At 39.2% G+C, this 72,089-nt stretch overlaps 4 protein-coding genes and 2 pseudogenes across 4 annotated transcripts; 2 read left to right on the top strand and 4 right to left on the bottom strand.

Annotated features, from left to right (window-relative positions):
- Positions 1-4,285: 4,285 nt before the first annotated feature.
- Positions 4,286-16,360, bottom strand: LOC137282723 (piggyBac transposable element-derived protein 4-like; annotated as a pseudogene).
- Positions 16,361-18,362: 2,002 nt separating this feature from the next.
- LOC137281267 (uncharacterized) lies at positions 18,363-20,755 on the top strand (annotated as a pseudogene).
- A 7,777-nt stretch (positions 20,756-28,532) lies between these two features.
- Positions 28,533-30,296, bottom strand: LOC137280687 (uncharacterized). Its single transcript, XM_067811901.1, has 2 exons — positions 29,973-30,296; positions 28,533-29,591 (listed from the first exon to the last, which is right to left on the bottom strand). Exons 1-2 carry the CDS (start codon positions 30,294-30,296, stop codon positions 28,533-28,535), a joined length of 1,383 nt encoding a protein of 460 aa, XP_067668002.1.
- A 6,387-nt stretch (positions 30,297-36,683) lies between these two features.
- LOC137282722 (putative nuclease HARBI1) lies at positions 36,684-41,870 on the top strand. The gene is made up of 5 exons (XM_067814509.1): positions 36,684-37,181; positions 38,620-38,843; positions 39,491-39,599; positions 39,740-39,920; positions 41,710-41,870. Coding segments are annotated over exons 1-5 (1,014 nt in total). The 3' UTR covers positions 41,712-41,870.
- Positions 41,477-43,551, bottom strand: LOC137282721 (nuclear apoptosis-inducing factor 1-like). Its single transcript, XM_067814508.1, has 4 exons — positions 43,239-43,551; positions 42,586-42,718; positions 42,025-42,175; positions 41,477-41,830 (listed from the first exon to the last, which is right to left on the bottom strand). The coding sequence occupies exons 1-4, from the start codon at positions 43,389-43,391 to the stop codon at positions 41,656-41,658; spliced, it is 612 nt and encodes a 203-aa protein (XP_067670609.1). The 5' UTR covers positions 43,392-43,551; the 3' UTR covers positions 41,477-41,655.
- A 9,543-nt stretch (positions 43,552-53,094) lies between these two features.
- On the bottom strand, positions 53,095-55,000 carry LOC137281147 (uncharacterized). The gene is made up of 2 exons (XM_067812274.1): positions 54,492-55,000; positions 53,095-53,146 (listed from the first exon to the last, which is right to left on the bottom strand). Exons 1-2 carry the CDS (start codon positions 54,998-55,000, stop codon positions 53,095-53,097), a joined length of 561 nt encoding a protein of 186 aa, XP_067668375.1.
- Between the last annotated feature and the right edge of the window lie 17,089 nt (positions 55,001-72,089).

Below are 72,089 nucleotides of genomic sequence, written 5' to 3'. Positions count from 1 at the left end.
TTGTTATATGTTTTTATCGTTTACATTTGCAAGTGACGGAAGACAACAGAAATGTCGATAAGTACCGCTGTCGTTCTGCGTGATTTTGCGTCAGTCATGGCGTCACGCTGCACTGAAAGTTTGACAGTTTCTAATGAATTATTAAATGATTGCATTGTATCTATTTTCAATTTCCTATTTCTTGCTACGATACTCTTCTCCTGACTATTCTAAGCGTATTGAGCCATTGTAGGCAATGATTAGACGGCTGGATGTTGAAAAATTTCCGAAATCGCTTCTTTGTTTACATTTCAAACAAGCGCAGTCCTTCGTGCACAGCGTTCTTTTTCATACCTTGTAGTTTTCGTTCGTTTCGTTTTATGTAGACAGTTGATATTGGTGACAAAGACCATTTGTAATTTAATTCTAAGATGTTTGGGGATTTCAATGATGCATTTGTCGCAGCTGACTATGAAATATACGTGATGTATTAGGCGTCTGAATGTCGGCCTTCTCGAAACGTGATTTTGTAAACACTATCCAATATGGCGGAAAGCGCACTTCGGCGTTCGCGTAAGTGTATTTTCGAAAACATCCCAAACGATTCTGGGTTCATCGGTGACGTTTCAGAATTATCATTACTGGTTACATAAAAACTTGATACCAGTGATCATTAATATGCTATTTTTGAAATTCATTACTCCCAGTAATTATCCGATTTTCACATTTCAAAACATACTGCAAATAACGCTGTGAATCTCGATTTTGTACAGTTTGAAAAATGGCGACATTTACGATGAAGCCTATTTTGAAAGGCGATTTTAAGCACTTTTAGCTTGGTCTGAGATAACAGTGGATGGTATCAAGAAACTGGGGATTTTCCACAGAATTCAAAACTGTGAAGTATTTATATATGCGTGGTATATTTAGAATTTTATTTCACTTCCAAGCGAGGTATGTAGAGGAAGGACATATGTCCCTGTGGCATCCAGGGGGTTAACTCACAATGTTTTCACACTAACAGTTGTCCCTGAGTGCCGTGTATCGGCGTTTGCAGTAAGTTATTTCCTCTTCCATTTGAACCCCCTGGATGCCACTTAGAAATACCCCGTGCGTCATCGCTGTGCCGAGTTTATCTGAGCGAGGCGCTATGAAAACTGCATACATTAGACTAAATTGTCCGTCAAATAGCAATGGTGTTACCCACTATGATAAAAATCCACACTGTTAAAAGTACAGTCATTTCCCGTTCTGTTCATGTAAATACTTTATATTATTTGCCTCTATAAGCGTACGAAATTGCTCGTCCAAAATGCAAAAAATGTTAATTTTAGAGAATTTTCCACGGCAGCCATTTTTTGTGCATGGCGCATCGGGCCAATCGTGGTCTCGTTAAATCTTTAATTTGCAGTAATAAACAAAAACAAAAACATATTTCGGTAGCCAGTTTGATTCACAACTACCATGTCCAAAATGAAATATCTAGCGAAAAGGAAGCCAGCGAAATCGGCGGTTACAAATTCGTTAAAATTTGTGAGACGCCATTTTTCACGAACATTAGTTACACTGTAGTGTTTTCCCATGAGTGTCTTGCCGGAAAACACTTAGAACGGAGAAACTGTTCGTGATATATAAATTAAATCTTACACCTAAAATCTTTAGAGAAGTGTCTTCGTTCCCATATGAATATTGACGTAAAAGATGACCTGTGAGATAATTATTGACGTTTTTTCAAGAAATACTGAATCGATTCAACAACTAAAGTTATGTAGTCAACAGTGCAAGAATATTTTTCGGTGCAATGAATCTAAATTATTCGTGCTATTTTCATAAAATTTTATTATGTAAAATTCAGAAATAATCATGCACCATCAACATTTTTTTACATTACTTCCTTGTCCACTAGAAGCATTTAATATGGTTCCTGTGAAGTCGTTAGCTCAAAGCACTCATACCGTGCGATGGCGGTCACGTCATCGAAATTTGCATACAGACGAATGAAATTGTTAGTCTCGTATCTAATTGTATAGAGAAAGAAGCAGTTATAGTTTCATTCAAAACCATTATGAAGAATAGAAATGGAAATGTCACAACAATTAGAAAAATAACTGAAGCATAAATCCTTGGAAAGAGCTAGATCTTAGTGTGATGTCAACAGCTTTGCTTATTTGAAAATGTCGCCGGCAATGTTCAGCGGTGTGTCTGTTTTCGGGTTTACTTTATTTTGTCTTGCAGTTTACAATTTTGTTCGACAGCAACTGAGAAGGTAAGTGCCAGAACCATATGTCGTAATCGTTGGATAAACGTGAATGATTTGGCTTGGTAATGCATGGAATCTGCCGTATTTTATACATGATAAAGCAGTGACCTCAACGTGCTGGACGTTATGTGTTAGGGGAAGTTAGGCGATGTTTCCAGAATTCAATTCCCGTTCCGGTCGGTTGCTGTCATGCAGTACGTAAGGCATACATGGCAATACCAGTGTATTACCTGGTATGTGTGCAGTAAATTCGATTTCGTTGTGATTTTTTATTTCGTGAATGTTGGAAATTTGTCCCGAAAGATGATCTGAGTCTGAACCTTGTGAAACTTTGATGTTCAGTTCAATCCATGGCCGTACTGTGACATGTGTATATCCATATTACACTGAATTGACAAGGTAACATAATTTGAGCGAAAAATGTTAATTTAAAAATTATTGTTATACCATGCAAATGTTTTAATGTTAGAAGATTTAGATGGAAATCACAGGAGAGTTTAAGAAAACGGTCGTGAAAGTAGTTCGCCGCGAATATTAGATGTCTTCTCTGAAGTCCGCGCCTGCTCGTGACATTTACCGCACAAAGTGATTTTGGCTACTAATACGTTATTCCAACTTCAAAAGTGAACTTTATCGAGCAACGTTATTGTGAAACTAATGAATACCAATAATTTTTATGAACATTTTTCTTCACAATGAACAATCATTTACTGAGAACCATACCTTTATTAATCCTTCCAGCAATATGTATTACTATATACGTATTATGGAAATATTTATAAAGCAACAATATCTTATTTCATAGTCCTAACAAAAAAATTGGTGTAGGTATGCTATATTGGTTAGAATATTAATCTCATGCTTGCCAAAGGTTACAAATGCTCATATATTAGACCACAGGTATTACACAATCTCAGAAATAAGACTAGCATTCAGTTAATACTCAGTGTGCTTGTTAATATTTATTGTACATTGAATAAACACTATCTCCTTCCGAGCATTTAGTAAGTATTTCAACCACAGTACTCCCAGATAATTCATTTTGTTGGTTTTTTTTATGATTATGTATGGTCACCCAAAATGTATATTTTTACAATTCCGGTAAGTAAACTATACTACAGTATTGTCCACACAGGTACATGTCACACGAGTGAAATGATAATTTGAAACATGCTGATATCGTTGAATTGTGCTTTATGAATGACATGTAATTAGAGTTGTTGTGGTTTTTGTTAAATTGGATATTCACAACATTTCATTACTGACCATAGCTGTATCATATGAAGTAAACAACCATGTAATTAGTAAGAGTGCTTCAGATTCCTCTTTTTGTAGTATGTTGAAATATTTTGCTTAAGGTTGTTATCCAGATGTAAGTAGTATTTTTTTGTGTGTAAGGTAACGTGTAGGTATATTTTCAAAGTATATCTTCATAAAAAGTAAGTTACATGCAATGCTATAAAGTCTCTGTTACAACACTTTGTTTTCAAAAGATGAATAGCTGTAAAAATATGTCTAGTAACAGTTAATATTATCAAGTGTTTCTAGTTCATTCAAAATGAAAGTTCTGGCAAATTTTAATTTTAGTTCTAATCATATATATACAAGTCAATGAAAAGAAATGTATCATTATATACATATTTATTTACATGAAAGACGTATGGTATAAGTACAATAATTCGCCATGATTTTGCTTAAACATTGTTAATACGGCGTACATATTAATCGCACCATTAAAGAATTTAAAGGATATTTACATTCACCACATTTATATACAATTGCTCGACATGACTTTGCTTTAGTATTGCATTTATGGCGTAATCCTTACACTCAAATCACATGAAGAATACTTACATCAGATATATTTATATACAGTAATTCGCCGTGATTTTTGCTGCAATATTGCAAATACGGCGTAGCTCATATTCTCACAATCAAATGATATTAAGATATTTAAATGCAATGAATTTATATACAATATTTCACCGTGATTTTTCTCTAATATTGTGAATACGGTGTAAGTCATACTCTCACAGAAATTATTTACAGTGGACTGAAGCACACAGATGGGGAAACTGCCTGAAGGGATGATATGCCAGTACATACAGCCGTTCACTCTTCCATGTGAGCGGCTGTGTGATACTGGCGGAAACAGCGGGCACAGAGGCCAACAGAACAGTCAGGACACCAAGTCCTGACCTTTCCTGCAGAGCCATCTGTGGTCCTCTGTCGCTTTCTACAGAGGACACACTTCCTTCCAGGCAGAACTTCAATGAAGTGGCGTCCGGTCAGTCGTCGGGAAGGAGGCTGGGTCCTTGGTCTGCCAGTCCTCCTAGTCACACGAGTGTTCCCGACGAGTGAGTGGAGAAGGGACATGTGGAAGTCCAGACGGGGGGTCGTTCTACCATGAGTGTTCAAGAACGTCTGATAGGCATTAACTGTATAGTGAAGAGAAGAAACATTGACTTCCATTACTCCATATTTCAGGAAGTCAGGCATCAGGAAGTACACTTTTGATAGCTATATTGATGTTAAATGATCGATAACTATACCTAATTGATGAGTCGACGAGTCGTTATTATAACTTCCAATGGAAAAGGTGATCTTACCTGATGCTGTGAGAAGAAAATTGATTAAAATTTTCTTCCACAGCTCCACGGAGCGCAGTTGGGGATCATACAGTGCAATGAGTTGATCCCCAAGGTCCACTCCCCCCATCAAGGTGTTGTCGAACGACTGAGGGGAGAGTGACAGACAGGCCCCGTGAGTTAAGCCCATCTTCCATTCTGTAAAGGGAACAGTAGATGTTGAGCATTCAATGATCATGTTATTAAATTCTACACATCTTCAAAATAAAATTCACATATTTCACTTTCATAAATCTGGATAGTGATATTATGTGTTAGCCACAAGTAAAATAAATCATAATGACTAATCTGCCAATAAGAACTCACAAAAATTTAAAATACTATATAACTTGGACTACCCATGGTAGATAAAATGGTGAAGACCCTCCTGTCTGAAAAGAGCACTGCCAGCAGTGGACCCTGTCTTCTCACAATTGTCGAGCCCCGTGGTGGTCTTTTCCCAACAAAAGAGCTCGGCATTCCTTCCTCCGGACGGGCGACCCGTGCAGAATGTCTTCCTGTCAAATAGAGCATGGTAGAGAGACGGACTGCTGAAGAAGTTGTCGCAGATGATGTGGTGACCCTTGTCGAGATGCGGTTCCATCAAGTCCATGACCACACTGTGCCCAAGGCCTGCCCTGGGTGGTGGTCCTCCAAGGTTCCTGCCCTTGTAGATCCGAACTTGATGGGTGTATCCAGTACCCGCTTCGGCAAGGATCCACAGCTTCACTCCCCATCTGTGTGCTTTCTTGTTGGCCATGTATTGCACAAGGTGATGTCGTCCCTTGAAGCCAACCATCCTTTCATCTAAAAAGCCTAAAAAACGTGAAAGGGGTAGATGCAAACATGTCAGTGATTACTGGTATGCAATTTCTAGTTCTTGTGATCGTTACAATTCTTTTGATTATTTACTAAGATCTGATTAAAGGATTCAATGATTACATCTACAAAACATTTCATAGAATTCATCCTAAAAATGTGTGTGTTCATCCAGGCTAATTTGAAATAGCTAACCTGTGAGTGGTTGCGAAGGATCCATTCACAAGATCAAGGACCGGCCTGATCTTTTAGAGGGGGTCATGACCTGGCTGCCCTCGGGGCACTGCAGTGGAGGAACCGCATGATGATTTGGAAGCGATTCTATGGCAAGCCATTTTCACATTTATTCAGGAATTACAGATATCTTCAATTGTTTTAAAGATATCTGCATTATATCTAAAGATATCAATAATGATTTAAAGATATCTGTAAATATTTGAATATATTCAATTATTGATACCTTCAATTCTTGCTATTACTGATATCTAAAATTGTTTTACAGATATCTTGAATTGATTTGAAGATGTCTTGAACTGAATTAGAGATATCTTGCAATGAATTAAAGATATCTTGAAATGGAACGGTTTCAAGATATCTTCAAATACTTCCGGCTACATATCCGGAAATAATTCCGGTTGGTGACCATGCATGTACAGCTCTGCCGAGATGCGGTCAAGACATAATCCTCTATCGCGGCCGAAAACACCGCCTATATCAATTCTACCCAGATTCCCGTGTGGACCCGGGACAGAATGTGTCCACAGCACCCCATTGCTTGTCGTAAGAGGCGACTAAAATTGGGCAACCTGTTTGCCGTGGGTTGCGTCCCGTGTCAGTGGAGGACGGGATCCTGGTGGTTGAGGGCAGTTGGGCTTTTTAACTGCGACCCATTTGCCCAACACACCACTTTGGCCCTTACTTCACCTAGACGGGTGGTTGAATTGCCCCGATTCAACCAATCGGCTGGTCATGCCAAGCCCTGTGCATGGACTATGTATGTGTCAGTGCACAAATTTGATTTTGAATTGTTGTGAATTTTAGTCTTGACACTACTTGTGATCTGTAACTTTTTCGATTGTGAATTATCCAAATTATGATTATATGAACTTTGCCTAGAGTCTTGTGCCAGAAGGCGATGGCTCATGGGCCAATCTGGTAGACTAATTATTTCTAATTCTTCTACTGGAGTATATCATCCGGGTATCCTTGGTGCTGCAAGCTGGAGGCCCGCTTGCTTTAGAATTGTCCTTGTGATACTCCGTGGGGGGTGGGGAGCTCGGATGATGAACCATATGACACCAACTATGGCTTATGACATACCCCCCAAAAAAACAAAACGTCCACTTGAAATTGATCCTGTTGATACCGACCACAGACCGTCTCTATCGATTGAGTATTGGCCACGTTTTCTTGTTATTGAGACTCCCGACAAGACACCATTAAAGCTGAACCCTTTCGCAGTATCGAAGGGTATTCAAGGTATTGCTGGGGATGTTAAGAACATTAGACGCTTACGTTCAGGTGCGCTGTTAATTGAATGCGGAAAAAGACAGCAATCAACCAACTTGATGAATATTAAATCTTTTGTGGGCATTCCGGTCACGGTCTCTCCGCATAAAACCTTGAACACAAGTAAAGGTATCGTGAGAGATCGGGATCGATTGTTTGATGATATGTCGGACCTTGATATAGGATCTGAAATGAAGGATCAAGGTGTACTCTACGTCAAGCGCTTTTCAACCGGGAGAAACAACGAAACCATCAAAACCAATACATATCTGTTCACTTTTTCCTCTCCAAATGCACCCAGATCAGTGAAGGCAGGCTACTGTAATATTCAGGTTGATACGTACATCCCCAACCCGCTCAGGTGTTTTAAATGCCAGAAATATGGACATGGTGTATCTACCTGCACATTGTCTGTTGTGTGTGCTCACTGTGGTGAGAAGACACACACAACAGAAGATTGTGACAGTGACTTTAAAAAATTCACCAACTGCTCAGGCGACCATTCTTCTTCTTCGAAACAGTGTCCAATCTGGAGAGAGCAAATGGAAATAAACAGAATAAAGTATACCCAAAACATCTCTTTTTCTGAAGCAAAAAAACTGGTGAAGAGATCTGACCTTACAGAAAGCTATGCTACAGTCGCAAAACCACCATCTGAGTCCAGATCTATAATAACAAAATCATCTACAGGCTGCCAAACTACCTTGACTTGGGTCAATTGCGATTCTCCACAGCTTTTATCCCCTACTATGTCATCACAGACTGAGGAATCACTTCCCAGTACTTTAAAGTCTCCTTCTGATAACAGATCATCATCTCAGTCAAACTCAAAGTCTCAGTCGACAGCTGATAGTCAGCAAACGGTAAAAAGTAAACCGAAGCCAAAGGCTGATGCTTCAAAGCAACAAAGTGGCAGAGCTCCCAAAGGGTCACAGAACAAAATTCAGTTGTTCAATAAATATGGGTCTTTTGAAGACATGGACGTTTCTGAAAACATCCATTCTAGGGCACATAGCTTGTCGCCCTCCAAAAAAGTGCGGGGTAGATCCCCAATAAATCCCCCCAAAAGATAGTTTATTCCAATAATATTGTACAGTGGAACTGCAGAGGAGTGAGGAGTAATTTACATGAATTACAGCTATTAGTCCAGGATTTTACACCTTCGGCGATATGTCTCCAAGAGACATACTTAAAACAAACAGATACATTTGACCTTCGTCATTTTAATGCATATCATACTTTTTCAACTCCGGGTGATAGAGCCACTGGCGGATCATCCATTCTAGTCAGACAAAACGTTATTCAAAGCCCTGTTTCACTTAATACTAATATGCATGCTGTTGCTGTGAGAATTACTTTACATGTAGCGTTTACGCTATGCTCTCTTTATATTTCACCGTCTTTGACGTTTGCTAAAGCTGATCTTCAGGCTCTATATGACTAACTCCCGAAGCCCTGTATTATAATGGGAGATTTAAATGGGCACAACCCACTCTGGGGTAGTGTAAATACAAACACTAAAGGTAAATTGTTGGAGGACTTTTGTTCTGACAATGATTTATGTATTTATAATGATGGCTCAAGCACATATTTACACCCTGGTACAGGGACCTATTCTGCTCTTGACTTGCCACTGACAAATTCGGAACTACTAAATCAATTTGACTGGTCAGTGCACGATGACCTCTGTGGAAGTGACCATTTTCCTACTGTATTAAAAGCTGTAACTCCATCTGATGTTCCTCCATCATCAAGACGGAATTTTAAAAAGGCTACCTGGGCTTTATATGAAACACTGTGTGATGAAAAACTTAAACCTGAACGTTTTATTGACGTTCCCGATGCTATTAAATGTTTTCTAATGAACTGAATTCCATAGCTGATGAGTGTATACCAAATTCCTCTGTAGTTCCACACGTAAGAAAACCATGGTTCAACGATGAGTGCAAACAAGCTAGGAAGGCAAGGAAAAAAGCAGAACATTATTTCCGTCGCCATCCTATGGTGCATAATTTAAATAAATTTAAAATTCTAAATGCTAAAGCGAGGCGTACTTTTAAACAGAACAAACGCCAATCTTGGCAAAATTATGTATCCAAAATAAATTCACGGACACCCATGTCCAAGGTATGGAACATGGTCCAAAAAATTAAAGGTAAAGGTACTAAATCTAGTGTCCATCATCTTAAACATGGAGATCAGTTACTTACTGATAAATCAGATATTGCTAATAAACTGGGTGAAACCCTTGCTAAACACTCTTCCTCTTCTAACTATTTACCTAAATTCCAGCAATATCAAAAACAACAAGAAAAGAAAACTATTAATTTCAACTCAGATAATGGGGAAGATTATAATGAAGCTTTTTCTATTCATGAACTCCATACTGCTCTTGATCAAGCTCATGACACTGCTACGGGAGCTGATAACATACATTATCAACTCCTGAAGCATTTACCAGAATCCTGCCTAGAAACTCTTCTAAATATTTTTGATGATATTTGGACATCGGGTAACTTTCCTCCTTCATGGCGTGACGCCATAGTAGTACCAATACCTAAACCTGGACGTGATCATACGGATCCATCCAATTATCGTCCGATTTCATTAACTAGTTGTGTTTGCAAGACCATGGAACGCATGATAAATAATCGACTTGTTTGGTACTTGGAAACAAATAACCTTATCACAGATATACAATGTGGTTTCCGTAAAAACAGAAGTACAGTCGATCATTTAGTGCGTTTAGAATCATTTGTGAAAAACGCGCTGATTAATAAACAACATGCTGTGTCTATCTTTTTTGATCTGGAGAAGGCATATGACACAACCTTGAAATACGGCATTCTGAGAGACTTACATGATTTCGGTTTGCGAGGCCGTTTGCCTGAATTCATAGGCAAATTTTTAAATAACAGACAATTTCAAGTCCGTGTGAGTTCTACCCTGTCTGATCATTACAATCAGGATGTTCCACAAGGCAGTATTTTGTCTGTCACTCTTTTTAGCATCAAGATCAACAGTTTATCTAAAGTTTTAAACGATTCAATTGATGGATCGTTATTTGTGGATGATTTTAATATTTCTTGTCGTGGTAAAAATATGCATACCATTGGACGGCAATTGCAGTTGTGTTTAAACAAGATTAATAAATGGTGTCTTGAAAACGGCTTTAAATTTTCTAAATCGAAAACTAACTGCATACATTTTTGTCGAAAATACAAACCACATAAAGACCCTGAACTATCTCTAGATGGGACGGCCATTAAAGTTGTGAAGGAAGCCAAGTTCTTGGGTCTTATCTTTGATTCACATTTAACGTTTTTACCACATATTAAGTCACTTAAAACTAAATGCCTGAAAGCACTTGACTTGTTGAAAGTGGTTTCAAATTCTAAATGGGGAGGGGATCAAGCTACCCTTCTCCATCTATATCGATCTCTCGTGCGTTCAAAACTTGACTATGGCTCCATTGTCTATGGTGGAGCTTGCAAAAGCAACTTAAAACTATTAGATTCAGTCCATCATCAAGGTCTAAGACTTTGCCTTGGCTCCTTTAGAACTTCACCTGTTGACAGCCTGTATGTCGAGGCCGATGAACCATCTCTTGACCAGCGATGTATAAAATTAGCTTTACAGTATGTAACAAAACTATATTCAAATGAGTCAAACCCGGCATATAACTGTGTTTTCAATCCTCTCTATGAGGATTTATACAATAAAAAATCTTCTCTTGTTCCGCCTCTTGGATTAAGAATAAAACCACTTATTTCTGCTGTCAGCTTTGAGCTGGAAAAAATAGCTCCTTCCCGTCTTCTTCCTTCTCCTCCTTGGCAGTTGGTTAGGCCACAAGTTGACCTAACATTAACGACTTTTACAAAATCAGAAACGAATGAATTACAGTATAAACAAGAATATAATCAACTGAAACATAAATATAGCAATTATAAATCCTTATTTACAGATGGCACAAGCCACAGCGCCACCGTCCTTGGATCCAGAACAATATCTTCTCGATTACCAGATAACAGTTCTATTTTTACAGCAGAAGCTAACGCCATACTAACAGCTCTTAAATATATTCAAAGACACCCTAAACGTAAACAATATATAATCTATTCCGACTCTCTTTCTTGCCTTCAGGCGATTAATAATATATCTTGTAAACATACACTTTTAATTGAAATTATTGAATTGTATAATAATCTTGCCACTGGCCAATACGACATCGTCTTTTGTTGGTTACCCAGCCACGTAGGTATTTCCGGTAACGCAATGGCCGATCTTGCTGCCAAGGCAGCACTCAACAAATCTGTGACACCACTTCTTATTCCATACTCTGATTACAAAGCTAGCATTAGAACCTACATCCGTGATCTGATGCAGAAGAAGTGGGACACCCAAGTAGGTATAAATAAATTACATGAAATAAAACCGTATATTGGTTACACTTACTTGGGTTGTCAGTCCAGATTTGAAGAAGTTATTTTAAGACGATGTCGTATTGGCCATACTAGATATACTCATGTGCACCTTTTGAAAGGTGAGGATCCTCCGTTTTGTATCCCTTGTGATGAGAGAACCACGGTCAAGCATATCCTGCTTGACTGTGTTGAATTCTCCATCACAAGGGATAAGTATTTTACAGTTAAAACAATGAAGGATCTTTTTACTAGCGTTAATTCATATTTAATTATTGTTTTTTTAAAAGAGATTGATTTTTTGGTGGAATTTTGAATGTTATGTTGTCTAAATAGATGTATTTTAGTTATTGGAAGTTTGGATTAGTAACTTGAATTGTTGGTGGCTGTACCCTCGAAGGGGGTTGAAGTATTGTAAAATTATTGTCCTCCTGAGAGGGTACGTAAGTCCAAAGGCATTCACAGTAAATTTAAACTTTCCACTGTTCTTAATCGTAGTATATGTGTATTTTTAATTTTTGGCTAGATGTGACTAAATTGCTGACAGCTGAGGGGATGTTGTAAATCCAACTAGAGTCCATGCAGGCAGCAAAGGTACTGTAAGTCCCCATGGCCCCTAGTATGGTGATCTAGCTTTAGTTGTTGGCAATCTATGGCCTGATTTTATGTTGTATTGTCCGAATAGTGATATTAGTTTTAACATTCCACACTAGTTTTAATCCCAACTGTGATATTCTAGTTGTTTTACTGTCCGTCGTTGACAGGTTTTTATAGTATCCATATATTTCATTTCAGTATTTAACGTTCTCGTCACGATATGGCTGAGATATTGCCGATGTGACGTTAAATATTACCTCACTCACTCACTCTACCCAGATTCTCGTGGTCTGTTACCCCTCGTAGCTTTTTAGTCAGTTCCTGTATCAACGCTAGCGAGCGAACACGTGACAATGCGCCACATTTTTATAGTCTGTTTCTGATAGTGTTCTACAGTGGCAGTACGCAATGTTCATTCGAGCTTTCATTTTCGCTGTTTTTTTTTCACTTTAAAAGATCGAATAAACTTTGGGTTTTTTCATGAACTTTTAACCATTAACATATGAAAGACTTCTGGTTAGTTTTGTGCAGAACACCAAATTCATTCTTTGAAATACTTGTGGTTAGTTAATGCCGAGCGATTAAAAGTAGCCAAAAAGTCGTCTGCTTCCCTCTCGCCCGCTAGCGAAACCACAAACAGGTTACGTACATCTGTCGCCAGAGCACTGCAGCGAACCGCAGTGACGTCATGTATGGAAGGGTTTTCGGTTAGCTTTACACATGTATATAAAATGTGTAACAAGTCCGTAATTTTGCTGATTTCTCGACGTCAACAAAAACATGCAATCATTGCTTTGCCCTCAACCCAGGGGTCGGGTGACGGTGTCACTATGCACAAATATCCATCGGACCCGCAGTTCCTGCTTAATGGGTTGTTTGTGAAGCGAGCGTTGAAGAAGCCCATGGTATATTTTAAAGCCGATGGATGGACCCTCCCTTGCTTAAAGATAGAAAATGCCGTTTAAGATTTGTTTTGATCACGATAAAAGGCAAACTAGTTACACTTACTAGTTGTAGTAAATGCTTAATGACTAAAAGGATTTTGAAACTCACCTTGCTTCCAAGGGTGAAATTGTTAACTATTCATGAATGTCCTGCAAAATCCTATAGGACACCAATCAAATACGTATTTTACTACCAGTAGAAAGCACTTTAGATTTTGTTACTCGGTGGAAATACATCTTAATGGCATTTATTCTCAGGCTGGTGGATGTTGGCCACTGGGCGCTGCTACATTTTTATAAAAATCGTGGCGTCACAGGTTAAATTCAATTTGAGAAATTGGGTTCAGACAAACCAGTAAAAAAGACAAATTATCCTCGGAAATGTACAGTGCCCTACATAGGCATAAATCAGTTTAAGTCACGGAGGCCGCCCCTCGATCGATCGAGAGAGAGAGAGAGTTTATGTTTAAGTGGTTATGTTTGGATTCATGTCAAAATTTACAGATTTCGTTGCACAGGGCACTTAACTCCCTTGATACCGATTGTCTTTTTCTGGCGCACATTTTCATAATATGTATGTTGATTAGTATACATCTAACCTGATTCCCGTTCAAGGTATAAACATATTGATGTTAGAGATAAAGCTAATGGATTCCCCAGTTCTTATTGTCTAAACAGCTTTGATTTAGATGAAGTACAAATGTTGTCTCACAACCACAGCTCTTTAGAACATTGCCCTGTGATTTGGTACACGGGTCAGTGATACTGTAATGTAAACACCCGGTGAGTCTGTCCAGAGAAATGTACTTTATGACTGTAATAACAGTTACTATTGAATTCCATATCGTGAATTTAAGTTTGCTTGGATTTTGCTTGGATCTGACTTTGGGGAACATTTGCTGGCATTGCGTCAATGCTGAACACATACAGAAATGGACTATAGAAACTTGGCGCATGCACACAACTTGTCAACAAGCCAGCTCGCTACCGTTGATACAAGAATTAAACGGTTTACCGGCCTATTATTGTCTAAATTCATGGTAATAAAATGTGACAGTGAAATGTATGTACAGGGAAATTATCTGGGAGTACATCGATATCAATGTTTTAGTCAAAACCCCACGGGAAATATTTCTAGAACGTCTCGAGAAAATACGAGGGGTAGTCGGCCACGAGAATCTGAAGAGGGTTGTGGTGACATTTTACGTCGCATTGGCATCATTTCGGTCATATAGCGACGAATCTGGGTAGGATGTACAAAAGCGGTGTTCTCGGCCGCGATGCAGGATCATGTCTTGACAGTACAGGACCGCTCTCGGCATGTGCGAGGTGTACATGCATGGTCACCCGCCATTTTCCGAACCAGAAGTATTTACGGATATGTAGCCGGAAGTATTTGAAGATATCTTGAAATAGTTTCTATTCAAGATATATCTAATGTCATTTAAGATATATTCAATTCGATTCGAGATATCTTTAAAACAATTTCAGATATCAGTATTCCCTTAATATATTTTCTCTATTTGAGATATATTTAATTAATTTCAAGATATCTCTAATTCAAAGCAAGATATCATTAATTGCTTTTAAGATATCATTAATATGATTCAAAATATCCTTAATTCAATTCGCGATATCTTTAATTTCATTGGAGATATCAATAATTATCTCAATTCGAGATATCTTCAATTTAATTCGAGATATCTTCAATTTAATTCAAGATATCTTCTATTCAGTTTAAGATATCTTTAAAACAATTCAAGATGTCTCTAATACCTTAATAAAAGTGAAAACTGCTTGCCATACGATTCCTCGGCATGGTATCCCCGAAGGATGGTGTTGCTGTCAGCCAGTTCTTGTCCCCCTCACTCCAGTAGGATGCAATGGTTGGCTTCCTGACGACACCCATGGCCAACACGAGTCCAAGAAATGCTCGCATTCTTCCCGGTCAACGGGCCTCCATGATCGAGCCCTGTTCTGTGGTGATAAGGTGCGGCCCTGCAGGTACTGCTCCGCATACCTGTTTGTCTCCCTGACCAGCAGATCGAACAAATCAACACCTCCATGCCCTCCTCCAAGTTGTTGATCAAAATATTCGATTGGAGGGGCATCATCACCTGAAAAGTAACTTAATATTTGTATCTGTGCATGTATTATTATTGCAAATCAACACTGATCATATCTTCACATTTAGCCTACAAGCAAAATGAATTCATACAGACCAATATCTGTGATAGATACAGGCATTAAGTCAAAAGTATTCAACACGTATGCATGAATAAGTGCAGTTTTTGCCACATACAAAATATACAATTACTTTTTTGTTGTGAATTGTAATAACTATCTCCTTATTGAATTCATTAAGTTTCTTTTCAATTTATATATTTAATTTAGTGTTCACATTGATTCCCTGGAAGGTTGACAGGGCCACAGACCTCGGCAAAGTCAATGCTATTGCCGAGGTCAAAGCTGTCTGTGTCCAGCACAGGCGACCAGGGGCCTCGAACCATTGGTTGGGCCCCTCTTTCTTCTCCTTCTTCATCTGAAAATTTTGAAAATTATTCGCATTAGTTGATTATGCAATCTTTAATAAACATCAGTTATCTACATTATAACTCCAGAGGAAAGATTTACTATCATTTACTGTGGTTTGTTTGAAGTATGACAGGTAAATAAATAAATGGGCATATGTAGCATTTAACAGTTTATTAATAGTCAAAAAGAAACATATATGTGGACAAAAATTATGGAACGGATTGAAGGTTACATTAAAATTTAAATTCATTTAACTGAAGAATATATAATCTTTGGATGTAAAGGTAAACATATATTTCTCTTCGGGTAGTGATATTAAAGATCGAATAAAATCTATTACAAGTGTCTTCAATATTGGAAGTAATAACAGTCTCTGCCGAAATCAAGGTTTGAAATAATTGATATTGACAACATCATAAATGGTCCTGAATACAAATATTATTATCAAAATTCAAAATTGCAAATCAGTCATAATATTGTTTCATTTGTTACTGCTTGACATTAGTAATAATTTCATTCTGGTCTACCGAAATTGAACAATAAAGATAAATTGTACTCACCTCTCCTTTCCTCGATATCTTCAATATTGGAGTCAGACTCTGAGTTGGAATCGACAGATATATCCGACTCCCCTAAATCACTGTCGGAACCGATACCCACAGCAGACATGATTGCGAATGATTTGTTGTCGTCTGTCACATGGGGCTATTTTTATATTCATGAATATTCATATTGTAATGGAATCTAAGTAAATACAGTAAAAGTATCCAAAACATAATGTTAACATTGTCCATCACGCATGTCACCTATTTTCGCTATATCATGATCTACCTGCAAATGTCCATTCACATTTTTTTAACCTTAAAGTAAATAATAAGATGGCAACATCATAGACAGTTACCTGGTTCTGAAGTTCACTTACCTGTGTCACTTTAAGGGGGCATGTCCACTGATGACATCTATGTTTTATCTAGCACTGAACGTTCCCGGTAGCAGCACTTGTCAGACATGACCTAATTACCACGTGTTACTACGCTATTTATATTCATGCAGGATTTTACTACTGGTGTTTCATCCTTCACAGTTATTGTACAGGCTTATGTATTTAGTGTATCTAACTGGTATTTTATTCTATGTCTGGAATCATTGTGCATTGTGGATGATAGCAACAATGTTTGTCAGGGACTATTTCTTGTGTGCACTCCTGCTCCCTGGTTATTTATAGAAAGTAAGTCTGACTTGTGACCCATGTAAACAATGACCTATTACACTGGTTAATGGCGATTTTCTGATAACTTCCTTGTTCAAAAGTGTTTTTAAGTGTTTTCCATGATGGATACTGATATAAATTACGCTTGATTGCTGTGAATAATGAATTTGATCAATTTGACATTTCTCAGGTTACCGTGACCTGTCAACGTTTTACGTTAGGTTGAGTGACGGTTTATAAACTGAATGTCCGTTTTTATATCAAAAGCCACATAATCATTATCTGGTATTTTCCTGGAATCTGTGATAGAAATGCATTGTTTTAAGACAGAGAGGACAACATATAATCTCCTGTATTTCCTACATTTGTACATCAAACATGACAGTCATTCCATGTTTTGACATTTCTCGCCGACAATCATTCATGGCGCTGTTTGACATTCTGTTGTCCGTTTTCTCTGTTTGCTTTTACCAAATATCTTAGCAATCTCGTTAGTGTCCGAATTATTAAAGGACACATAGGACAACATAAATTCCTGGAAACAGGGCACATTTACGTTACATTGACACCAAGTTGTCAATAGACGTAGCATGCATTTGACGTCTGTCAAAATGTCGTCCTAGTCGCTTGGTGTAACTATATCGTTGCCCTTATTCTTGTTATATCAAATGTCACCACAAAACACAGATGTCCATTGTGTTTAATCTTTTCGGACACTTTTTATCACACGAGGACAACACCAAATGATAAAGGAAACTGAATATTTTGTACATTTCACCTGTCATTTGAGCTGATCACCAACCAAGATGGCGGCCGCTGACGCTACGTTGACAGAAAGATATTGTCACTTTAATTATAACAAATTGTCGTGATGTCCTAATTATTTCTACTGTGTCCTAATCAATTTCGGACAAACAGGACAACAACAGGACAATTAGTGATCACTTACTTGTGTTAGAAACAATACTGCCTATGCAGTGCTTTGTGTACGAAAGCCATCAAACCTGTGTTCTGATTGGCTGAGAAAGGTCACATGTCCCAAGGACAACTACAATTACTCACAACTGACTCATTCACTCGATCCTCATCCATTCATCCACTCATTACTTGTTCTAAGGTTAAGATTCCGATTGTAGAAGTCATTTGAACCGACCTTCACCTGGCATTCCTACCAACTTGCATTTAATATCCTGACTATCACTAGGTATATATTTTAAGTCAAATTTGCAATCACTTGGTAACATTACATACAGAGTATCATTTCTGCAAGATACAATTTGAGTCAAAAATATATGTAGCATAATAACCATTATTTTCCTTGGAGACTGAGCCTTGTCCTTAAGCCAATCTATAGAGGGGTTTCAGTACCCATGATGCATTGCGCGGCCGCCATGTTGGTTGTCAACCTTTGAAGCGCGAAACGTAAACAAGTGCCGTATTCGATCGCGATCAGCTGCCAATATGCCCGTTTCGTGCGCGGTGTTTAATTGTAGTAATCGTGCGAGCCGAGACAAGAAGAGATTTTTCAGATTCCCGGCCATTATAAGTAATAGTGATGAGAAAACAAGAGATCTCAGTCAGAAACGGCGCCGTTTGTGGTTTGCAGCCGTCAATCGGGAGGATCTTGCATTCAAGGATACCAGTTACATGCTTGTATGCAGCGATCATTTTGTTGGTGGTAAGTACAATGTGAATGGCCGATAACTCTGCGTAATACGAAATAAGGTTTGGCTGTTGTACCTCGGTTGTTTTAAAAATCAAATTCCCGAATCCCCGTTATTCTGTCAGTTATTTGACACCGACAGAATGAATTATCCGGGTGCAGGCTAAAACGCCACCACAGCAAAACGGCACCTGGCGAAAACGAATTATTTATGTCTCCTAAAGAGCGTTGGTGTAACGAATTTATTCGTTTCTGCTTCAACATGAATCATCGAATTTTAACCCGCTTCGCACGATGATAGTAAGGCGACACTATTTGTAATAGCCCAGGATACTTTTCACAAGGCACTAAGGTGATTGTTAGTTACTATGGTATTGCAGTGTGTAAAAGTTGTTTCACTGAATGGACCCCTAGGTTATCAGTACACATATCAGGCCATCAGGGCAAAAGGTATTTTGCTGATTTTTGTAATTGAAAACAGTGTTGAAGTAGGGGACATGCCTGAACTGTACATGCGTCCAGTTGTGTATTATCCTTGTGATAATAAACAAAATTTATAAACCTCTCCAGGTTCTCCTTCGGCCTTGTATCAGGACACCCATCCCGACTGGATACCAACTTTGAAACTTGGTTTATGGCAAGGGTGACAATGACAACAAGGGTTCTCGTTTCTGCCGTTTGCAGATAAAGTAAACATGTTTAATGTTTACATATGTATAATACATTTATAACTAATATGTAACATTTAAAGGAACTGTTTCTGTCTTTCTGTTCATTTGGGCAGTTCTGATTTACCCAGGAACACACTAAGAAAATGAAACTGAGGAATTTTAAAGTAAGGTTAATTGATTTTTGCTGTAGTATGTAACACAGATATTCTCATCAATCTTAAAATATTTACATAACATACATAAGGTGTATTTATCATTATAGGACCTCTTGATTTCCTACAGTTAATTTGTAACACTGTTTTCTGAGTGCGAGTTAGCTACAGTGTAACTAGCTAAAAGAACTAGAATCCTTTGTCATTTAGGAAAGGAAGGAAGCATCTAGACTCCAGAACCTGAGGTTTCATCTTGAAGAGGAACATTGTGAGACAGAATCCAAGACTGAACCAGTAGATCATGATCTAACACCTGAAAAGGAACTAGAAAGATGCAAAATAGAACTGAACATTCTTAAATCAGAAAATGAATCTTTAAAGCATGAGAATGATCTACTTAAGAATATAGTTCATAAAATGAAAGCAAATAATACTGAAGACTTTGAGGGTGATGATGATAAAGTACGATATTACACTGGTCTGCCTTCATTTGTAACCCTAATTGCATTGTTCAATCTAGTATCGTATGGAATTTGTCAGTCTTCACATTCATCTCTGACAAAGTTTCAAAAGTTAATTATTACCTTAATGAGACTCAGATTGAATTTATCCACTCTTGATCTAAGTTACAGGTTTGGTGTCAGCAAAGCTACTATTTCCAGGACATTTAACCAGGTTATGGATGTCTTGTACATAAACCTGAAACAACTTGTGTTCTGGCCAGATAGAGAAGATTTAAGGAAAACAGTGCCAATGGTATTCAGAAGGTATTTTGGACGCAGAGTGTCGGTTATTATAGACTGTTTTGAGATATTGATTGATAGACCATCCAATTTGACTGCTAGAACCCAGACATGGTCAACCTGCAAGCATCACAATACTGTAAAATATCTTATTGGCATCACTCCCCAAGGTTCTGTTAGTTACATTTCTGAGGGATGGGGAGGTCGTGTTAGTGATAAGTATTTAACAAATAATAGTGATTTCACAAACCATCTTCTCCATGGTGATGTTGTATTAGCAGATAGAGGCTTTGATATACAAGAAATTATTGGTTCTGTGGGGGCGTAGTTAAGGATTCCAGCATTTACACGAGGTAAACCACAGTTAAGTGGGACTGAAGTAGAGGAAACAAGAAATATTGCCAATGTAAGAATTCATGTAGAAAGAGTTATTGGTAGTGTCCGTCAAAAATACACGATACTCAGCAGCACTATTCCAATTGATTACCTGATGACAAAGAATAATGAAACTGACCCTTTACTTGACAAGATAGTCCATGTTTGCTGTGCACTTACCAACATGTGTCCATCAGTTGTTCCATTTGAGTGAATGTTAATAATATTTTGTTAGACTTACAAAAGAACAAGACATAAATGACAGGTCATGTGTTTAATGTTGACATCTTTGGGACTCAGGAATGCACCCACTTTGACATGTTCAAAAGCAATTTTAACCGCATTTTATTTTGCATCTGATACAGATGACAGCATTTTCATGTATGTAAGAGGTCTATGTAAGTTTCATTGTCTTTCACATAAGTTAAATATTCAACTGAATCGGTTTGTTAAAACTGCTGAAAGAAGAATGTTAGTATGCACTGCCAATTACGGTAAGTCGAGGATGAGTATCATTTCTAGCTTATTTCTCCCTATTACTCTAAAAGCCGCATGAATATTATTTCATCCTTCTATCATGTTAACATAACACATGCCAAATATTATTGGTAGTTGGCATCAGCTCATGAGAAACATACTCTTTATGTATCTTCCGAAAATGAAACCTGCCAGTTTGAGTACTGTGCACTCACTGTATATGTCTATATTAAATGTACTTTAGGCCATTTGGCCTCCATGTTTAGTAAAATTGTCATTGTCTTTGACAGCATTTTCAGAAATTAATATATTTCTAACTACACCATGATCAATGTGGCATATGAATTATTAACAAGTGATACTTTCATCATTAATGATCATAGATGTGTTCAGTGAAAATTAATGGGCCCGGTTCAACCAATCGGCTGGTCATGCTAAGCCCTGTACATGTAAATTTTACAGCATAAATTTTTAGAAACCATTTTGTCTTTTGTCAGTTGTCATGGCTTTGTGATGATATATCTATTTTACGATTAAATAACTCAAATTTCGTATCTTGCCTTGAGTCCTCTGTCCAGAAGGCAGTGGCTCATGGGCCAATCTGGTGGAATAATTACTTGCTGATTATTCTGCTTGAGTATATCATCCGGGTATCCTTGGTGCTGTAGGCTGGAAACCCGCCTGCTCTTAGCATTGTCCTTGTGATACTCCGTGGGGGGTGGGGAGCTCGGATGACGAATTCATACTAACTTAACATGGAATACCAAACCCCAAACAAAAAAACGAAACGCCAACACGACAATGATGATGATGAACAGCGACCCTCCAAATCTATTGATTACTGGCCTCGTTTTCTGATCCTTGAGACTCTTCATAATACTCCTTTAAAGCTGAATCCATTTGCGATATCTAAAGGTATCCATGGAATAGCAGGAGATATTAAAGATGTGAAACGCTTGCGTTCAGGATGTTTATTACTTGAATGTAATAGAAAACAGCAAGCATCTAACCTGTTGTCCATTGAAACGTTTGTTGGAGTTCCGGTTAAGGTCTCTGCACATAGAACACTGAACACCAGTAAAGGTATTGTACGAGACCGAGATCGTCTATTTGCAGATATGACCGAGATTGACATTGCATCGGAAATGAAGGATCAAGGTGTGATGTATGTCAAAAGATTTTCCAGTCGAAAAAACAATGAAAGTGTTCCAACTAACACATACCTGTTTTCTTTTTCTGCGCCAAATCCACCCAAATCAATCAGGGCAGGTTACTACAGCGTTACTGTTGATGCATACATCCCCAATCCTCTGAGATGTTTCAAATGCCAGAAGTTTGGACATGGTGTGAAGACTTGCACATTGTCTGTTACATGTGCTCACTGTGCTGAGACTACTCATGTAACAGAAGATTGTGAAAGTAGCTCCAAAAAAATGTGCCAACTGCAATGGAAATCATTCAGCATTTTCTAAGGATTGTCCCACTTGGAAAAAGCAGATGGAGATCAACAGGATTAAATACACTAATAATGTCAGTTTTGCTGAAGCCAAAAAGTTGATACAGTCAAGGGATACTAGTGAAACTTATGCCTCCATCGCCAGAAAGACATCAGAAATGACCAACAAAGAAAATACTTCTCAAGTCATTACCTTGTCACATGCCTGTCAAACAGACTTGACGTGGATAAACACAGACATTCCTAAAAATCTTTCTCCTGAGCAATCCACACAGACAGCAGATTTACTTCCTGATCAGCAGAACTTTTCTCAGCACCAATCTCCCGTTTCTCAACTTGGATCACAACCAGGGAAGAATGAGAAACAGACAGGTAAAACAAAGATCAAATCAAGATCAGACACTTCAAGACCAAATCGAGCTCCTAAAGGGTCAGACAAGATCAAATTATTTAATAAGTTTGGGTCACTAGAAGATATGGATGTGTCTGATAACATCCATCCTCGGGCACATAGCTTGTCGCCCTCTAAGAAAGTGCGGGGTAGATCCCCAATCAACCCACCATAGTTTTTTCCAAAAGTATAATACAATGGAATTGTAGAGGATTAAGGACTAATCTTAATGAACTACAGCTATTAGTCCAAGACTTTGCACCAGCAGCTTTCTGTTTACAGGAAACATACCTGAAACAGACAGATACTTTTAATTTACGTCAGTTTGATGCATACAATTATTTTTCCCCTTCGGGTGACAGGGCCACTGGAGGATCTTCAATCCTCGTTAAACAAGATGTTATCCATAGTTCTGTAGCTCTTAAAACTAACCTCCAAGCCGTTGCAGTGAGACTTACTCTTCACGTTACTTTTACACTATGCTCTTTGTATATACCGCGTTCCTCAGCACTCCAACAGTCAGATCTGCAAGATCTCTATGATCAACTCCCAAAGCCGTGTATCATAATGGGTGATCTCAATGGCCATAACCCGCTATGGGGTGGTACAAACACTAACTCAAAAGGTCAAATACTGGAAGATTTTATCTCCAATAATGACTTTTGTTTATACAATGATGATTCAAGCACTTATCTGCACCCTGCAACCGGCACCTACTCTTCTCTAGATCTGTCTCTTGCAGACTCTTCACTACTTAATGAGTTTGAGTGGTCAGTCCACAATGATCTCTGTGGAAGTGACCATTTCCCTACTATATTAAAATCTATAACTCCATCTGATGTTCCTCCATCATCAAGGCGGAATTTTAAAAAGGCTAACTGGGCTTTATATGAAACGCTGTGTGCTGAAAAACTTAAACCTGAACTTTTTATTGACGTTCCTGATGCTATTCAATGTTTTTCTGAGGAACTGAATTCCATAGCTGATGAGTGTATACCAAAGTCCTCTGCAGTTCCACACATAAGAAAACCATGGTTCAACGATGAATGCAAACAAGCTAGGAAGGCAAGGAAAAAAGCAGAACATTATTTCCGTTGCCATCCTATGGTGCATAATTTAAATAAATTTAAGATTTTAAATGCTAAAGCGCGGCGTACTTTTAAACAGAACAAACGCCAATCTTGGCAAAATTATGTATCCAAAATAAATTCTCGGACACCTATGTCCAAGGTATGGAACATGGTCCAGAAAATTAAAGGTAAAGGTACTAAATCTAGTGTCCATCATCTTAAACATGGAGATCAATTACTTACTGATAAGTCAGATATTGCGAATAAACTGGGTGAAACTCTCGCTAAACATTCTTCCTCTTCGAATTATACACCTAAATTCCAGCAATATCAAAAACAACAGGAAAAGAAAATTATTAATTTCAATTCTGATAACGGGGAAGATTATAATGAAACTTTTTCTATTCATGAACTCCATACTGCTCTTGATCAAGCCCATGACACTGCTACAGGAGCTGATAACATCCATTATCAACTCCTGAAACATTTACCAGAATCCTGTCTGGAAACTCTCCTAAGTATTTTTGATGATATTTGGACATCGGGTAACTTTCCACCTTCATGGCGTGATGGCATAGTGGTACCAATACCTAAACCTGGACGTGATCATACAGATCCATCCAATTATCGTCCGATTTCATTAACTAGCTGTGTTTGCAAGACCATGGAACGCATGATAAATAATCGACTTGTTTGGTACTTGGAAACAAATAATCTCATAACAGATATACAGTGTGGTTTCCGAAAAAAACAGAAGTACTGTCGACCACTTAGTGCGACTGGAATCATTTGTTAAAAACGCACTAATTAATAAACAACATGCTGTGTCTATCTTTTTTGATCTTGAAAAAGCATATGACACCACCTGGAAATATGGCATTTTGAGAGATTTACATGACTTTGGCTTGCGAGGTCGTTTGCCTGACTTTATTGCCAACTTTAGAAATTACAGACAATTCCTGGTCCGTGTGGGTTCTACCCTGTTTGATCATTACAATCAGGGTCAGGGTGTTCCACAAGGCAGTATTTTGTCTGTCACTCTTTTCAGCATCAAGATCAACAGTTTATCAAAAGTTTTAAACGATTCAATTGATGGATCGTTGTTTGTGGATGATTTTAATATTTCTTGTCGTGGTAAAAATATGCATACCATTGAACGGCAACTACAGCTGTGTTTAAACAAGATTAATAAATGGTGTCTTGAAAACGGCTTTAAATTTTCTAAATCGAAAACTAACTGCATACTTTTTTGTCGTAAATATAAACCCCATAAAGACCCTGAACTGTCTCTAGATGGGACGCCTATTAAAATTGTGAAGGAAGCCAAGTTCTTGGGTCTAATCTTTGATTCACATTTAACTTTTTTACCACATATTAAATCACTTAAAACTAAATGCCTGAAAGCACTTGACTTGTTGAAAGTGGTTTCAAATTCAAAATGGGGAGGGGATCAAGCTACCCTTCTCCATCTCTATCGATCACTAGTTCGTTCAAAACTTGATTATGGCTCAATCGTTTACGGTGGAGCCTGTAAAAGCAATCTTAAACTTCTTGATCCTGTCCATCATCAAGGTCTGAGACTTTGTCTTGGATCTTTTAGAACTTCACCTATTGACAGTCTCTATGTTGAGGCTGATGAACCTTCTCTTGAGCAGCGCCGTATAAAGTTAGCTTTACAATACATTACTAAATTATACTCTAATCATTCTAACCCTGCATATAACTGTCTTTTCAATCCCCTTTATGGGGATTTATACAACAAAAAGTCCTCTCTTGTCCCGCCTCTGGGACATAGAATTAAACCCTTTCTTTCTGCTGCTGGGATTCAGCTGGAAAACATAGCTCCCTCCCGTCTTCTTTCTTCTCCTCCCTGGCAGTTGGTCAGGCCTCAAGTAGACCTAACATTGACCACATTTAAAAAATCAGAGACTAATGAATTACAATATAAGCAAGAATATAATCAATTAAAACATAAATATAGCAATTATAAATCCTTATTTACAGATGGGTCCAAGGATGGTGGCGCTGTGGCTTGTGCCACTGTCATTGGATCCAGAACAATATCTTCTCGATTACCAGATAATAGTTCTATTTTTACAGCTGAAGCTAACGCCATATTAACAGCTCTTAAATATATTCAAAGACACCCTAAACGTAAACAATATATAATCTATTCAGACTCTCTTTCTTGTCTCCAGGCGATTAAAAATTTATCATGTAAACGTCCACTTTTAATGGACATTATTGAATTGTATAATAATCTTGCTACTGGCCAATGCGACATCGTCTTCTGTTGGTTACCCAGCCATGTAGGCATTTCAGGGAACACAATGGCCGATCTTGCTGCCAAGGCAGCACTAAACAAATCTGTGACACCGCTTCTTATTCCCTACAGTGATTACAAAGCCACCATTAGATCTTATATCCGTGATCTGATGCAAAAGAAGTGGGACACCCAAGTGGGTATAAATAAATTACATGAGATAAAACCTTACATTGGTTATACCCACATGCGTTGTCAGTTCAGATTTGAAGAGGTCACACTACGACGATGTCGTATTGGCCATACTAGATATACTCATGCATACCTGTTGAAAGGTGAGGATCCTCGATTTTGCATCCCTTGTGATGAGACAGTCACGGTCAAGCATATTCTGCTTGACTGTGTTGAATTCTCCATCACAAGGGATAAATATTTTACAGTTAAAACAATGAAGGATCTTTTTACCAACGTTAATTCTCATTTCATTATAGGTTTTTTTAAAAGAAATTGATTTGTTCGGTGAATTTTGAATAGTATGTTTCTGTAAATGTATTTTAATGATTGGTAGTTTGAATTAGTAACTTGAATTGTTGGTGGCTGTACCCTCAAAGGGGGTTGAAGTATTGTAAAATTATTGTCCTCCTGAGAGGGTACGTAAGTCCACAAACATTCAGAGTAAATTTAAGTCTACCAGGTTTTTAATCGTAGTATTCATGTTGTTTTAATTTTGGCTAACCTTTCGTACAATCGCCAGCAGCTGAGGGGATGATGTAAATCCAACTAGGGTCCATGTAGGTAGCAAAGGTACTGTAAGTCCCCATGGTCCTTAGTGTGGTGATCTATAGTCTATTTTTATTATGTATTGTCTAAATAGTGCTATTAGTTTTAACTTTCCATACTAGTTTTAATTAAAATTGTGATATGCTAGTTGTTTTACTGTCCTTCGTTGACAGATTTTTCCATATGCATATGTTTAATTTAAATGTTCTCGTCACGATATGGCTGAGATATTGCCGATGTGACGTTAAACATTAACTCACTCACACTCACCCAATTGTGAAAAGTTACTGGCAAGGATGGCTAGTTAATTCAAACTACCAATTGCCCACATCATACTTCAACAGCCCTGCAAAATATCATTTATAAAAATGCACATAGGTCAGAATTGGTGTGATGTTTGGTAATTGCAGACCTTAGGTTGCTGTCAACCTCTTAGAAGGAAGTTATGTCAGTTAACCAAATAAGGTATGTATACTACATGCTGCCGGCGTAATTGGCATTGTGATCAGGGGAAAATGACTTTTTATTTAAAAAAAACCGTTGGCATTTGGCATTACAGCTAGGGTGTATAACATGACACTTTCTATGCAGATCCTTGTGTGGCAAGAGATAATAAATTACTTCATCGTATTCATGTGCATTATAGGGCAATGAGCAAATCATCTGGCAATTACAGTTGGGACAGCTTTCACAGTATATTACTGGTCTAAATCACAATCAGCTAAAAAAAACACTAAGACGTGTTGTCATTATTCAGACAGATCAGAGGTCACAACATTGTTGGTAAGTGAAATCACATCATATTCAAAAGACTATACTGATATTTTGTTTCAGACAATGATTCAGCTGAATAATTATTTCTGCAACTGTTGATGTTTTGTATACCAAGTTCACAATTCAATGGAAAATATATCGCACACATGACTATGAATTACTGCTCATGTACAATCTGTCATTTATAGTAATAAATCTATATGAACATGCTGAGACGTTATCTGTGATTGTTATTGTTCTATGTTAGCCTTGGTGTAGTGCCAACAAAATATGACTTGAGTAAGTTCACTTCAATATGGAGGTGGTTTGTCATATAAGAACTCAGAACAAGTTGCTTGGTGTCAGCGAGGCTTGAGGCACATAATGTTAAGTTACACTGATGAGATAATGTTTAAGTACATCACTCTTCATTGTTGCGTTTCCGCTTCTTTCGCATGTTACTTGTCGAACAGTCTTTACAGAACCATTTGCCTTTCGGCTTACGCACAAGACCAACACACTTGAAGTGAAACCACCTCACGGTACATTCTTTCCCATCACAGCCAACATATTTCCTTCCATCTTCTGGCATATACAAAACAGTTCATTATCAACATTTTCTGGAGCAACCCTGTCACTGGTGTTCAAGAAGTGCCGTGCAACAATCTCTGGTAGAATTATGGATGTGAAAAACTGCATTGCATGTTCAGCTACAGGTTTCCAGAAAGCCAGACAAGGTGTAATTCTTTCCACAAACACATCATTGTTTGTCCAAACAACAAAGTCACAGTAATCATAATTAGTTACAAATAGCTGTGTTTGCACTTGGTAATAGTACTAACTGTCCCTTTTTAGTTGCAGTGACCCATTAACTTCCTCTAAGTAAACAATCCTATTGTCAACAAAGTCATCCTTTGCACAGAAAGGACACTTAATCTCAAGACTGCCCCTTCCACAACAACCACAGTCAACAATCCCATCAGGAGTTGCACCAAGATGTGGATACTCACAGCTGAGGAATAAGCCACATTCCTCAACACAGAAATTATGGTGACGCTCAGAAGACAATTTCTCATAGGTGTCCCTAGCTGTTACTTCATGGCTGCATCCCCATCTCGTAGCTGGATTAGAAAACTTGACCTCAGTTGGGTAACAGATGTGGCGAATCAAACTCCTCGAGGGGTCGGATAGTGATGTACGATTGACACTCTTCATCTTTGATGCAGTTATACGGCCAGCCCTGAACTGAAACCAAACTGGGGAAGATGCTTGGGTTCTTGTTGCAGCTTCAACTGCCAAAACTTTATCTGATGTGATTTTTAAACGACTTAAGATATTGTGACAGTGTTGTAATACATCATTGTATGGGATGCCAACCATTGTTTCATCAAAAAGCTCTGTGATCACTTGAGGAAACTGTGGTTGTAATGGAACAGGTACATACTGATCACTGTAATTACTGTGAACTGCAAGACAAGATGGTCTATCTGCACTGATAGCGTGAAGGAAGCTTTGAAAATTTGCGGTCGATGCAGATTTTAATTCCTTGATTTGTTGAACATTTGATAAAGTCGAACATGTTGTGGAAGATTCTATTGATAGGTCAAGTTTCTTCTTTAAAGTCTTTGATGAGGTGAAATCAATGTCTTTTAGACATGCATAGTTAATCTTGTTAAGAGAAGCTGGGAGTTTCCAGTATGCAGGCTGCTGCGTCACAGTGGCAGTTTCTCTCAACCTGACAACAGCTTCAACAGCAAACATCATACTTGCCACATGTGAGCATGATTCACCCAAACCTGCCATACAGTTACAATGAGCCGATAAAACTTTGCCAGCATCATCAGTGATAAACCAGGGCTGTAACGGAGCTTCATTTAAGCGCTGTGAATGCATAACCTGTGAAAAAAATAGTACAGGATTTAATTTTTGCTCAGACATTATTTCATATGGTATTTAGACTTGATTGAAATGTTTGAATTTCACCAAAGGCATTTCATTGCATAATGCTGAAGGCAATTAGCATGTACAGATATTTATCAACAGGCTGAAGACATCTTGGATTTCATTTCAACATAATTTTACTGTTATTAAATCAGTGAAACCATAATTAAAACATTGCTGTACTTAGTATAAACAGAATCTATCTATTTTGATTATCATTGCATATATGCCAAACACACAGTTCTTGATTTGGGTAAACTGTATACGAAAGACGCGATGTGTATACGATCGCATAGCGGCTCTCGGCACGGTAAACTGTTGTTTACGTTTACTTACCTTTGACATGATGACGTGAATGGCCTTTCCATCTTGGACGGATAAATGCACATAGGAGACAATGTCTCGTACCCAACCACACACAAATCTGTCATATGCTTCCAGACTCCTGTAGTTTCTCATGTCGGATAAACTATAAAAAGGACTTGGGCTGAACACCAGATAGTTGACGATGTCGACGTAGCTTGTTGCCGGCAAATACTTGTGGTCGTCACTCCATTCCGATCTGGGAATCCTGTACGGATCTTCGTTGTCTATCACAACAGTCTTCTCGAGATATCGTGCGCGAGATACTTTATCGAGTAGGTTTGCATAATTCTCCATGGGAGATGGTTAGATGACAGGCAGAGGCAGATAGACGTGTGAGTAGACGACAGTTGCTAGTGACGCTATGGTTGCTGGGGACGCGAATGACAACCAACATGGCGGCGCGTATGAAATCACGGGATAACTCTGAAAACCCTCTATAGGCAAACTAGTGTCTTATCAGACCTGACTATATTTATTGGCATCATTTATTTTATCACTTTGTTAGCCAAAGTTGCATTGGCATTGTTGCCGTTATAACAAAATTAAACAGAAAGTTTGCATGCATCATTGCAAACTCTCCTACTCTGCTTCATCATCTCCTTGTGTTATTTGTCTTCCAACGTGCACCCCAAGGGTGTTACAATATTCTTGGCGGGAAGCAAACTTTTCATGTATTTCCTTAAATATTCCTCGCGTTGATTGCTTACTCAAAACAAGCATTTACTATTCTAACATCAGTCGTGTCTTAATTTACATTTCTTTTGTCTACATTTCAACGAAATCAATTGAATTCGAGGACTTTATTGTTTGACTCGGCCTGTGGTAACCTTTGTGACGTCGCAAGTCATAGGTCGCGTGTCACGGTATTTTGTTCCAGACGAACAATCGCAAATGAACCGTTCCCGTCCTCTCGCCTATATTGGAGCGGTGCGCGGTGGAAACTACAGAGATTCGGTAGAAACACTTCCACATAATTCTTAAAAATAAAAATATTTGTCTTTAAGTAGTACCTGATTTATGAACAAATACTTAAAGACACCTTAGAAGAGTGAAGTTTCAGCATTGAAACAAAAAACAACAATATGTTAGCTTGCCGTAATCCCTTGACTTAGCAACTCTGTGCATGCATCATCATGAAACAAATATATGCATTCCGTCGCGGTTCAGATTTCCTCAAGCAAATCAGGGGCATGAAGCTGGAGATGAAATGATAAATAAGCTATGCCATAATCATAACCATTAAGTTATTTGTAGTTATTGCGATTAGCTTACAATATTGTTACCAGTGTCCACTTTTGAACGTCTTTTCAGAAAATTATACATATCAACAACACAGAAATTTTACTAACACACGCTCGTTCCGAATACATAAAATATACAGCCCGCGTTAGAGGATGTCACAGGCAATCTTTCCTGCATTTCCGTGGTCGACTGAGGACCATTGGTGCGGCTTTATCTTCTCGCAGAAAGTAGTGTTAGCGACCTTCCACTTCGATCGCCATTTTGTGTAAATTTCCGGCGAAAGAACTTCGGTACCTTTTCTCTATTTCCACAAAATATGATAATGCACAGAACACTATGGAATATCTGAGTATAGACAACATTATGAAAAGTGACAGCGATCAACAAAGAATGTTTTTAACACATGTCAATGGGTTTGTACTACTGTATGAACTCTTTTAAATATACGTTAAGTGGCGAAGTGGAAACGATGCTTTGCATGTAAACACCGAAGAAAAACAACACGCACACTGCAGCATCGATATACAAGGTATTACTTGGTTTCAGAAGCTTAAACTTACACTGAAAATTAGATATTTGATGCTTTTACAACTTTCATGCAATATTTTCGGTAAGGATTTCGACTGTGAATCACAATGTTTTTTCCAAGTAGATGGTGCAACATACTCCAACTCCCAAAATATTGCAATGGCGTCAAAGTTTGATTGTTAGTGATGGAAAGGTGATTTTGAATACGGCGATATGCAGTTTATATGTGCGTTAGAGTTATAACAATTATGCATACATTGTTGGAAAATGACTTTACTTTTAAATGTGACATCTTTCTGGATTAGGGGTTGTATATTTTTCGAATATTTTCATTTCCGTTCCCACCTTGTTACAAAATGACATATATGTCCCTCTGGCACATCAACTGCGTTTTATGTAGGGACATATATGTCCCTGTGGCATCCAGGGGGTTAACTCATAATGTTTTCACACTAACAGTTGTTCCAGAGTGCCGTGTATCGGCGTTTGCAGTAAGTTATTTCCTCTTCCATATGAAAGAGACGAAAATTTGACGTGAAAACAGTGTTGAGTATACCTCGATAGCTGCTGACTACTGTCTAGTGAAATACAGCTGGCATCTCTGGGAATTCAAAAGACAGATGTCTATATTTAGCATGCATAATAAACTAAAACATGCTTCACATAAGAAATATCTCTCAACACATGCTCAAAAATGTGAAGAAGGCATACGGTGTACCGCGATCTGCGCAATTACTTAACTATGACAAGCCATTCCTCCTTTGTTCTTAGGTCTACAATCAAAACAATTTGTGTTCTGGAAACGTCACGATCTAATCTCTCCAGCAGTTTGTATATTTTACTGTGCCATCCTGCTTCTTTTTCTGGAGTTAGTGAATTTTGTGTGTGTGTCAGCAGTGTTGACTCAGTGCTAAATTGATATTTAAAAAAAAAAACATAGTAAGGGACGGTCCAGCTTGCGTCCAAAGAAACTGTTCAAGTGACGATAGCCACGGTGGATGTATGGAGGAAGTCTGAAGACCGATAAGTATTGCCTTTGAGGCAATCCTAGTTCTTATTATTATTATTTGTACGATTTTTGTACCAGCTCTCCTGCCCTAACCACTTGGCCGATTTTGATGAAACTTTCAGGGATGATAGCCTGTGTGCTGAAAGGTATACAATGAACAACAAGTCCCGACGTCCGGCTTCCGGTAAGGACAGAGAACCCAAAATGTGATTTTGTGACAGCCTGAATATCTCGAAAACTATGACCGATAAATGCACCAGATTTACACTCAATGTAGACAACCCCATTCCCCATTCCCAAAGAAATTTTGCGCTATTTTGAGAAAAAACTGAAATTATCGGCATTTCTGTCGTCTTCCGTCACTTGCAAATGTAAACGATAAAAACATATAACAATACACAGATAGTCAGAATAATTCTGATTACTTACATCTCAATTTTATGTACAAAAGATTCCTTAATCAAGGAAAGAGTCCTCACGAAAGCCAGTGTACCCTTGTCAACGAAGCCGCCATTTTGAAAGAAATCGGTCATCGGTAGTGATGTCACACGTCGACATTGTTGCACATATTAGGCATTTCTTTGAGGTGAAGGTCGGTTGAACAGGAGTAAACACAATGGCCATATCATTCCGATTGCACTTTTGGTATTGTGATGTATATTTTCATGAAAGTGATTTCAGTATCTACATATATCCATGTTCAACATCGTACTAATGTGACTATAGGGTGTGCGTTTTTATTCTTTGGAAGGTTTTGATTGTTTGAATAATATTTACATGGGAAATTGCCTCAGTAAGTGTACTATACCACATCTTTCAACCTCTACACAAGCGTTAGAAGATCACACGTAGCCATTACTGCTACATGTGCTTTAGTTCCTGTGATGTACAATATTCAATACGTCGGGAGAAATATTGCAGTTTCATATGAACAGGTTGATAAATAGCGATTTAATTCAACCTCATTAGTAATAAGTATGAATGAAAATGATTTGTATGTTTTTTGAAATGTATAGGCAAACATATTTCAAAGAATTGTCTTGTTTGTTGCATTGGTTTGTGTCGTTTTTGTAGACAAAACAATTGAAATTGAATGACCAGGTGCGAGTTCGTTGAATAACGTTTTATGATTCATTATCATTGTTTTCGATAATAAAGTCAAATCGAATTCGATTGAAACATATTTTGATGACAGAGTATCTAACTCAAACAATATTTTTAGGGAAATTGTTTAAAAATATATAAACCAGGTCATGTCTGATTTTGGGCAAACCTAACGTCCATATTCTAATAATTCTATGCAAAAAAAACCCCGATCTCTTTGTACCTTTCATTGCATACTTTAGAAGCAAAATAATTACATACTAATGTACATAATCATAAGGAGAAAAGGTTATATCCCATAAGAATATTTAATGAATATTCAGGAGTTAAATTTTCATTTACGCTAAATTGATGACAGACATGTGCGCGTGTTGCTCACAATATGATACGTAGTAAAACAGTCAAATTGTTGATAAATTCAGGATACTATTTCAGTGGTACAACCATCCATTTTGTGTTTTGTCTAAAAAGTGTTGAAGTCTGACACAGTAGCCGAGACCTTTTACACATTGAGTGGAAATTAGGTTAGACATATACTAATTATCAAACCAGTGTCGTCTTTTTCCGACGTCACGAAAAGCACAAAACATTCAATGACGTCAACTACAACGTCGCATTATTTTCAGTTTTTTCATTACATTTGAAAATGTGGCTGTTACTCCGTTAATAATGATGGAAAATTAATAAAAATACATCGACCAAATTAAGAGAATATGGGAATCTAAGCACAAAATTATGTATTGGATAGGACCATCCAAATCGCTATTACCTGCTTTCTCATGTAGTACCATTGGCATTCTTTCTTACAAATTGTGAAGCGACAGAAAGGCATCCGCTCACATTGAGGAACTTTGTATTGGAATGGTTTCGTTCACTGTGAAGAAAACATGACGGAATTATACTGTCCGTGTCCACAGCATTTTCTCTTCACGCGAACTGAGTTACATTGACCTAATGTAAATCATAGCGGAGTTATGCCCCCTTACCTTTATACGTGCATGACCTCTCTGTCGACGTTTGACGTCATAACAGAAAATGAATTTTTTACATTTATTGCGGGTCATTTTTCATTTTGTGCGTATGACGTTATACATTAGCACATAAACCCATTTCATATACACTTTAATCGTTCAGATATCAAGCTGTATTTTCTTCGCTCACACTTTCCGTAAAGATGACAAATTAAAAAAATCGTAGCAGAGTGTGTTTATTGATGCAGGATGAAAAACGGACAAATTTTGGACAACATTTAGCTGTGTCTATTTCTCAAACCCCTGAGGTAGCCGCAGTTATATTTATACCAACGGATAGGAAATTAAATATTCTACATTTGTGTGTACTTTTATAGCCATACGCAGATTCAGGACTACGCGAGCTCAAATCTCGCACAACGTTCGCTTTTCAAACTTTCGAAAGTGTGCGCCGGAAAAACAACCCGGCATCCAGGGGGTTAAAGCTGACACGACATAACTGACATGTTTTGCTATATATACTTTCCTCGCGTATTTATGACTTCTATACTACAAACCAGATTATGGGAACACCCTAACATTTGATAGTCATATCAGCTTAAACGTGATGGAGTCCTTTTACTCTAAAGTATGTGCCACTTTTTTGTGCTCAATGAGCACATTGAATTTGAGTGAAATGAAACATTGTCAAAACAGCGAGAAACAAAGGTGTTGAAACACATCAGCACCACGTTTCATTCTAACACAGACAGTATTTACCTTGGAGTATAAAGGCCCTCGACATAATGAAAGTTTATATATGACTGGAAACATTGTCTTTTTTGTACTTAACAATAATGCTATTTTACTTTATTTCAATTCAGTCGTTTAATAGCTTTGAATGGAGATATGTGCCTAATTGGATAATTGGATCGGGTCGCCAGACTCGCTGAGATGGTCGAGTCAACGCATCCCAGTTCCGTGGATCGATTTTCCTACAGTTGATCACTGGATTGTCTGGTCCAGACTTGATCATTTACAGACCGCAGTTAGATAGCTGGAATACTGCTGAGTGCGGCGTAAAACAATATACAAACTACTGGAAAGATTAGGGCCTGACATTTCCAGAACACTAATTGTTTTGATTGTAGACCTAAGAACAGTGGAGGTACTACCAAACAAGGTGGAATACAACTTACTGAAGACACTAGCTGGCAAAATGTTCAGGTATATACTACAAGGGACATTAAGTAGCGGTAAATGGTATTTGAAATATGAATTTTCTACACTACTAAAATATCTACCTACAGGAACACAAACAAGAATGCATCTCAAACCAACTCATCCCTACCAACTGCATCCAGACGTTCGGCGTGTCATGGCCTACGCAGGATGGCTCAGTCAACAATGGAATGTTGAATTCAATTCAACCCTGGTTCAGTAGCTCTTGCCTGTTTGTCCTGGCTCATCGTGCTCGTGGGTGGTCTTTTCACGATGTGATGGAACAGTTTGATCCCTTCAACACCCTCGTCAATGAAGAACGTGTACGACGTTGGTTTCAACCCCCTCGCCTGACGGATGTCTATGATCCACACCCCTGTCAAACATGTTGTTCTTATGGTTCTGGGGCGGTATTCTAAAAAAGTCTTAAGTCCTAAAAAAAACTTAAGTCTATAAAAATGACTTAAGTTTTTTTTGAAAAACTTAAGTTTTGTCTTAAATCACTTCTTTATTCTTAGTCATATTCAATAAAAGTTTTAGACTTAAGTCTTGTTGTTTTTTGACTTAGTTCTTAAGCCTGCACCCATGTAGGCTTAAATATAGGATTTCAACTTAAGTCTAACCAAAATGGCAGCCGCACAGCGTGTATATTTACCAAGATCCAACAGATTCAATGATATGAATGAGGAGGAACTACTTAGAAGATACAGACTGAATCAACAAGGTATTAGGTTTTTATTGCAACTTATTGGAGCACAAATACAGCCACTGACTGGACGGAATCATGCTATTGATGCAACAACAAAGCTCTTAGTAACTTTGAGGTTTCTGGCAACAGGCAAGTTTCAATTGTGTAATGGGGATGATCACGGGTTGAGTCAACCGAGCGTTTCACGTGCGATATACACGACTGTTGAAGCCTTGTCCGCCCCTGCCATGGTGGCACGGTTTATACATTTTCCCAGTCCCGCAGAGTGTCAACGCAACAAGGTGGAGTTTCACCGGACGGCGAACTTCCCAGGGGTGATCGGCGTCATTGACGGCACGCATATACAAATACAGGCACCAACTGTAAATGAGGATGTTTACGTCAATCGACATCACTACCACAGCATAAACACACAGGTACTTTCTTCACAGATTCATATATTTGTGTTCTCAAAGCTTATTTCCAAATAATCTCACAAAATTTTGAATCGTCGATTGGTTGTAAGAAATTTGTAAACTTGTTGCTGTGGGTCTTTGAATGTCATTTAGAAGTGAAAATACATAAGAATGAAGATTTTTATGGATATCAACTTCTTTATGAGAGAACACAACGTTTCGGAGTTAATGCTTACTCCTTCATCAGGTGATTGAGAAAGGGATACAGAGGTGTATTTATATGTACAGGTAAAACAATAACAAAGTAACAAGTGGAATGAGTTAACGAAAGCTAGTATAAACAAGCACTGATAGGAAGCCGATAGTTAAGATAACAATGATGGAAGCCAATGGTAATGCATTACAGTTGATTGGATATGTTTACATAACATGATTGGGGATAAGGATGGAAGCCAATGGTGATACATTACGCATGATAGGATGAGAACCCCGCCCCAAACCTTCTCCATCACCCATCAGAGTAACCATACCCTACCTTGGCCCCATCAGTCATCAAATATCACGCCTCATCAAGACCAAAGCCAGCATCGATGTCACCTTCTCCAGTGGCAAGACCATCAAGACCTACCTAAAAGCCAACGGTAAAGGACCCAGCTGTGAACACCCTAACCCGAGAGGATGCATCTACCAGATCCCTTGCAACTGTGGCGACCTATACATTGGAGAAACGCTGAGACCAATCAACACCAGAATGAAGGAACATCAGACCTCAGTCAGGAAACTCGACCAGAAATCGGCCATCTCTGAACACATTCTCAAGAACCCTGAACACTCAATTCGATGGGAGGACACTAGGATACTATCTACCAACAACAACAACTGGCGCCAAAGGAAACTGCAAGAGGCCATCGAGATCCGGAGACAGAAACCAGCCATCAACCGCGACCAAGGAGTGTACCTACCAAGTGCCTGGGACTTATTGAAAAATTAATCTCATCTACCTGTGTACATTCTATCTATGTAATTCATGTATAGCCTATCTACCCAGTACATACTTGTGTTTGTACATCACCAACCCTCATGTAACATGCTCACCCCCTATCGTGTGTTATGTACATCATCCTATCATGCGTAATGTATCACCATTGGCTTCCATCCTTATCCCCAATCATGTTATGTAAACATATCCAATCAACTGTAATGCATTACCATTGGCTTCCATCATTGTTATCTTAACTATCGGCTTCCTATCAGTGCTTGTTTATACTAGCTTTCGTTAACTCATTCCACTTGTTACTTTGTTATTGTTTTACCTGTACATATAAATACACCTCTGTATCCCTTTCTCAATCACCTGATGAAGGAGTAAGCATTAACTCCGAAACGTTGTGTTCTCTCATAAAGAAGTTGATATCCATAAAAATCTTCATTCTTGTTGCTGTGGATTTGTATTTGTCAGGTAGTGTTCGATCCCTTCGACCGTATCATTGACATCGTGGCACGCTGGCCTGGGTCCACACACGACTCAAGAATCCTCTCTCAGAGTGGCCTCTTCCGTTTAATGGAGAGCAACAACTTGCCAGCTGGGTGTCACCTTCTCGGTGATAGTGGTTATCCGTCTAAACGTTGGCTGCTTACTCCATTCCTTCGCCCAGAACCCGGCAGTCAGGCACGCTACAACCGGTAAGAACTATTCACAAAATGTTGGAGTAACCTCCCTTGCTAGTTTGTAAAAACTTGCGATCATAATTGGATACACATAATACGGGAAAAAATAACCAAATTAAACCTTGCGTTACATGCAAGTATATATCCAACAGATGATCATATTTATTATCATAATCATTTGAATAATAATAATAATAATATAAATTCAATGATTTGATAATAATGTGTTTCAATGTAAGAACATTGATTTGGCACTGACACAAAACACTGATCAGATCACATCAAAGTAATTTGTATCTATCTTCAACATTTTCTAGTTTTTTTTAGTTTTTTTTATGATAATGCACATTCTAACAATAATATACCTGAATTTTTTTCAGTAAAATTGAATTCAAATAACATAAGAAGATTAAGGAACCCAAACTCTTAAATATCTACTTAACACCTATCAATTCATGCTTCTCTTCTGTAAAGCTGTGTGAACTATTTCCTTTCCCAATGTTGCTACAGTGCCACTGAGCATATCTATGGAGCATATTAGGCACTAAATAAATACAATAATATCATTATTAACCCCATTCATGTTTTTTTGTTGTTTTTTTTTAAACTGGTGTGAACCAAAGTTATTTTGATATATTTGATATTAAGACAATTATTTTCAGAGCACACAAGATCACAAGGAGTTGTGTTGAGCGTGGAATTGGCCAACTGAAGCGCAGATTTGGAGTCCTTCATGGTGAAATCAGACAATCCCCAGAGAGAACTTGCAAGGTAAAAATGAGAAGCTAAATGAAGAGATACAAATATGTCATTGAGAAATCACTCAATTTAGTAATATCTTGTAAGTGGCTGTAATAAGATGTGCCATGTTCATTGGAGATTTTGTCATTGTGTCATTTCATGTGTTTCAGATCATTATGGCCGGCGCTGTTTTGCATAATATTTGCAAGGAACGTAATATTCCAATTCCACCAGCTGATGGTATACCACAGCAACAACAGCGCAATGCAGCCACAGCACCAGCAGTCCTGCCTCCACAAGGTTTGATGGGAGTTCGGTACAGGGAGCAGTTTGCAAGGACTCACTTTCCATGTAAGTCTGATGACATACATTACTGATTGACTGAAGCAACTATCAAAATTATTTCCAACATTTATTAGGACTGGTAGAAAGGATTAGTTTCTGAAACCAACTCAATTTTCTACAATACAGTATCAATAAGAACAGAACACATGATGCATCCCGGTATATTCTATCAATATACTAATTGCAGTGTTGAGTTATATTACATATAGCAGTTTATAAATAACCAACATGGTAACATGAGAACAATGAGCACTGTTCACACACTACAGTAAAGTGTATAAATCAATGCTTATTGACAGAGCTATGTAATCATAAGTATAATTGAAACAAGTGTAGAATTGAACAAAGCTTACATACCCCTACTTCCCATGTACTAATTAGACTAACAATTTATGGAAACATTATTTTTCCTGTGGAAACCTGACATAAAATTGAAATAGACTGTCTCATGTTGCACACACTTTGCCAGTAAATAGTCATGTTTCCATGGAAACAGTAACAAATACCCCAAATTTTGAAAAAAAACCCCCAACTTCCAAATAGCAAAAGGCACATCTATTGGTAATGATTAACATGTATGTGAAGTTTGGTGAACCTAACATGTAAACTTTCAGAGATATGCTCAGGTCCAAATTTTGGGATGGAAGGATGGACGGACAGAGTGAACTCTATATACCCCCCTTACTCTGTAGAGCGGGTATAATTTACACCCTAAACATCAGACTATTAAAGTCTGTCATAAGATCATGCAATTACATTACAATTAATAAATAATTCCTTTGATGTGAAATAGTTTAACAGATTACGATTATGGCATCATAAGAAGAATTCATTCAAAGGGTTAATAAATATCATCCATTGAAAAACTCAATATAATTGTTTGCATTGCAATACATTCTAGGATTCATCCAGATGATTCATGTAGGTAAAAGCAAAATTTCCTATGTGAACAGTCAAGGTTGACTTGTTTTCATTTTTCTGTGCAAAATGGCATCAAGTGTAAAGTGGATCAGACTGAGTTCTAGCACTTTAGAATTATGCTAATATTACCCATGTTTAAGCCTCAAGTTATTCGATTTCAAACATATTCCATATGTACATTCTTTAAATAGCAGCATCATAACAAGCCATAAAACTATAAAAATTTGAAACGTTTGATATAAAAAAAGGGGCTCAACCTCATCCCATGGTTAATTTAACCACATACATGTATATCATCTTAAACATCAACACCAGTCTTACGAAGATCACAATTCCCCCTGGCCCTGAAAATCATGTACCGGAAATAAGATGCAATTTATTCCAAAACTGAAGTAGATTATCAGTGGGCATCATCTTTCAAGTGTACAGATAACATTTGGTCATATCAGTCGTAGCAATATTGGATAACATTAAAAGTAAAGCCTCCAAATATGCGAAAATGTCAGATGCAAGTCAAGAAATATGCCATAATTTCAGAGTAAGATAATGTCTTGTACCAACAATTCAAGTAAAAGAAAATCCAAGGTGTTTTCCAATATTCTGACTGTTCATTAAGTTTGTATTCATCGGTTGTCATTAGCTCTTAAAATTACACAAGAGATGTCTACCTTTGACATAACAATGATAACATACACAATTTTGTATTTTAGGGATAAGTCACACGCAACAACAATTTCATAACAGCAATACTTGTGCTTGTTAAAGATTGTTCTGTATATTTGGAACTAGTAAAATACACTGATGTGGGATATGTGAAAAGCTATTCTTCCAATTTCCTGATTTTTGACTGAAGATAAATTTTCTGTAATTTCAGAACCTCAATTTCCAGTAACAACTTCTCTTTTTCCAAAACTGCTGAGGAAGTAGCTGATGTGGAGACTGATGTGCAGGCTGATGCTGATGTTGATGGTGATGCCAATGATGGCTCTAACTCTCTGAAACATAAACGTATATCATCAATCTTGTATTCATTTTAATACATATGCTTTTCAATTCCTGTTTTCTGTTCTTATTTTATATCTTAAAAGAAGGTTTAACTAATTTCTAATTTTAAATTATGACTTCACACAGTCAGTCATGCATGTAGCCTGGGGAACTCATATAATACTATCAATAACTTATTACCTACTTTTCGAAGGATTGGTTTAGCTGTAGGAGCTGTATGAAGCTTGAATCCATTGACATTGGCCCAATCCCGGTTAGGACAGTGTTATCCCTGCCAATACAGTCCACCACCGCCTCTGTGACAGGGCTTATAGGTGTTGGGGGTGGTCCACCGCCTGAAAATATAGTCAGACTTACTTTGAATTAAATATACTACTATAACATACCGCATTGGTGAGATTAAAAATATTACACAATCAACCCATAGTCACCTGCTCATATGAAATATAGATGATCAATTTTATTCATGGCAATGAACAGATTTACCTCACACAAAACTAAAAGTTGGTGTTTTTGTGATTTTATAATTCATAAACAATGGTGTGATATGATACTACTTTAGGTTTTCTCCTGTGCTTTTAAAATACTTACATAACTGAAAGAAAGTCGGATTTATTATGGTGAGTAAAATTGTTATGGTCAGTGGGAAAATTTTGGGTCAGTAGAGACATGGGAACCCCAAGAATTTTTTTAGGCCTTATCCCAGATATATTACTCTTTGTAGGAAATAAAATCTAAAAATTACCGGTTGCAGTTGTTGAATTCTTGAATGTGCTGTAAGCACTTTTTCCGGCACTCTTCAGATTCTTCCATTTCTTAATGACCTCCTCTTTGCTTCTTTGTTGGTGACCATTTGCATTGAGGGTGTCTGTGATTTTCTAAGACAAAAATTGGTTCACATTTGGATTAATATTACCTGGATCCTTGGTTTGAAAATAACAAATTTGGTTTTGGCATTCTTCTGTTTCAGGAGAGAACATGACAATTTTCAAATTAATGTAAAAGTAATTTTTCATTATGATTAATGATTTCTCTGATTTAGTATTTGTGTACCATTACTCAGGGACATTATAAGTTGAACCAAACGACTTTTGGTCTGTAGAAAAGAATGTACGGAATATTTCTGTAAATAAACAATCATTACTGACAGCATAATACTTTATATTACAAGGAGGGAATTGGTGCAAATCAACCATTTTTTAAAAAATCAGTTTACACAAACATTGATAAAATGCATTAAATGGTGCTCGTAAATTTTTATACTAATTGATGATGTTGAAGGTTCGTATATATTTCCTATTGTACAATGTACCATCAATTCATGAGGTAATTATACATAATTACGTGTTATCAAATTTATCCTGATAAGACGTTCTTTAACGTGTTGAATGCACTCACCTGCCACGCCTCATGTCGGTTTGCCGAAGTCACACCCGGTCCGAATCTCCCCTCTATTACAGTCTTCCTCTCCTTCACTAATTCTGCTAACAGCAGACATTCTTCTTTATGCCAGTTGGGTTTTCTTTTCTTGCTAGCATCGGTCTCGGCCATGATTTCTTGTCGTCTGCGTTCCGATGACAGAAGGGAATCCCCGCTTGACGTCACTTTTTATTTTCTTGCATTAAAGAGTTCCACCGGAAGTTTTCCGTTGCTGGTATTTTCCCACTAGCAACGATGCGCACGCACCGCGGCCAAGAACTTAAGTTTATGATCGACTTAACCTCCGACTCAGCTAAGTTTTTGACTAAGTCACTTTATGAATACGAACTTAAGTTTCTGACTTAGCTAAGTCAATTTTTGAAAACTTAAGACAAAACTTAAGAGAAATCTTAGACTTTTTTAGAATACCGCCCCTGATGTTACGATGTTTTCACGTTACCGTTGTTTGTAAACAAAAGATCAGGGACGCCCCTAATCCTGCATCTTTTGTCTCATTCATGTTCTTGTTAGCGGGGGAAATAAAATATAAAATGCCATCCTATCGTGTTGTTATGTGTTTACGTCAAATGCAGCATTGTTTGAGAAAGTGACAGTTGGATGGCCCTGAAAAGGGCCGGGTTATTTTGTTTTTTGTTTTCTGTGTGTACGGAGTACACCTTACAATGACCACAGTGGGGGTATCATGCACTGACAAGGGTGTGAGGTCAGTTTGCTCTTCACGTTGCACTTGGCCCCGTGAGTCAGGCGACGATGATACGTGTCTTTGAGACACGTCCCACAATAGACGCATTGAAACGTTCCACTATATACTCATCCGTTCCCTTACAATACACGGACAGGCCTCCGCGACACTGGCGACACTGCCAAGCTGGCAAGTGCCTCCATGATGGTAAGGCTGGTGGTGGCGATGGTACCGGTGAGGGTGAGGGTGTCTCCAAGGAGATCAGTTCCAAGTCCCAGTTTTCATAACGCTGGGCCATGATATTCTTTTTTTCTATTTTCTTCTTCTTCTGCGAAGTGACAACATCCCCTGTCTCGACTCCTCCTGACATAAGAGAGCTTGGAATTGAACCAATGGAAACGTGGGACGTCACGTCATTCAGGTGACGTTTTCGATCCGCTTGTGGGACTATAAGAACCCCAGAATCTTATGAGTTATGAGCATCACCAAGAACACAAGTAGAAACTGTAACATGTAGACGAAAGAATTGCATTCGATGCAATCCGCATCTGCAACTGAACATCAAGAGGGAAGAGGGAGGGACAACACCCCTCATACCCACCTCCACCACCAAGTTCTATGTATGCATCCATCCATTGTGGTGGGGGTATCCCAAAGGCAGTAGAATCCCTCCACAATAAAATTTGTCCCCAACAACAACAACAACAACAGAGGCCTCGGTAATGCGGCACCACCACCACCACCACCACCACCAAAACAACGGTCCTTTTCAGGGCCACCCCAACTCTTCTCAAAAGAAACTTGAACCATGCTTGACACACCCTCCATCCCTCCCACCCACCCGCCATCTGGTGCGCCGTCGCCATCTTGGCAGCAGCCGCCATCTTGCCCACCGCCGCCGCCATCTTGGATGCCGCCATCTTGATGACGTCACAATGCTGATGACAAAAAGACGCCAGGGAGACACTGTTCACTACTACCGAAACAGTGTTACAAAATGTTTCTGTAAAATGTATTCACAGAGAATGCGGAATTCCCAATCAGGGCCATGCTCCAGAAAAAACAGGAACTGGTGATGCAATGACATAAAGACATTAAATGAAATCTTGTATATGTGTCCAGGGTGTGAACAGAAATCAGTTGTGCCTTATAGTAGTCGTCAGTTTTCCTTTATGTCTTAAGGTCTATTGTAATCCTCTGTTTGAATCTTGCGTCTTGTTCAGATGGTTTGTGTTTCCAAATTGCAGTCACCACCGTGTCACATGTTATTGGAGAGCAATCTTGTTTTCTTGGCCTATGTCCACCCACTTTATATACATTCAAGCCTTAGCCCTCATGGTGTTGGTGTACACACTGTATTAATTATTTTGTCATATGCAAATAAATTGCTTTGATTTTCGGGTGTTGCATGTTTTTTCGTTTCATTGTTGCTCGATATTTCTTTGGGTCTGATTACACTTTACAAATTACTACTACGATACAATGAAGAATTTCCTTTTTTCACTAGCTGACTGTTGAAGGTAACGACACAGTGACGATTTGTCAGTATTTATTGCGTCTATATCTTATATTACATCAGATATAAGCTGCTAAGGAGGTTACATGTCTATATCATTGTACACTTTATGTATATTATGCAGATTGTTATGACTGAGTATCACGACATATTATATAGGTTGTGCTTCTCTGATTATTTCAGTGAAGTGAAACTACTCTGAACTACAGTTTCAGTTGAGGAAACATGACGGAAACCAGGTCTTGTTAGTTTCAGTTTCTGGAACTATGCCGAAACTCTTATTTTCTGTTTCCGGATACTGAAACCTAGCGGAAACATACATTTCCCAGTATCCATCCGGTTTCCGCAAGAACGTAAACTAAGTTATTTTTGCTGGGATATGACCGATGTTTTCACGTGCATGGAAATGGAAAATGTAATAAAACTGATGTTTGATGCACCAACATAGAGTCTACCAATTTACACCGAAAACACACACCAGGATACCTCTGTACAGTAGTGAGATCGAACTTATAGACTAAAGTAAGGGTACGTACTTCATAGAAAGATTTTCACCATACTGAAACCTTTACAGATAAATTTTACCGAAAGACGCAGAAGGAAGCTGAAAGTTACTTAAGAACCTTAATAAAATCATGAATCTCGAACGTAACTTTCTCAGTGTTTACCTTTCCGATGTATACGAGGATTGGTTAAAAAGTTCTCAGCCTCACTGTGAAAAAAGTTACAAAGTCCACGTTTGTAATTTTTTTTTCTACATAGTCCCCTTCCAAGTTCACACACTTTTGCCAGCGATACTGCAAGGCCCGAATCCCGATCAGGAAGAAATCTGCTTCAGCTACCCTAAAAAAATCAGTCACAGCGGAAATGACGTCATCATTACTTGCAAAATGGCGACCGGCGAGTTCCTTTTTCATTTTGGGGAACAGGTGGAAGTCAGAAGGAGCCAAATCAGGTGAATAAGGAGGATGGTCAATGCGTTCAAAGCCACAATCGCGGATTGTTGACATGGCCACCACCGATTTGTGAACAGGCGCATTGTCTTGGTGGAAGAGGACACCTTTAGCGATCATCCCTCGTCGTTTGGCTTTGATTGCTTCTCGCAACTGGTTCAGTAGATCAGCGTAGTATCTGCCGTTGATAGTTTGACCTTTTTCAAGATAATCAATGAGCAGAATACCCCTGGAATCCCAAAAGACTGATGCCATCACCTTTCCAGCTGAAGGAACAGACTTGGCTTTCTTCGGAGCTGGTGAATCAGGATGCTTCCACTGGTTTGACTGTAGTTTTGTCTCTGGTTGAAAGTGATGTATCCAAGTCTCATCCATGGTTACAAATCGTCCCACAAAATCATCGGGATCTGCTTCAAAACGACGCAAATTGTCAAGGGACGCCTGGAACCTGACACGTTTCTGGTCTGCTGTCAAGAGCTTTGGCACCCATCTTGCAGAAACTTTCGTCATTCCTAATTCGTTGGTGATAATATGCTCAACCCTCTCATGAGAGATGCCCACTACACTAGCAATATGTCGAGTAGTCAATCGTCGATCATCCATCAACATATCGAGCACTCGCGTGATGTTTTCTGGAGTGGTTGCTGTTGAAGGCCTTCCTGAGCGTGGGTCATCATCAAGGCTTTGTCTGCCACGCTTAAATTCTGCAGCCCACTTCTTTACTGTGGAAAATGAAGGAGCATCATCCCCTAGAGTGGAGACCATGTCAGCATGTATCTGTGTTGGGGACATCCCTTTCTTTTGCAAGTACTTGATGACTGCCCTGTATTCAGTTTTGTCCATTTCTGATGATTTCAGAGGGTAGGTTTACCAAAAGAGCTGTAGTTGAGATAACACTATTAGTACGTTTGTAGTTCTTGTGTCTATGATTCACTAAATAATTGACCTCATTGGTTGCAAACACCTGTCTCTACCTGGTGGGGAAAAACCACTCAGGCTGAGAACTTTTCAGCCAACCCTCGTACTAGTACTGTAGTACCGGAAGACAGGCTCAGCACAATCATCGAACGTTGCCCTTATCATGACTGCAAATTTTAGCGTGGCTGCTTAGATATTAATCCTGTATCTGATCGTTTTTGAATGAACATATGATAGGCAAATGGCTTGAATACGGTTTGCAGTAGTCTATTCAAAACTTAGTCAGGATCGTGATTGTCCCACGGCTGTTTGTGGTCAACTGCTGGATTCGTCGTCAATATTCATGTCGGTCTTGTCGCTAGAAATACTTTCAGATTGAAAAGGTTGCATGCATGTAATATTATCTGTATCTAGTATTCCATCCAAATCCATGTTTGATTTCTTGGAATGATTGTTTTGTTAAAATAAAAGCAAACCTCGGTGAGTTCAGCTCGGCACCACTGTATTTTCCGTGTGTTGATGCAGCGACTCTTAGGCATGACGTCACGCTATCACGTGACCGCTACCTCATTATCTTGCCAAATGATTTCGAAGGACGTGCGTTTAAGATTCACAATAGATGCTGTATAATGAAATATTACTGTTCATATCTGAATTTTGTGCATATTATATATATCTAGGAGTTCATTAAAGTCGATTATAAGCAATGTGTAGAGACCTTTTCAAAAATTCGTTAATATCCATGTTTTGAAGAATAAGGATTTTAAAAAGTAGGTAAGTCAACAATTCAGTGCATTCAATGTATTTGCACCATCAAGGTTTATAAATAAACAATACATAATCTTTTGCGATTCTCTTTCATGCCTTCGGGCCATTAGAAATCTTTCTTGTAAACATCCACTATTATTAGAAATTATTAAATTGTATAATGATCTTGTTACTGGCCAATGCGACATCGTGTTTTGTTGGATACCAGCCATGTTGGCATTTCTGGGAACACAACAATAGATTTAGCTGCTAAGGCAGCAGTCAACAAATCTGTGACAACACTTCTTATTCCATACTCTGATTATTAAGCTGCAATTAGAGCGTATATCCGTGATCTGATGCAGAAGTGGGACACTCAAGTAGGTATTAATAATTAGTAAATTACAGGCAATAAAATCCTCCACCGGTTATACCTGCTCGGGTTGTCAGTCCAGATTTGAAGAGGGTATCATGCGACGATGTATTGGCCACACAAGATATACTCACGGATAGTGAAATGTGAAGATCTTCCGTTTTGTATCCCTTGTGATGGAAGAGTCTCTATCAAGCATCTTTGGTTGGATTGTGTCGAATATTCCATCACAAGATGTGATGAAAGTTCAAATCCCGAAGTATAAAGGACACTAATATCAGTTCACATTTAATTATTGGGTGAGTGAGTGGGTGAGTTTAGTTTTATGCCGCACTCAGCAAAATTCCAGCTATATGGCGGCGGTCTGTAAATAATCGAGTCTGAACCAGACAATCCAGTGTCTAACAACATGAGCATCGATCTACGTAATTGGGAACCGATGGCATGAATGTGTCAACCAAGTCAGCGAGCCTGACCACCTGATCCCGTTAGTCCCCTCTTAGGACTGATTCAAACTAATTCAAACTTCCAATCATAAAATAGATATTTATTTACAAATCAGTTAATAAATCCATTTCTTTTAAGAATGCAATAATTAAATGAGGACTGTTATTGTTAAAAACATCCTTCATAGTTTTTTATTTAAAATATTTATCCCTTGTGGTGGAATAGTCAACACAGTGAAGCAAGACATGCTTGACCGTGATTCTTTCACGACAAGGGATACAAAACGGAGGATCGTCACCCTTCAATAGGTATATCTCGTATGACCAATACGACATCGTCGTATGGTGACCTCTTCAAATCTGGACTGACAACCGGAGTAGGTATAACCAATGTAAGGCTTTATCGTATGTAATTTATTTACACCTACTTGGGTGTCCTACTTCTTTTGCATGAGATCACGGATATAAGATGTAATAGTAGCTTTAAAATCAGCGTATGGAATAAGAAGTGGTGTCACAGATTTGTTGAGTGCTACCTTGGCAGCAAGATCCGCCATTGTGTTCTCAGAAATGCCAACGTGGCTGGGTAACCAACAAATGACGATCTCGCATTGGCCAGTAGCAAGAACATTATATAACTCGATAATTTCTATTAAAAGTAGATGTTTACAAGATATGTTTTTAATAGCCTGAAGACAAGAACGAGAGCCCGAAGAGATTATACATTGTTTAGTTTAGGATGTCTCTGAATATATTTAACAGCTGTTAGTATTGCGTTTGCTTCAGCTTCAGCTTCAAAATATGGCTGTTAACCGGTAATCTAGAACATATTGTTCTGTATCCAACGACAGTGTCACAAGTCACTGCGCCACTATCCATCTGTGACCCGTGAAGGTCCCGGGGTAGAATAGGCCTTCAGCAACCCATGCTTGCTACAAAAGGCGACTATGCTTGTCGTAAGAGGCGACTGACGGGATCGGGTGGTCAGACTCGCTGACTTGGTTGACGCATGTCATCGGTTCCCAATTGCACAGATCGATGCTCACGTTGTTGATCACTGGATAGTCTGGTCCAGACTCGATTATTTACAGACCGCCGTCATGTAGCGGGAATATTGCTGAGCGTGGCGTAAAACTTAACTCATCCACCCCTATCCATCTGTAAATAAGGATTTCTAATTGCTCTATTTACTTTTTAATTGATTGTATTCTTGTTTATATTGTAATTCGTTAGTTTCTGATTTTTTAAAACTTTGACAGAGTTAGTTCAACTTCTGGTCTCACTAATTGCCAAGGAGAAGAAAGAAGCCGTGAGAGAGTTATATTTTCCAGCTCAATGCCGGCAGCAGCAATAAATGCTTAATTCTGAGCCCATGAGGCGGAACAACAAGATGTTTTGTTCTACAAATCCTCATAAAGAGTACTAAAAACACACCCAAATGCAGGATTAGACTTATTAGATTATAATTTTGTATTATATTGTAAAGATATGTTTTTCGGATTTTGTGAAGAGGAGGTTCATCTGCCTCAACGTAAAGACTGTCAGCAGGAGAAGTTCTGAAGGATCCAATCCAGAGCCTCAGACTCTTAACAGTTTTAGGTTGCTTTTACACGCACCACCATATACAATGGAACCATAACTAAGCTTCGAAATGATCTGTATAGGTGGAGGTGAGTCACTTGATCCCCTCCCCATTTTGAGTTGGAAACAATTTTTAATAAATCCAGCGCCTCCAAGCGTTTACTTTTAAGGTATTTAATATGCAGAAGAAAAGTTAAATGAGAGTAAAAAATTACATCCAAGAACTTAGCCTCCTTGACAACTTTGATGGGAGTGCCATTTCAAAACAGTTGTGGGTCCTTATGCGACTTATATTTTCTACAAAAGTGAATGCAGTTGGGTTTTTGACTTTAAAGCCATTTTCAAGACACCGTTTATCTATTTTGTTTAAACACAACTGCAGCGGCCGTTCAATAGTATGAATATTTTTACCGCGACAAGAAATATTAAAATCATCCACGAAAAGCGATCTATCTATTGAATCATTTAAAACTTTGGATAAACTATTGATCCTAATGCTAAACAGTGTTACAGACAAAATACTGCCTTGTGGGACATCCTGATCATAATGTTCAGACAGGGTATAACTCACTCGGACTTGAAATTGCCTGCCAGTCAAAAGGTTGGATATAAAAAGATGTAAATCTCTTAAAATACCATATTTCCACGTAGTATCATATGCTGTAATCTAAATCGAAAGAGATTGACACTGCATGTTGTTTATTAATCATGGCATTTTTAACAAAAGATTCTAAACGGACTAAATTATCTATTGTAGTTCTGGTTTCTAAGTACCAAACTAATCGATGACTGATAATGCGTTTTATGGTTTTGCAAACGCAGCTCGTAAGTGAAATTAGTCGATAATTAGAGGGATCGGTAAGATCACGACCGGGTTTAGGAACAGGAACAATTATACCATCACGCCATAAAAAAGGAAATTGCCCCGATGTCCAAATACGATCAATGACATGTAAAAGTGTATGTAAACAGGATTCCGGTAAGTGCTTCAGGAGTTGATAATGTATGTTATCAGCTCCTGCAGCAGTATCGTGCTCTTGGTAAAGAGCTTTATGAAGCTCAGGAATAGAAAATAATTCATTATAGTCTTCCCCATTATCTGAATTACAATCAATAGGTTTTGAAACTGTTGATACGTTTAAAATTTAGGTACATAGTTAGAGGACCATGACTGTTTAGCTAAAGTTTCACCTAATTTATTTGCAATATCTGAAGTACCCGTTAATATTTCACTTCCATTTTTAAGGTGATGGATGCCGGGTTTAGAGCCTTTACCTTTGATTCTTTGTACCATATTCCTTTGAAATAGGTGTTCTTGAACTCGGTTAAAACGTAGTTTTGCCATGAATGTCATTTATTTTGTTTAAACGTGCGACGAGCTTTAGCATTTGAAATTTTATATTGATTCAGGCTGTGACCTGTAGCTTGATGGCGGAAATATTTTTCCGCCTTCTTTCTTGCTTTTCTAGCTTGTTTGCAATCCATGTTAAACCATGGTTTACGTATATGTGGAACCACAGAGGACTTTGGGGTACACACATCAGCAATAACGTTCAATTCATCGGAAAATATCTGAATAGGATCAAAGACAAGGATAATTCCGGTTTGAATCTTTCACGACATAAGGTTTGAAATAAAGACCAATTGGCTTTTGTAAAGTTCCATCGTGAGGATGATGGACCATCAGAGGGGTTTACACCAGAAAGATTAGTCGGGAAATGATCACTGCCACAAAGGTCGTCATGGACTGACCATTCAAATTCGTTATATAAAGTGGAATCAGCTACAAATAACTCCAGAGAAGAGTATGAGCCAGTTGCAGGATGAATATATGTGTTTATGCCATCATTAAAAATGCATAAGTCATTGATTGAGAAGAAATCTTCAAGTATCTTTCAATTTGCATTGGTGCTATTACTACCCCAGAGAGGGTTATGACCACTGAAATCCCCCTCTTACAGAGCCTGAAGATATGACTGCCTTAGGTTGGTGGTGGTATATAAAGTGAACACAAAGTAAGAATGATATGTAGGGTTAATCGTACAGCAACTGCCTGCAGTGGGGTATGAAGCGAAACGGGACTGTGAACTGTGCGATGACTCACCAGAATAGATGATCCTTCAGTAGCTTTAGCACCTGGGAGAAAAACAGTGATAGGAATCGAATCTTCTCAAGTCGAATTTATCGGTGGATTTTAGATGAGTTTCCTGTAAACATAATGCTGATGGGTTTAAATATTGAATCAAAAGCTGTAAATCGTTAAAATTATTTCCGAGTCCTCTGAACAATATGCAAAGACATAATCTTTTTGGAGGATTAATTGGGGATCTACCTCGCCCTTTCTTTGAGGGCGACAAGGTATGTGTCCTCTGATTATGGTTATCGAACACATCCGTGTCTTCAAGGGATCCATCTTTATTATACAACTGGATCTTGTTATTGGATCCTTTTGACATTCTGCCACTTTGAGGGCTTTTTGGCAGTTCTGTCCTTGGTTTGGTTTTGCTTCTTGATGTTTGTTTAACATTACTATTTGCTTGTGTATTTTGAGATAATGGTTGATCTTCAGAAATGATTGTTTGTGAACAGGTAGTTGAATTAGAAGAGAGCTGAATTATCTCCGGACATTCCATTTCCGTCCATGTGTAATCTGTTTGACATCCAACAACTACACATGAAACAGGAACACGTTGTGAAGCAGCATCAGCGTAAGAATTACAAGTAGATTGTTCGTCTTTCATAACAATCTTCTTAGCATCCTGGAATGAATGTTCCTTTTGTGTTTCAACTTTACGAGTCTACTCGCACGCTTCCACGAAGGACAATCTTTAGATGAAGACTCATATTTACCGCTACAGTTCGCACAAGATGGATCTTCACTACAGTCAGCACTATCGTACATTCTCCACTGCAGCGATAACAAGCAGCTTGCGTGTCACATGTCCGTGAACCATGGCCATTTGCTGACATTTGTAACATCTCAGTGGATTTGGTATGTACATACCCACTTTGATGTAACAATATCCTGCTTTTATGGAATCCGGAATTTTTGGAAGACCAAACGTAAACAGGTACGTATTGGTCTTAGTGACCTCGCCATTTCTTTTTGAAGTGTAACCTCTTGGCTTTTCAGTTCCTCAAGAATGTCGTCCTCAGTCATATCACTCTGAAAACGACCTCTATCTCCTCTAATCCTTTACGACTGTTCAAAGATCGATGCGGTGTAACCACAACTGGAATCAAACTAAAAGTGCTTTATGGTTGAACTTCTTTATTATACAAGGTCACAACGTTTCGAGACAGATTCTAGTCGCTTCTTCAGGTGAAGTGAGGGTAAAACTAAAGGGTTGTAGTATATATACACACAACAGTAGACTGACAACAATGGGTAACAAGATATACAGGTTTCTATTAATTGATGTACAGGCTTCGATTGATAGATGTACAGGCTTCAACTTATGTGCAGGCTTCAACTGATTGATGTGCAGGCTTGTGTTGATTAGGTTAACGAGTTACAGGTAAAGATGTTTGGATAAAGATTAGTCACTGAGGATAAGGTGGTTCCATGCATTGGGTAAGTAAACACCTCCGTTTTTTTTAAGTCATTGGCGCTCCTAACTAATGTCCTGGTGTTGTCCCAAACAATCTTGTGATTGGGGTTGTGCATGATGTGTTCACATACAGCAGACTTCTGATCCAAATTTTGAACTGATGTTTTGTGTTCTTTTAACCTGATAGCCAGTGGTCGACCAGTTTCACCAATATATGTCTCTTTACAACTGCATTGGATCTGGTAGATGCATCCTGATGGGTTGTTGCATTTAGGTGTTGCTGGCCCACGTCCATTAGCTGATAGTAGCGTTTTCAGGTTGGTGTCGGTACGGAAGGTGACGTCTATTCCTGTTGTTTTCTTGATGAGACGGCTGATGCGATGACTTATCTGGCCATGGTATGGTATGTTAATTCTGATGGGGGAAGGTTCTGGTTTAGTTGACTTGGGAGTTTCTTTCAGGGTCTTGGTGATGGTGTTGCTGACTAGATGGGGTGGGTACTCGTTAAGGTCTTGGAAGGTTGATTTCAGGTGTTTTAATTCGCTGTGGAGGCTGTCAGGGCTGCAGACTGCTTTTGCTCTTCGTGCCAGGGTAGCTACTATGCCTTTCTTGATCTGGGGATGATGGTTGGACTGGTGATGAATATACTGATCCGTATGTGTTGGTTTACGGTAAACACTGGTGGCAATGGATTGTTGGCGTCGGTGGAGAAGAATGTCCAGGAAGGGAAGCTGTTGGTGTGTCTCTTCTTCCATTGTGAACTGAATTCTTGCGTGTTGGGAATTCAAGTGTTGCAGCAGGGCCTCTGGATCATGGTTGTCGTCCAGCAGAGCTAGGACATCATCTACTTTGCGGAACCAATGCTTTGGGGTGAATGGTGCAGTTTTCAGGGCAGTGTCTTCAAAGGCAATCAGGTATATTTCTGTCAGTAGTGGTGATAGAGGGGATCCCATTGGCAAGCCATGGATCTGTTGGTAGAGCTGGCCATTCCAGTTGAAATATGAAGTCTCGAAGCATTTACTTACGAGATCGACGATGCTTTGGGCTGTGAGTTTGGTGTCTAGGTCTGGTAGAGATGTTTCCAGTCTAGTAGATAGGATGTGAATGGCTTCTTTGATGGGTATATTGGTAAATAGGTCTACCAAGTCGTAGCTGACTAACTTTTTTGTGTCACTGGTGTTTCTCAGTTGCTGTACGAGGGATGCCGAATCTTTCACAAAGGAGCTGCCAGTTTTTCCCAGTGGGGCTACCCATTGTTGTCAGTCTACTGTTATGTGTATATATACTACAACCCTTTAGCTTTACCCTCACTTCGCCTGAAGAAGAGACTAGAATCTGTCTCGAAACGTTGTGACCTTGTATAATAAAGAAGTTCAACCATAAAGCACTTTTGGTTTGATTCCTCCAACTTCTAAATGCCTTTGAAACAACACAACTGGAATGTTTGCGAGAGTTTTGATGGACAGAAGACTAACAACTTGCGTGTGCCGCTTGCATTTAATCAATAAGTAGCCACTGCGTAACCTTTTTGCATCCTCTACATCGCTAGCTATGCCTTGAATTGCTTTTTCCACCGCAAATGGATTCAGCTTCAAAGGATTGCTGTCTGAAGCAGAGACGACCTAAATCGGGGCTAATTTTCGAAAGTTGGTCTTGGAATATCACTCTCATTGCCAAAATAAACTTGAGATTCGTGAGTTCGTTTTTTCATTGGGGGTTCCATGTTGGTAGTGGTAAAGCTTCATCCTCCTGACTCCCCACCCACCACCGAGTGTCAACAATGTCATATACCTGTGGGCCTCCAGCAGGTGACACCAGGGATACCAGGAGGGTATACTCAAGTAGAACATCAATTAAATGTTCTAACAGATTGGCCAATGAGCCTTCTGGGCATGTTAGACTCTAGGCAAGTAATTTTATATTTGTTTACAGGAAACAAGTAATAAATTTTAACACAGTTTTTACCAAGTCCATAAAATATCAATTGGAACAAATCAAATGTGTGCAAAACATCATTTGGTGCACAGGGCTTGGCGTGACCAGCCGACTGGTGAAACCGGGCCCATTCATCCAAACGTCTAGGTGAAGTAAGGAGCAAAGTGGTGTGTTGGGCAAAGGAACGCTATTCCAGCCACCAATGCCCTCAACCACCAGCCTCCCGTCCTCCACCGACAGAGGGCCGCAACCCACGGCAAACGGGTTGCCCAATTTGGTCGCCTCTTACGACCAGCAGTGGGGTGCTGTGGATACATTCTGCCCCAGGTCCACACGGGAGGTAATGTGCAGGTAAAAGGTACCAGCTAATATGGTCATTGAACCGTAAATGTTGATGTTCGCATCATGTCAGAAAAAGCAATTCCAAGTAACCATCATTGGTTCTCCGGAATAGCGATGGTTTCATTTTCAGAGAACTCATTCATTCATTGATTGAAACATATTTTATTCAATTAAGAGACGGATTGGGCACAACTTAAATAAGCCCTTTCTACAGGAACTCCTTTACGAGTAAAATGGAAAGGAAAATCTATAAGAGCAGGCATATTGTTTGCATATTTTGTTTTCCGACAATAAAATTTTGAACAGTTTTTGCATTAAACCATATGCACAGTTAACTTTTGCTGACAGAGTTATGTCCCTTGTCCCGAGGTATGTCGTGTGCATGCAACAAAACTGGTCCCAAGACTCTCCCTGAGTAGTTCCTATTTACAGGTTCATCTTGTGGCAGCTAACATAAACCGGATATAAATACAAGAGCTGATTGATTTGAAAAAAAAAAAAACATGTCAAAAGTATTCTAACATATCGAAACATGAACCACTGTTTTGAAGCTAATTCATGCAGGCTCAAGATTTCGAGAATGTAGCTCTCTCTCTTTTCTCATCCTCGATATCTCCAGGGTATACGTTCCGATAAGTCTCCACTATACCCTGGACGCATCTACGGCTCTGCCAGATAAATTTATTACCTCCCTTGGCAGGCTCAGCCTTCTCACAGTAGCCAATCGGCTAGGCCGCCGTTATAACCGAGCTTGCCAGTGTCAACAAAGGTAGCGGTCGCAACTGCTAAGGTTTGCTCGCAGTGCGACTCAGATGTTAGGGAAATCATACAAACAAATTCACAGGTCCGAAACTTTAAAACAACATATGCAAGAACTCCTTCTACCTCTTCCAGATAACCTCTGCATTGTTTCTGTTGCAAGTATAATCGGTTAGATAATTCAAAAAACGAAAGTGAGCTGTGATTGGTTCGCTCAAATTCCCAACGTAGACACCTGATTGGATCAAAAGACAGTCAAGGGAGGTAATAAATTTATCTGGCAGAGCCGTAGATGCGTCCAGGGTATAGTGGAGACTTATCGGAACGTATACCCTGGAGATATCGAGGATGTTTTCTCTTATGTGGCGACCAAACTTTACCTGGCAACCATATTCAAATTGTGTCGAACACTGACTCATTTGCAAAAGCTCTGTTTAACACTTGTTGTGTTGGTCAAGAGTGGGTGATACATTGCAAGCATTCCAGTAGGCATCCCACTGATAATTAATTATGACTTCATTAATCATAATACTTCATATGGTCAAGCTGGAAAATGACCTTGAGCAACTCCACGTCCACACCGTTTACAGGCCATGCAAAATTGTTGACCGATGACATCAAAGGGGAACCCCCACATCCATCAGAGTACCACCATCCACCTCCTTCTGTTGCTGCGCATGCGTTACAATCCCGATCCTTCGTACAGAAGGCTCGCGGCCTCTTGTTCCCCAGTCCATCATCGCCTATCTGACTATCGTTGAAGCCATGTAGGTAGTCCATTCGATAATTGTCATATTGGGATTGTATGGTGAAATTAGAATAATAGAAATTGAGGATTTTATTGCCGTTTTCGTAGTAGCCGTACACATGTAACTGGAAGGCTTCGTATTTCATAAGCTGATACATGGTTTCAAGGCCGATGAAATACTCCGCACAGTCCACACTTCCCCAGCCTTTCCTATAGTCCTTCCATTTTGCATCATAGGAGACACTGCCGCAGTAAGGACGGTTCCGCCTTACAAAGGCGTATACGGTGCTGGCGTATTCTAGATTGCAGTACAGTCGGTAAGCCTCGGGGGAACCGAAAGGTTGCACGTAGTAAAAGGCGCCTGTTGAAACACCGAGCTCCTTTCCTTCATAGCAGCCTGAAAATAATTTTTGGAAAAATAATATGTGAATTTAATCAGTTATGAAGCAAGACTTCGTTCGAAACATCATTGGAATCTAGTATTACGTTTGTTACAATAATACTCTGTCAGTGGTGTACTCGCTCAAAGGCCATGACTGACACAGCAGGTCTGGTTCAGTGCCTTCAGCTGTAACAGCATGTTACGCCTGATGTCAGTTTACATGGTGTAGTCCGTGTTTTATATTGCGTATTGTATTATCTTCTCTGGTTGCAGTGAGTTTTACTTGCTAGTTTTACGTTCATGTCTGTGATATTTACTGTCCATTGTCGACAGGTTTTGCTCTTCCAGATATTTCCGTTATTTTAAATGAATTGCTCTCGTCACGATATAGCTGCAATATTGCCGATGTGACGGTAAATATTAACTCACTCACTTACATTGTGTTGCCTCTGCTCCAATTCACCTGACGCAGAGCAGAATAGTGTATAAAACGTAACTCAGCCGTGTGAAAATATTTATCGAGCCTACAAATATATCTTAACTGTATATAATACATCGTGACGATTGACTTTTGAGTTCAAACGATTTCAGTATTTCTCAGAATATACTGAGTCAAAAAATAAACTTCACAAAATGTAATTTTTAAAAATAATGAATACTTTTTCACTGATGATACATCTATGTATCCGAAATGGGATCCCTATCTTTCGACTCTAGAAAAAACATGAGCGAAACCCACTCAAACCCACCCATTCGGCGTGCAAATGACGTTAGTGCCAAATCAGGTTTTGCACGTGCAGTTGATCACGTGATCTTCACATCGAAGCTTTCTTCATTTGCACTTGTTTGCTTTGGCCTCAAGAATTTAATAAAACACTTCTAAACCACAGTTCTAACGGTCCTGTAAACGCAACGATTGTCAAATATGCACGTGCTGTTGGCATGTTGCAAGCGGAAAGATCAGTTATTGACGTCGCAAGAGCAATGGGATGCAGCCGTCGTACTGTGTATGACTTGCGAAGTCGTCTACAACAAATTGGCACCACTTCTGATCGCCCAAGGTCTTGGTGTCCAGGTGTGACGTCACGAGCAGATGATTGTGAAATCGTCCTACGTCACCTACGTGACAGAGATTTCTGCCGGCTACACGAACCAGGGCTGAGATGTTAATAGGTCGACTGGTCTGAAAGACCATTCGAAATCGGTTGCGGGCTGCCATTCTCAATTCTCGACGTCCATATCGTGGGCCAATGCTGACGCCGTTTCATCAACGTCAACGTCTGCTGTGGGCCCAACTACACCTCCGATGGACTGGAATCTAGTCGTCTTTAGCGATGAATCCAGGTTTACCCTCAGATTTGTTAACGGCAGGCATAGAGTCTTGAGACGACGTCGTGAACGGTATGCCCAATGTTGTGTACAGGAAGTCGACAGATTCGGGGGCGGAAGTTGCAAGGTGTGTGGTGCTTTCTGCGGGAAAAACCGTTCCCGACTTCTGGTCATGCGTGGAAACCTCACAGCTGCTGCTTACCGCGACCAGGTGCTCACCCTTGAACTCGTTGCTTTCATGGAGGCTTATGGTCCAGGTCTACAGTTCCAGGATTATAATGCTCATACTGCGATGTTGACACTAAATGTCCTTCAAAACGCTGGAATCAACGTCATGGAACGGCCGTCGATGTCCCCTGACGGCGGTGTAGCCTAATGGAACTGATTGTGAGTACATCACACAGATCTCAGCAATTTAACCATCTTACCATCTCTTGTTCTCTTAGAGTGCCCTGAAGAAAGAATGTGAAGTTTCTAGTTTGGCTCAGTATATCTGGCGAAGCTACAAATGTAGGATACCATAACCTTTGGCTTCCGCGTTCTACAGCCCGGTTTACGTTATTCGGTATTATTGCTCGTGAATGAGACAGATTTATTTTCCATACACTGAAACATAACCGAGTACATAAAAATCATATGTTGCACACGTGTAATAAACCCTAAAACGATTTCATTGGTCAGTTATCCGGCCATGACCACATTGGAATATGGAACTACTTTTTTCATTCATAACCTTTTACTACAAATTTACTACGAATGTTCAGTCTCGCTACTACAACAAACCAAAGAAATGCTATCAAATACAAAACGTTACACACAAACAATTTTTCACACACATGTTTATTGATATGAGATTTCAAGAAAAGGTAAAAATAAACTTGGCTCGATAACGATAAGAGGAGCACACGTCACTGGCGACAAACTAATCACAGTGCAGTAATGGAGCTCCAACGGAAAACGGAAGTGTCTGGATATAAAAATGTACAGTGTGAACGATTATTTACGCCTTTCTGCTGCACAACACTGGGAAGTGGGAAATCTGTTGTCTTTGACCCGAAATCAGCCTGCCACGTTTCCATGCTCGCTTCGCGCGTCTTCAATCGTTCCGTCATCTGAAGTTGTCCAAACTAAATCTACATCCCTATGCATGTCGTACACAAACACAAGCAAAGCCTTGTCTAGTGATGTTGTGCACACTATCTTCGGAGGTCCAGTATACGTAGGGATATTCCACATCAATATTAGCAGTGAGTGAGACCGAACCCGTTACAAAACGTCGCTCGCTCTCTTCTCAGTGACGCTTCTCACGACGAATACTCCCCCATTAACAATGTTTCCAGTTATACAATTCAAAACAGTTACTTATAATGATTGTTCTGTTGTCCATTCTAGAACATTGAAGTTTCTGGAAAAGCTCGTCGTGTTCTCGTGGGTTTATATTAATTTTGTATATATATGTGTGTAAGGATATTCAGCATGAATATCATCGGGGTGTATGTTCTGTTGTCCACTCTAGTTTCTGATCTTTTTGCATTTTACTTACGTTTCATTTCTTTTTCTTTTCCGGATGTTAATGTTTTAAAACTCTCCAGGTGAGAGACAAAAAGTGATCGGCAAGACCGCATGGTCTCATCGGGTTTCTGTTTGGGATCCAGTTCTCCCAAACGCATGTCCAAAAGGCGAAACTTATGGCTTGCATAGAGTAAGTAAAGCATTCCAATGACCATACTTATGTATCTTGTTAATATACGAATTATAAAATAAATTTACCCGTCCTAATAGGCGCAATATCTGTTTTTTATTGTTTGACCATCACCGTCACTTTCACTGATGTGCGTATGCCTTTCAGTTCACAGCAATTATGTAAACAAATGTGTCAGATTAGTGTAAACAGTAGTAATGCATTGGTAATTAAGAACATAATATTGAGTACAACTGGGTAATGTGGCCAAAGGTAGTTTCTTTATTATTCAGTTCACGAGGAATATGTACATAGAAAATAATTTACAGAACTTGTATTGTTTTCCAGTTTTTTACCGCTACAAGGAATAAAGTCAACATTCCATGGGTTAACTTACTGTTATACCATCTCGGCTTAGATTGACACAGTACAAATAAAGATTAAATTTCAATTCAAAATGTGTTTGTATTTTTGTCTTCGTGCAAGATTAGGTAGTCATTATATCGCGCTCTTTACTTAGCAGCATTACACGGGGAGTTTACGTCCATATGCCATATCACTGTATTCTTGCACGACCTTGACCTTCATGTGAAGCGACAACAGCTGATTTCGTTTTACGTTGACCTTGTTGTTTACAAATAAAAAAGTTAGATACAAATGGATAATAAAGAAATTAACACACTCGCGAGTGTTTATTTTTCTGACACTCGTTTCGTAAAAAAAAATATGACACTCGCCCGTGTATTAATCTCTATTTAATGTTTTCGTGCCTAACGAATGTCGCCGCAAGACGTCACTATACCTGTCCTGCAAACGGGGTGTCCGTACCAAATGAGTTTCACTATATATCACTAATGAGAATAAATTACTGCGAATGTATCCGTACCAAATGAGTTTCACTATATATCACTAATGAGAATAAATTACTCACTGCGAATGTATCTCTCACAGTAGACACCTGCAAATCCATCCACGCAGCTGCAGTTGGGGTTCAGCCATGTACCGCCGTTCTGGCAAGGGTTCTGAATGCACACAATTGAAACACGGTCAGCGGAGCTAGCTATGGAGGACGCTTCCTCTTTTACTTATGTGTATTTTGTAAATGGGGAAGAATGCTCTTGCAGATCATGTACAGCATCATCAATGTTTCAAGGGTTTGTATTTACACATCACTTCGTGTGTGTGATGTTTTCACTAATCTAAAATATGTTATGTTTGGAATTGCTATATTGGAATTTTGATAATTATATAACAGACAACACCTCAAACACTTCCAAACAGGGCACAGTTCATGATGTTCGGGTTGCGATGCCGAGTTTTCATATATTTATAATTTCTTTGCATTGGGACATATTCACTTGAGATGAATCGTTACAACCTTTGTGGGAAATGGGCGTCGGTGAGTATGATTTTACGCCGCTTTTAGCAATATTCCTACAATATCATGATGGTGGACGTCTGAAATGAACTTCAAACCGGGTCTTCAGCGTGACGAGCGGACGCTCTAACCATCAGGCTACCCCACCGCCTCCCCGATGAATATGAAAAATGATAGGTTCATTTGTTTCTTTCACGTGACTAGAAAGGCCAGTCGATGTTATACATAGAACTTCGAGTTCGTTCTGTTGATTTGTTTGTTTTCTCCCTCGTCTCTGCACTTACCTCCTGTTTTTATTTCTTTCATGGGTGTTATTTATTTATTTACATTTTTTTCTTTGCTTACCCCAAGCTTCTGTAGGTAGGAACAGCCAGGTCTGTGTGCGAGATTCGAACACTGGAACTTGAGCGACCGAATCAGCTCGCATCTGATGACAGGGTCATGACGCTGACACAAGTTAAAGGCGAGACAGCCCTTGGTTCTCAGGCACGTCATGGCGCATTGGCACGGTCTGGAGACGGCCACCGCGGTGAGGAGGTTGTCGGGGGAGCCGCTGTCATGCTCACATCCCTTCAGCGCTCTGAAGTGCGTCCCCGTTGACATGCTTCTTTGGATGAGAGTGTGGATGAACATCGCGCCCAGAAATATGGATGAAATTAGAGTTGCTAGGCCCATGTTGGTGTTAAATCTCCAGACTGAGACACAGCTGTGGAAACGGTTCAAAGAGTGAGTTTTAGTTTTACACCTCACTCAGCAGTATGTTCCAGCTTTACGCGGAAGTCTGTACATAATGGAGTCTGGACCAGAAAATCCAGTGATCAACATCACCAGCATAGCCCTGCACAATATATACACGATGACATCTGTCAACCATATGAGACCGCAAGTCTCTGCTTACGACGAGCATGAGTTACTGAAGATAAGATCTAACCCGGATCTTCACGGGCAGGAAAAGGTTCAAAACAATGGTGAGCTTGAGATGCCTTGCAAAAACTACTTGCAAGCTCTATACATATTAACCCCGACCAATCACCCCTCCTTTTGAAACTTCCTGCCTATGTTCAAGTTAACAGCACATTTTTCTATACACTTGATGACCACGACCATAATTCAAAAAACAAACCGAAGTTTGTAGAAGGTAGAAACTGTTGGAATCGCAAGTGATATTTTTCAGACGAGGGCAGAGTCACCAGAGGCGATCGCCGAAAAAACGTCATGCGAACAACGTAAAACCAGCTTGAGAGATTTAGGGAGGGTCTTTAGAACGGGGTCGCCATAACTGCCAGAACTACATATTGTGCAGAGAAGAGTCACTAGACAGTACTACCATGGTATCTCACTGATACCAACAGTTTATTGCGTGCGATCGTGTTTCGGGCCAGTGTTTCCCTAGCCAAGGCCATTACGCACGTTCCCACTGAGTAAGAAAAACAGCGTCACTAGAAGGCAATGGCCAGTAATTAGAACTCTGCTATGTCCGTGTACCGCAACTTCGATGCGCACACTATGCCAGGAGCCTCTAAAGGAATGGCAAAGAAACGCAAGAGTATCATTTGGTGATCGATTTGGACTATACCAAATGCCAAGTCATCTTTAGTTGTATTCTTGACTGTAATCCCTATCGGCTTAAATGCAGGTAGAATCCCGCAGGTAGCGAAGGTACTGTAAGTCCCACGGTCTCTAGTGAGTGAGTGAGTGAGTGTGTGAGTTAACATTTAACGTCACATCGGCAATATTGCAGCCATATCGTGATGAAAACATTCTTGACATAAAACGGAAATATACGTACATTATAAAAACGTGCTGACGAAGGACAGTAAAACCACCAGAATATCACCACTGGAATTAAAACGAATAGCGCTATTTGGACAATATAATATGAAACCTGGCTATAAAATCACCACAACTGGCCATGGTCTCTAGCCTTGTGATCTGCCTCTAGATATGTAACCCATTTAATATTGTATTGTTGAAGACAGAAATAGTGTTTATGGTTATAATTATATGCTAGTTTTATAACTACATCTGTGATAGACCAGTTATTTTATTGTCCATCGCAGACAGTTACGTATATTAATTTGCTTTCATTCTTTTCTATATTTACGAGTTCACGTCTTTCAGGGGGCTGAAATACTGGCAATATGACCTTAAATGTTAGTTAATTCTCTCACTTGATCCCGGTTTACAATACATGTACATCTACGTGTCTAGCAGCATTGCTTTCCCGAGACCCAGGGAACATAAACAAACATCGAGGGTACATCAACCCATGGATCCCCAGGGCGAAATGACCTTAAATGTTAGTTAACTCTCTCACTTGATCCCGGTTTACAAGTACATCTACGTGTCTAGCAGCATTGCTTTCCCGAGGCCCAGGGAACATAAACAAACATCGAGGGTACATCAACCCATGGATCCCCAGGGACCAGTGAACAACATATTTATCTTCCTGAACACTTCAATGTTAATTTTCAACTATTTGAAGCATGGGTATCGGATCATACACTTCACCACACCAACTTGTGTGAATCTAACGATTCGAATCTTGCATCTTACTGTCTTCGCAAAATCCCCTTCTTGTGTAGATTGTCATTCCCCTTCTTAATATTCACAGGGGCTTCATCTGAACGGTTGCTCAAAATGTGTTTATTGGAATGCTGGGCAAAAAATTTTCGTAGCCATCGCTAGATTTTGCAGACGGCACAACACAAACAAAATTAGAGTTATCTCCCTTCTCCCTTTCATTCGCAAAACATGTTTCGATCATCAAGCGTGATTCAATGTTAGTCAAGATAAAGAGGCACTCCCACGAAGTACCGGATGAGTTCCCATTGGCAACTGGGTACATTTCAATGTACCTTGCTTGGAAGTGGGGTACATTGAAAATAATACGAGAGCGCTAAGCCAATCAGAAAACGACCTGTATGTGTGAGGTAAGATAGAACTATTTAATATGTGTTATTCCCCTTATATTCACTGGGACTACATTTAAACGTTGTGTTAAAAACTAATTGTGTGAGTGGGAGGGAAATTGTTTCGTAGCCATCGCTAGATTTTGCAAATGACATAAGAAAACAGATTCGAGATAAAGAAGTACTACATCAAAATACCGAATGAGTTGCCAGTACTATTTACTATGTGTATGGTATATTTCATATTGAGACTGTAGTTTACTATGAAGGTGCAATCCCAAAGATGAAACGTTCCGTAAGTCCGCTTTCCAAAAGACATAGTTTTCCTTCGTCAGTCCTAGTCCTTCATTTTCTTAACCATATGTTACCGAGTATAATTTAGCTTTGTGGAGGGAAAAGTACATCGTTATCTTTCTTAATCACAGGGCAAGCCAAAAAAAACGAACACTGTGTACGACCCCTTGTCTAAGCATTTTGTATCTTTATGGCGGTACTGTGAAGTCTGTACGCTTGTGGAAAGAAGCTAACTGTGACGTAGTGGTATGTTAGCGAATGAGTGAGTGTGGATTTCGCTGCTTATGGCATCATGACAGTGGGGAACATCGGAAATGGGCTCCACACATTGTACCCATGTTAGGAGTCGAACCCGGGTCTTCAACGTGAGGAGCGGCGGACACACTAGGCTACCCCCATCGTGTTTAAAGAAAGTGTTAAGAAAATGTAATATTTTTGACGTCATTATCTGACGTCGGGGAAAATGAATGCCAAGTGCCCTTAGAAAAATGGATTATCAGATGTAACAAAGGTTAAGTATATGAGTTAGGGACACGGCAGCGAGCTGGCTCAAGCCTAGTGATCTAGGCTGGGGTGCCGGGATCGAACCCACCTGTGAGCGGTCGTAGAAACCTTTGAGTCAGCTTTCTGTGCAGACTTTTCGTGTTTTGCACAAACCCCGAGTGTACATAGATATGTAAGACTAGATAATGTACTTTGTGTCCCTATCGGACACAGATGTTTCATGTTTGTGTAACATTCATCATCATCATAATCACATCATGGTTGATGGAAGATACCCGGTCACTTTTCACCCGGAGGGTAAAATGAAAGTCAAGCGTATTTGACATAAGAATCACTGATGTATATTCTAGAACACTACAGCACAGAGGGTGTCAAGAGTGTCCAAGGTTTCGCCCATTCTACAATCACTGTACTGTTTTTTCTGCAGAAGCCAGGCTGAAATTCAAAGCTCTGTGTCTGACGTACAATTGCTATCATTGATTAGCTCCAGCATATCTATCCTGTCTATTCAATCAGACCCGTGAAGGTCCGTGGTAGAATAGGCCTTCAGCAACCCATGCTTGTCATAAAAGGCGACTGTGCCTGTCGTAAGAGGCGACTAACGGGATCGGGTGGCCAGGCTTGCTGACTTGGTTGACACGTCATCGGTTCCCAATTGCGCAGATCGATGCTCATGTTGTTGATCACTGGATTGTCTGGTCCAGACTCGATTACTTACAGACCGCCGCCATATAGCTGGAATATTGCTGAGTGCGGCGTAAAACTAAACTCACTCACCCACTCACTACCAGTCCTAACGTTCACTACACTCCACCTTGTCATTTCCACAGTACAGCCTCACAAGCTTTCGTGGAAAGTCATCCTGTGTATATGCCCAAGAACAGTCTGTCTCTAAGTATACGTCTCTCCCCTTCATTTGACTCTACAGATCCCGCGTAAAGAGCTTCCAGTTCCGTGCACTATATGACCTTTGAACTATGTGCCGCTTATTAGTGTTATTTATTCTATTTTATTTATTCTACAAACTGATTCAATATATGGCATAAAATTGATGGTGGTGCAAACGTACGTTGTATTGAGTATTTGCCGTGATTTGCACTTAAATTTGTCTTTTCAAATATATGTTGATACATTTAGCACTCTTAATGTGGACATTGCAGTAAAAAAACAAAGTTTAACAAACATTTGCAGAATATCCCTGCATAATTACTCACGTCTATGTTTTTGTTTGAACGGCTTAAACATCAAAACACTGTTCATGATACATACGACAACACACAAGAAAATTTTCTTTACAAATGTTTGCTACAAATGATAACATAATGTAGAAATACATGACTGGTAACACTGTACTCGTATTTAAATAACACAAGGACTGAGATTAAAGTTTCTATAAAACTTACCTTGTCGTGGTACTTCAAACGAAGCATATGATTGTGGCAGACCGCCAAGACTGCCGTGTGTTTAAGTGCCACAGTTTCTGCATTGATCTTATCTCGGTCGTGATTGGTCCACCCTGTTCTATAGTACTAACAGTTCAAGAGCACCGTTTACATAGAACATTTTCGGCAATGAAGGTTGAGATGATGACATCAAAATGATGGTAGTTATTTAATGGGCATCGTTAAAAACAAATTGATTAAAGCGACGAAACCGCAGTATCACAATAAAGCTCTGCTAAAGCTAAAGGTTTAGTCCGACAAGTCACAGTATCATAAGAACTTATTCATTAATCACTATTCGTAGTTGTGATGATTGCAGGTATTACCATCGAAATGAGCGTATCCTGACCTACAGGTGTCACGCATCAAACACACATGCACAGGCAAGTCAAATATAACAGGGGACATCCACTCACTTCCCCAAAATACACTGGCCCAAAAAAGAAACGCATAGGTGAAAATCCAATGTTATGAGAGATGATTTATTAACTTATATTGCACAAAAAGTAATGGAACTTGAGCAATGATAATTCACACGGGTATTAACAAATGTGTGTCAAGACATATACAATCATTCACAGTGGTATTAAGCGTCTCTATTTTCCATGGCATAGTGAGAAAGTCAGTATCTGGTGTGACCACCACGGGCATCAATCACTGCTCTGCATCGCCTGGGCATTGACTGTATAAGACGTCGTATCCGCCTTTGTGGGATTCTTCTCCACTCATCTCGCAACGCATTCACCAACTGTAGACGTGTCTGTGGCTGCGGCTGTCGACGTCGTAACCGTTTACCCAATTGGTCCCATAAATGTTCAATTGGGTTCAAATCCGGCGATTTTGAGGGCCATGGAAGAACTGTAATGTTGTTGTTGGCAAGGAAATCCGTGGTAATGCGTGCTGTGTGCGGTCTTGCATTGTCGTGCTGGAAAATTTCCCTTCTAGCGTCAATTGTAGGAACAACATGACGGTTCAGAATTTCATCCCGGTAGCGTACAGCATTGAGATTCCCTTGCACATGCACCAACTGTGTCCTGCCGTTCATATATATGCCTCCCCACATCATTACACCTCCACCACCGTGTCTGTTGACCTCACGAACGCACTGTCGAGCATATCTCTCATTTCGACGTCTGTAAACACGCATCCTTCCATCATGTCTGTACAGCAGAAAACGTGACTCATCGCTGAACCAGATCCTCCTCCAATTCAAGAGGTTCCATGCCCCAACGTTCCTGCACCACTGGAGACGTGCACGACGGTGATGGGGATGCAGAACAGGTCCTGCATGAGGTCGCATAGGTCGAATTCCATGCTCTCTTAGGCGATTCCTGATGGTTTGTGGAGAGACTCTACGCAGCCCAGGAACGTGATCAGCGGTATACGTAGCAGTGACGGCCCGATTACGCAGATGAAGCACCCGGATGTAGCGGTCTTGTGCTGGAGTTGTCACCCTTGGTCTCCCACTCCTTGGACGGTCTCTGGTCGAGTTGCGTTGCGTGTATCGTTGCCAGAGACGGGAAATCGTGCTCTGCCTCACATTCAGACGTCTGACAACTGATGACTGACTTTCCCCAGCTTCCAGACGTCCAATGGCTCTATTTCTGTTTTCTTCATTTAACCTTGGCATTTTTCGCGTCGCATAGAAAGAAATTCGAAGAATGAATCGCAACAGGACCTGTCCCCTTTTATAGCCATCATAATCAAGATTGAGATCCTGCATTTGCACGTGCATAATGCTTTCAGATTTTCCCACGTGCAGATTATACAAAGCGTTTTCAAGGTGCTGTGGTGTGGCGAATAATCACCAGAGGTTGTGTTTGTTTGTCTGTTTTGGTTGTATTGACTATAAAAACACTTAATATTTACATTAATTGTCATTCCATTCCATATTTTCCGAAAAAATCTACTTTAAAAATGAGATTTCAGCTATGCGTTTCTTTTTTGGGTCAGTGTATATGTTGTCAACGCGTTCAACGTGGAATTATACTAAGAATTACACATACTGTACGTTGACGAAGACGAAGGCATAGTTGAGTTCAAACTTGTCTGTAGTTGGTTCCAAAAGACGTGATATATAAGTATACACCAATGAGGTGGTCGTTGTTCCGGCATCAATCCCCCGGCATTTCCTACGAGCGGCATCATCCTGTTCTCGGACAGACAGTCGGAATACATGGGGTGACCAATTGAGCCCATAAATGTCACATACAGTAATTAATGGAAGTGACTGTATGGTACAGGGTGGCTGACAAGACACAAATAAGTCTCATTTGGCTACATAATTTTTTTTTAAATATTTGGACGATACCTGTCCTGAACTAAACTCTATAACAATATTTATAGGTCAAACGTAAAATGACAGTATTGTTCGAAATTTATTGGATTTTGAAATACAGGCTACGGAGAGTTTTAATCAGAACTGAATTCACATATTCACAAGCATTATTGAATATCTAAACAAAGACGTGTGAACACGTTTTGAGATTCAAAACGTACATCGATGACAGGTTGCAGATTGTACAGACTACACACACCACGCAAAACACCTACATCTTTACAAACAGTTTGAAGCTCTGTCTCTAAAATAGAAATGCATTTTGAACGATGAAAGACATGGCCGTTAGTCAATATTGATTTCTAGGGATTGGTTTCAGGTAAAACAGGCTCTTCAGTGTGAGGCTGACAAAAGAGCAATGCAGCTTTAGGATGACCATGTACATGTTTTATAGCGTAATGTGTTTTCTGACGACTATGAACAATTTGTTTATTTTGATGTAAAGTGTTTACATAAGCGAACGTTTCAGTTGATATCACACCTTGGACAAACGGTTTTGTTCCGGATATGAAACTTGGTATGTGTTTATTGTTCACTGTTCTTACTTTTGACACGTGCGGTTCATGGTGATAACAATTGCTGATTATTAACACAAGACAAATATCGACGCCCTCATCATTGCATGGGTAGCATAAGGGAACTATTACAGCGATGAGTATTGCTCCAGTAGTGTTTGGTGCCGAGGGGATATTACCTCATCGTGTGTTGTGAAGGGCGGAGTCTGCTAGAGATCCGATGCTCAATTACATCGTGGCATATTGATCCTGAACTGAAGAGATTTCTGATGATTTAGGGCCCTGCCCTTAAATGATAACAAAAAAAAAATCATATCTGATATTGCCACAATATATTTACATTAAATATATTGGAGAAAGAAGTAGAGAAAGAAATATAAAATGTTACAAATCCAAATGTTACTGGGCTGCAAAAAGTCGGCGAGCCGTTCGGGTCTTTTTTTGTATTTGTGATTTGCTCCCGGCAATATCCCAGCTATGCTGACGGGGGTCTGTAAAGAAAATACTGCTGCGATGCGGACGGTGGTCTGTAGAAAATCAAGTCTTGACCACACAATCCGGTGATCAACATTTTAAGCATAAACTGGGACATGTTAATTTGGACGAGGATTGGATCAAGAAGTCCCCGAGTCTGCCACCCGACAAAATTAAAAATGTAATTATTAGCCTTTACACACGCATCACACGCATCATTGTAGAATAATCATTCCTGAGCCTTGTTTTTATTTTGTTTTCGTCACGTGTAGTGATTGAACGCGAACTTCAGAAGGAGTTGTTGTAATGTATGTTCAAAATTATGTACACAAAAATAGTGGCGTACATCTGCGTGCATGCGGGCGCTTGGCTCCTTGTTCTTTTTTCCCTGCGTTAGCGGTCATCACTTTGTGAACTTTTTAAGGTAGCTTGGGTTTTACCATAAATTTGTAGTTGTATGTTCTTAAATTTGATAAGGTGACTGTGCTTGTCGTCAGAGGCGACTAACGGGATCGGGTGGTCAGGCTCGCTAGTAGTATACCTTGAGGGAGCACGTGGGTTTTTTTTATGAATCAAATTATGAATCGAAAGAAGCGTCCGTATAATCACAGAAGAGTTCTTATAATCAGAACACAGCAGCGAATCAGTCGAAGTGTTCTTATAATCACAAGTCAGCAGCGGATCTTAGAGGTGCAGGTGTTACCGCCACAGAGTCGAGATACTTTAATTACATAAGTCGAAGTTTAAAAGGATGTGAACATAAACCTTATGAGTTTATTAATACCATGCCCTTATTGCAATATTAATGTTGTCATGATGAAAATATACATATAAAAGAGGAGCATCTTATTGGCCACATTCATATCATTGTGTTTCCATGAAGGTAGATAATCGACGAGATCATGTTTGCTTTCAAAGCTTCGAAGAAGAGAAGAAAACTAAGAGTTAAGGACTTGGAGAAGTATTACCTCGATGCTAAGCTGCCAGGTGCTTTTAACGGACCAAGTAA

Source organism: Haliotis asinina, chromosome 4, assembly GCF_037392515.1.
Source record: "Haliotis asinina isolate JCU_RB_2024 chromosome 4, JCU_Hal_asi_v2, whole genome shotgun sequence".
Taxonomy (NCBI): Eukaryota; Metazoa; Mollusca; class Gastropoda; order Lepetellida; family Haliotidae; genus Haliotis; species Haliotis asinina.
Note: the sequence above shows the minus strand (reverse complement) of the source record. Positions and strands in the feature narration are given on the sequence as shown.

Excerpts from the sequence above, each read along its gene's own strand:
- LOC137280687 (XM_067811901.1), bottom strand. The coding sequence starts at position 30,296 with ATGGAGAATTATGCAAACCTACTCGATAAAGTATCTCGCGCACGATAT. Across the intron at positions 29,592-29,972 it reads TTCACGTCATCATGTCAAAG|GTTATGCATTCACAGCGCTT; the intron begins GTAAGTAAACGT and ends TTTTTTTCACAG.
- LOC137282722 (XM_067814509.1), top strand. The coding sequence starts at position 36,684 with ATGGCAGCCGCACAGCGTGTATATTTACCAAGATCCAACAGATTCAAT. Across the intron at positions 37,182-38,619 it reads ACCACAGCATAAACACACAG|GTAGTGTTCGATCCCTTCGA; the intron begins GTACTTTCTTCA and ends TGTATTTGTCAG. Across the intron at positions 38,844-39,490 it reads AGTCAGGCACGCTACAACCG|AGCACACAAGATCACAAGGA; the intron begins GTAAGAACTATT and ends AATTATTTTCAG.
- LOC137282721 (XM_067814508.1), bottom strand. The coding sequence starts at position 43,391 with ATGGCCGAGACCGATGCTAGCAAGAAAAGAAAACCCAACTGGCATAAA. Across the intron at positions 42,719-43,238 it reads ACCGACATGAGGCGTGGCAG|AAAATCACAGACACCCTCAA; the intron begins GTGAGTGCATTC and ends TTTTTGTCTTAG. Across the intron at positions 41,831-42,024 it reads CTAAACCAATCCTTCGAAAA|AGAGTTAGAGCCATCATTGG; the intron begins GTAGGTAATAAG and ends TTTATGTTTCAG.
- LOC137281147 (XM_067812274.1), bottom strand. The coding sequence starts at position 55,000 with ATGGGATCCCCTCTATCACCACTACTGACAGAAATATACCTGATTGCC. Across the intron at positions 53,147-54,491 it reads ACCCTGAAAGAAACTCCCAA|ATTACACATGGACGGAAATG; the intron begins GTCAACTAAACC and ends GATGTCAAACAG.